The 54048-nt window shown below is 55.9% G+C and overlaps 18 protein-coding genes across 18 annotated transcripts; 10 read left to right on the top strand and 8 right to left on the bottom strand.

Annotated features, from left to right (window-relative positions):
- Window positions 1-1369: 1369 nt before the first annotated feature.
- On the bottom strand, window positions 1370-5292 carry ISF_02319 (PAP/25A-associated-like protein; the record flags this gene model as incomplete). The annotated part of the gene is made up of 4 exons (XM_018845925.1): window positions 1370-1770; window positions 1894-3787; window positions 3991-4118; window positions 4170-5292. The coding sequence occupies 4 exons, from the start codon at window positions 5290-5292 to the stop codon at window positions 1370-1372; spliced, it is 3546 nt and encodes a 1181-aa protein (XP_018706632.1).
- A 3041-nt stretch (window positions 5293-8333) lies between these two features.
- Window positions 8334-9432, bottom strand: ISF_02318 (1-aminocyclopropane-1-carboxylate deaminase; the record flags this gene model as incomplete). Its single annotated transcript, XM_018845924.1, has 2 exons — window positions 8334-9186; window positions 9248-9432. The coding sequence occupies 2 exons, from the start codon at window positions 9430-9432 to the stop codon at window positions 8334-8336; spliced, it is 1038 nt and encodes a 345-aa protein (XP_018706631.1).
- A 1348-nt stretch (window positions 9433-10780) lies between these two features.
- On the top strand, window positions 10781-12666 carry ISF_02317 (MFS transporter; the record flags this gene model as incomplete). Its single annotated transcript, XM_018845923.1, has 2 exons — window positions 10781-12322; window positions 12388-12666. 2 exons carry the CDS (start codon window positions 10781-10783, stop codon window positions 12664-12666), a joined length of 1821 nt encoding a protein of 606 aa, XP_018706630.1.
- Window positions 12667-13270: 604 nt separating this feature from the next.
- Window positions 13271-14023, bottom strand: ISF_02316 (hypothetical protein; the record flags this gene model as incomplete). The annotated part of the gene is made up of 1 exon (XM_018845922.1): window positions 13271-14023. The coding sequence occupies one exon, from the start codon at window positions 14021-14023 to the stop codon at window positions 13271-13273; it is 753 nt and encodes a 250-aa protein (XP_018706629.1).
- A 1759-nt stretch (window positions 14024-15782) lies between these two features.
- Window positions 15783-18632, bottom strand: ISF_02315 (Glycoside hydrolase, family 3; the record flags this gene model as incomplete). The annotated part of the gene is made up of 1 exon (XM_018845921.1): window positions 15783-18632. One exon carries the CDS (start codon window positions 18630-18632, stop codon window positions 15783-15785), a length of 2850 nt encoding a protein of 949 aa, XP_018706628.1.
- A 574-nt stretch (window positions 18633-19206) lies between these two features.
- On the top strand, window positions 19207-19685 carry ISF_02314 (mitochondrial 40S ribosomal protein MRP2; the record flags this gene model as incomplete). The annotated part of the gene is made up of 3 exons (XM_018845920.1): window positions 19207-19313; window positions 19442-19568; window positions 19623-19685. 3 exons carry the CDS (start codon window positions 19207-19209, stop codon window positions 19683-19685), a joined length of 297 nt encoding a protein of 98 aa, XP_018706627.1.
- Window positions 19686-20176: 491 nt separating this feature from the next.
- ISF_02313 (pre-mRNA-splicing factor CWC25) lies at window positions 20177-21454 on the top strand (the record flags this gene model as incomplete). Its single annotated transcript, XM_018845919.1, has 1 exon — window positions 20177-21454. The coding sequence occupies one exon, from the start codon at window positions 20177-20179 to the stop codon at window positions 21452-21454; it is 1278 nt and encodes a 425-aa protein (XP_018706626.1).
- A 971-nt stretch (window positions 21455-22425) lies between these two features.
- ISF_02312 (protein RHO3) lies at window positions 22426-23347 on the top strand (the record flags this gene model as incomplete). The annotated part of the gene is made up of 5 exons (XM_018845918.1): window positions 22426-22475; window positions 22568-22618; window positions 22671-22720; window positions 22785-22874; window positions 22941-23347. 5 exons carry the CDS (start codon window positions 22426-22428, stop codon window positions 23345-23347), a joined length of 648 nt encoding a protein of 215 aa, XP_018706625.1.
- Window positions 23348-24340: 993 nt separating this feature from the next.
- Window positions 24341-25218, top strand: ISF_02311 (hypothetical protein; the record flags this gene model as incomplete). Its single annotated transcript, XM_018845917.1, has 3 exons — window positions 24341-24478; window positions 24566-25130; window positions 25205-25218. 3 exons carry the CDS (start codon window positions 24341-24343, stop codon window positions 25216-25218), a joined length of 717 nt encoding a protein of 238 aa, XP_018706624.1.
- Window positions 25219-26520: 1302 nt separating this feature from the next.
- Window positions 26521-28178, top strand: ISF_02310 (Concanavalin A-like lectin/glucanase, subgroup; the record flags this gene model as incomplete). Its single annotated transcript, XM_018845916.1, has 2 exons — window positions 26521-27326; window positions 27383-28178. 2 exons carry the CDS (start codon window positions 26521-26523, stop codon window positions 28176-28178), a joined length of 1602 nt encoding a protein of 533 aa, XP_018706623.1.
- A 1635-nt stretch (window positions 28179-29813) lies between these two features.
- Window positions 29814-31763, top strand: ISF_02309 (Glucose-methanol-choline oxidoreductase; the record flags this gene model as incomplete). Its single annotated transcript, XM_018845915.1, has 1 exon — window positions 29814-31763. One exon carries the CDS (start codon window positions 29814-29816, stop codon window positions 31761-31763), a length of 1950 nt encoding a protein of 649 aa, XP_018706622.1.
- Window positions 31764-32094: 331 nt separating this feature from the next.
- Window positions 32095-33390, bottom strand: ISF_02308 (proteinase T precursor; the record flags this gene model as incomplete). The annotated part of the gene is made up of 3 exons (XM_018845914.1): window positions 32095-32286; window positions 32360-33058; window positions 33121-33390. 3 exons carry the CDS (start codon window positions 33388-33390, stop codon window positions 32095-32097), a joined length of 1161 nt encoding a protein of 386 aa, XP_018706621.1.
- Window positions 33391-36461: 3071 nt separating this feature from the next.
- ISF_02307 (oxidoreductase, short-chain dehydrogenase/reductase family) lies at window positions 36462-37482 on the bottom strand (the record flags this gene model as incomplete). Its single annotated transcript, XM_018845913.1, has 3 exons — window positions 36462-36533; window positions 36601-36953; window positions 37008-37482. The coding sequence occupies 3 exons, from the start codon at window positions 37480-37482 to the stop codon at window positions 36462-36464; spliced, it is 900 nt and encodes a 299-aa protein (XP_018706620.1).
- Window positions 37483-38564: 1082 nt separating this feature from the next.
- On the top strand, window positions 38565-39172 carry ISF_02306 (Mitochondrial import inner membrane translocase subunit TIM17; the record flags this gene model as incomplete). Its single annotated transcript, XM_018845912.1, has 3 exons — window positions 38565-38639; window positions 38717-39070; window positions 39134-39172. 3 exons carry the CDS (start codon window positions 38565-38567, stop codon window positions 39170-39172), a joined length of 468 nt encoding a protein of 155 aa, XP_018706619.1.
- A 1304-nt stretch (window positions 39173-40476) lies between these two features.
- On the top strand, window positions 40477-42039 carry ISF_02305 (40-residue YVTN family beta-propeller repeat protein; the record flags this gene model as incomplete). The annotated part of the gene is made up of 1 exon (XM_018845911.1): window positions 40477-42039. One exon carries the CDS (start codon window positions 40477-40479, stop codon window positions 42037-42039), a length of 1563 nt encoding a protein of 520 aa, XP_018706618.1.
- Window positions 42040-43806: 1767 nt separating this feature from the next.
- On the top strand, window positions 43807-45129 carry ISF_02304 (flavohemoprotein; the record flags this gene model as incomplete). Its single annotated transcript, XM_018845910.1, has 1 exon — window positions 43807-45129. The coding sequence occupies one exon, from the start codon at window positions 43807-43809 to the stop codon at window positions 45127-45129; it is 1323 nt and encodes a 440-aa protein (XP_018706617.1).
- A 1207-nt stretch (window positions 45130-46336) lies between these two features.
- On the bottom strand, window positions 46337-48000 carry ISF_02303 (hypothetical protein; the record flags this gene model as incomplete). Its single annotated transcript, XM_018845909.1, has 5 exons — window positions 46337-47025; window positions 47256-47486; window positions 47566-47628; window positions 47766-47819; window positions 47904-48000. 5 exons carry the CDS (start codon window positions 47998-48000, stop codon window positions 46337-46339), a joined length of 1134 nt encoding a protein of 377 aa, XP_018706616.1.
- A 3948-nt stretch (window positions 48001-51948) lies between these two features.
- ISF_02302 (1,3-beta-glucanosyltransferase Gel1) lies at window positions 51949-53350 on the bottom strand (the record flags this gene model as incomplete). The annotated part of the gene is made up of 2 exons (XM_018845908.1): window positions 51949-53177; window positions 53248-53350. The coding sequence occupies 2 exons, from the start codon at window positions 53348-53350 to the stop codon at window positions 51949-51951; spliced, it is 1332 nt and encodes a 443-aa protein (XP_018706615.1).
- Window positions 53351-54048: the final 698 nt, after the last annotated feature.

Raw genomic sequence — 54048 nt, 5'->3', positions numbered from 1 at the left:
ACGCAAATAAGGGGAGAGGAGGGAAATGATGACCGTGCAGTCAGTTGGGAAATAAGCCTGCCTGTTGAAATGGGATGGATGTAAGGTCAGAAATCGGAGTTTTGTGGAGGAACGAGACCAGACCAGACCAGCCCAGCGATCATCGGGACGACAGAATGTGGGGGAAGCACTGCCAGCAGCGACAAGGATAGAAGACAAAAGAAGAATGGTGGCCTTCCGGTCATAAAACTGAGCAGTCCATTAAAGTCTACTGCATTAGCCCGTTGTGAATTTATTCTATTTTTTTTTTTTCTTTTTACTTTGCTGCTCTCAGGAACCCATCAACAAATTTGGCCGATGCCCTTCTCTGCATGGGCCACTGCTACGGATAGAATGCGGGGGGAACGGCGCCGCTCACGGCCTCCGTGACTTATCAGGACGTCAATGTCTAGGCGGGTTCAAGCACGGGGGCTAAAAAGAAGGAGAGACCAGGCACGTTTTGTCCGCCTTTCAATATTACTCAATGGGCGCAGCAATTCTCCAAAAATAGACGCTCTTCCTGCAGCACATCGCACGGCTTGTCAGCTGCTGCACTGCCTTAGTATGCCGACCAAGTTTCAACGTCTCCTCACATCCTGCTGCCTAACCTCTTCATCTGTACCTATGGAGTAATGACTTCCAACAGGGCTGTTGTCAAAATACTGCAGCCTGCAATACGATGCCAGCTATACTCTACATCACACTCTCTCGGCCAGCCGCCCGCGTCATTCAATTACCCCTGCCGCTTTTTTTTAAAAAAAAAAAAGAAAAGAAAAAAAAAAAACTCTACAGCGTGCCACACACCTACAGCATTCTCGTCTCCAGTTGCATCCAGCGGATCTTTGGATCAATGTTTCTTGTTTCTGCTACTTCATATCTCTGCTGGAGGCTTCTCCTTCTTCTGCAAATATCCTTCTATGCCGCTTTGCACAAGGCGCGTACAGACAACTCGTGAGTCGTCTCGGCCAATGTGTATGTGCCTGAATCCCCGCTTGCTCATCTTTTCTTCAGAAAATGTAGTTCCAATAACAAACGCCTATCCCCCATATAACTGAGCGCCAGTTCCTTTGCCTAATCTACCAGCTTCCTTCCGGTTTCATGGGCCCCCCTGCCACTCGTATGTGCAAAAGATGTCGTGCTAATCCTGTCAAATGCATGGTCTTTGCAACTCCGTTTCAACAAACAAAAAAAATGAAATAAAACCAATGTCCAAGTTCGCATGACATATCAACCTCTCGTCAGCTTCATAATGTAAAATCAAACACTTGTTGGCATCGAAATATGCCATGTACAACGACGACAATGTATTACCGTAGACCGTGGTGAAGTCCAACATTCCCCCACCTCACAATCAGCCCCCTTTGCGCTCCGATTCATGCTTGGGCGGCTGCTCGCTTGACACATTCAGCCCACTCGGGGCCTTCTTCCGCCTCCCAGCTTTCTGCCAGCCACCATCGTTTTCGCTCTTTGCGCCGCGGACGTGTCCATTTTCCCGCGGCGGGTTGGATCTCTGAGCCGCTGGGTTCGGCTTCAGGCTCTTGCCTTTCTGGCTTTCCTGCCCTGCCGGGTGCTTGTCCGTCACTGGAGACTTTTTTGCATCAGTTCCCCCACCATGCCTCGGCCGTAGTGGCATATCGTGCGCAGCGCCACTGTCACTCTTCCTGTGCATGGTAGGGGACGGAGTTCGAGTCTCGTACACGGGAGAGAGATGTGCCATATCCATCATCGGAGCCTTGTTAAGCCGGTTGTCTCCTATAGCCAAGTCCAAGGGGGCAATAAGCCCGCTTGAGGTGTTTCTTGATGACACTCGTTGTCGCCCTGATACCTTGGATGCAGCCGCCGAATTCGCGTTGGGTCCCGAGGCATGCAACTTACCGTCCTGCGGCAGGCTGGCAAAGCCTGGGTAGTACGGATGCATCGACGCAATTCTCTCTCTAAAGGAGGTATCGTCTGCTGGGGGTAGGGTAGACGACCTGCCTGATCCATTGACAACTGGCGAAAAGTCCTGGAGCAGATTCATCGGAACAGTGCCCATCAATCCTGCGCTTGCCGGATGAGTTCCAAGGTGCAGATTTATGGCGGGTGGCTGAATCTGCAGCGCGTTTTCAAAGCCTAGCCCAATGGGAGGTGCAAACTCTTGATTCGGCACAAACGCAGGGGCATTGTAATTCGCAGCCTTGCCACCTGAACCGTTCACGACAAGTGGTCGTGAGTTGTCCTTGTCTTGGTTGCCAGGAAACGGCGCTGAAGGGAGCGGCGCAGACGATGTACCAATAGAATGTGCCCGTGCATGACCGAGAGGAGATGGCGACCGTGAAGCTCTCCTCATCCTTCTATCGAGAAGCGTCTGGGGCAGTTGGTCCGTGGAGGGTCGGCGCGGACCAGTCCCTGCAGACGCCATATCGCCAAAGGCAATACCTGATGGGACTGTCTGCTGGCTTGCACGCTGCTTGCCTGGGCTAACACTTCGAGCCATGAAAAATCCGCCGGATTGCGCATCGTCCGATGTCGGGGACTCCGTCGTAGCCTTGGGTGTCTCGTCAAAATCCGTGTCGTCGGAAATAAAGCTCGGAATCGCTACTCCGTTTGCGCTCTTCGCATAAAATGATGGACTTGCAGATGGATGCCCTGTCATGCTATATGATGCTGGTAGTTGAGGTGTGGCTTGGGCTTGTGACCGAGACGCAGGCTGTGATTGTGATCTAAGTGAGCTGCTAGAAGCACTGCCAGCCTCTGCAGTCGCTGATCTATGCAGTGAACGCCGGAAATCTTGCGTGGAATGACTTGTAGTCACCGGTGACGAGGGATAAGTGCCATAGCCTTGGGCAACAGGCTGGTAGAATGTATGACCTAGACCCATGTTATACATGGCATAAATTTCAGGTCGAATGGGAGCTGATGTGGGTGCTGTATCGAATGAATTCGTCCTCGAGCGATCTGACGATTGTTGGCCGGAACTTGAGCTACCAGACATTCTCTGCTGCTGTTGGGCCATATTCTGGTGCTGCAAGAAAACAGGCGAGTTGGCCAGAATATGATACTGCTGATGATATGCCATCTGGGAGACCAAATCTTGCTGGGTATATTGGAACGGGAACTGTGCGTTTTGGTACCATGACAAATCCTGCGCCATATTGACAGGGGGGATAAACATGGTGTTGTCGTACGTCGCCGGGATGCTTGACGAGGCGCGTCTGTTAGAGCCACCACCGCCGCGAAAGTTGTTATTGTGGCGATTTCCTCTATGATTGCCACGACCACCTCGGCCGGAATGCGATTGTGAAGAGCTTCGCAGGAGTACAGGGCGAGGCTGGGGAGCAGGTCGAGACCACACGCGCTCCTCCTCCTTAGGAAAGACAAACTGTTCGCATGCTTCAGGCAGCTTTCCTTGAGAAATAAGGTCGAATGCTCGTCGAAGCTCAAGATGGAGCCCACGAAATGAAAACTCATCGGCGGTGTTACCCAAATTGCGTGAGGTATTGAACGGCTCCTCTACACAGAGTTGGTTGTTGAGGGAGTAGTTCCATTTCTTATCCGATTTCGTCAGGAGTCGACCGAGTCTCACGGATAGGACGTGTTTATCGTAATCAAATTCGTGTGCATAAAATCGAAAAAACTGGAAAAGTAATTCGGCTTCGGATGATTTGTTCTTGTTTCCGTACCCCTTGATTTTCTTCATGTTGTCGGCAAAGTCACCAACGGAGCCGTCGGGCTTTTTTAGCTTGTATGGTAACTGGTGCAGGGCGGGCAGCACAGCAGGGTTGCGAAGCTGTAGGAAGGCAATAATCAAGCATATCCAAGTATATGAACTCAGCGTACCACCGAATGCTGTGGCAGGTCAGCGGTTTCCCGGTCCAGTAGCAATAGTAATGTAGACTCACCCGCATCGTTGACTATTCGTCTTCGTGTCCAATATTTGATGATCATGGCCAGTTTTCGTACTCGAGGGTCTGCCTCAACATACGTGCGCACCATTCGAGTGTTTTCGAGCGCAACGGTATTGTTGACATTCATATCGCAGGCAAGGCCCAGCTCTGGGTCCCAAATCTTGACAATCGGTACCTTGGCGGCAGAGATGCAAACAACTTTTTCCATCCCTCCTACATGAGGTTAGACCGGAGCCTGGTCCAAACGTTGGGAATTACACTTACGTTGAGCAAGCAGATCAGCAATCATGCAGACGCCTTCTAGCTCGCGCCAAGGTGTGGTGATGCAAATATCAACTGTTGACGTTAGTGGTTTTGCGTAGAACACGAGGTTGGTGGGAGGTGTACCATCGGAGGAATCTGAGCAGAGTAGATTGCCAGAAGAGCCAAACAGGTGCACATTGATATCATGGCCTGGCCATTCATCGTTAAAGATCTTCTCGAGCTTCCGAACCAATCGTTTTCGATTCTCTTCGACTTGTTCGGTGGGGAGGAGCTTATCATAGATCTCATTCATGTCCTTGGTCAGCCTTTCTTCCTCATCGTCACCCAGCTTAGGGGCCACAGTGCGCATATCGAGCTTCTCAAGACGCTCGCCGCCGACGGAGTATGGTATTCTCCTTCTGGAGTTTATCTGAGCAGTCTCATACTTGCAACCACCGAGACGTGGCGGCAGGGGACGCAGGGAGGGTAGTGTGCTATTCGTTTCCGAATATGCAGAACGGGGTGAATGGTTTGTGCCGGCATTCGGAGAAGGATCGCGGGATTCGAAAGAAAATTGTCTCGCATGCTGGTGCGGCGTGGACGGGACGGAACTCGAATGTGCCTGGGCGTGAGGCGATGTGGAGAGACCGGCAGCTCGCTGCGCCCAATTTTTGGACGAGTCGGCGACTGGCCTGGCAGGCATCTTGGCCGGAGTGTCTTTGGGGGTTATAACCAAACGGTTCTTGTCAGCGTTCTGGCTTGATCGGTTCCCATTTCCCGGTGTCGTGGTCAACTTGGCAGGCGTATGTTCCTTGAGCGATGCCCTACTAGAGGTACGCGATCTGGGCGCGGCCTGAACGGGAGGCGAGGTGACAACGGGAGGGAGTGGCGGCGTCTGCAGGCCACCACCCCTCGTGGGCGAGATGAGCTTGTTGTAGTGGAGAAGTTGTGCGTGGTATATAGTCGACTGCTGAGGGATCCAAAGCGGTAGGAACTCGAGGTGAGGGAAGGAGACGGTCTGAGCAGCCGAGGATTCCTGTGGTTGATCTGCGATGCTAGAGGTTGATGGCGCAGCGGCCGCGGTGCTCCAAACCTGGGTGGGATAAGACTGTTTGGATTCGGACGCCGACGTCCGGGTATCCATGAAGAATGCAGGCCTCGGTTGAGTCGTTCGCAAAGAGCAGCGGCAGGTGGCGAGCAGCTACCAGTAGAGAAGCGTCAAGGCTGTCCGAAGGTACGGACGAGGCTGCGAGATGCAAATTGATCGCTTGATGCCAATGGAGTAGTGCGGCGGCGAGCGAGGCGTGGTGCATTTATCAGTACGTGGCGTCGGAGTGGCGAATGAAGTCTCGTCGAGAATAGCGGCAAGGTGGCAATAGCAGGGCAGAGGGCTGGTAGACCAGGGCGTGATCGAGGGGTCCCGCCTCGAAACTCGGCCACGAAAGGGATAACTGTAGGCTATAGTGAACAAGGCGAGGGCTGCACAGCGGCCTGGGTCATCGAATTCGGGGAGGCGCCGAGACCAGCGGCTGGTGACGGGCGGCTGGGAGGCAGAGAATGAGTGAGGGAGGCGGCGAGTCGAGGACCAACGGGTATCGCGGCGGGCGAGTCAAAAGGGGGTTCACCCGGAGGGTCCCAGCCAGACGGCGCCAGGATGTTGTAGTCGAACGGCGAGCGCTAACCTGGTGAAATGATAACCGCTGCAGCCAGATAAAAAAATGGCCGTGTGAAAGATGTCGGATGGACGGACGGGCAGACGGACGGCAGGTGTTGTCGAGGAAGAGTGAAGAGTCGTCAGAGACGCCGGTCCAGTATGGAGGGTCTCGAAAAGCAGAGGTCAGGACTGGGAGTGGTTAAAGTGTGCGGAAGCAGGTGGTTGTTGTGGTCCAGTCCAACCAGATTGTGTGGTGCTGTTGCCGGTATAAACTGGGGACTGGTTGTCTGGACCAGCCAGGTCAGATTCATTGACTGACAGACCTGAATCCTGAATGGAGAGCAGTGGCGGCGAGACAGGCTCAGCAATGCACCACCAGCAGTGCTACAATGCCACGATGCATCCACTAATGATGAGCCACGGAAGCCCCAAGTCCACAATAGTATTAGTACCGGGAAGTAGTACGGAGTACCAGGTATGGTAGCAAGGAGTCTGAAAGGGAACGTGAATTAATTACCTGCCTTGTTAGGTCATCATGTACATAATCAGCCAAGATATTGCAGCATAACCATGGGTAACTAGCATGGTAGGCAGTACCTGTGGTGCAATGGCATCAAGTTGTGGTCGGCATGACTCTTACAGTCAAAACGGGGAGATGTGCCTGGAAGCCTTGTGCCCTTACAGCCTGCAGCCCCTCGCAGCCTGCCCGCCTGCCTGCCACGTTGGACTGTTTGCTCGTCAATGCCAAAACCCCCACTCGCCTACCACTGGCGGGTTGGCTGGCTCAGCCAGGCTATATTCGCTATATTCTGTACTCCGTAAACACGTACATACATACTTTCTGTACGGATGCTGGTCCTGCAATGGCTCACAGGTAATGATACGAGGTGCGCCGCCTCCTGCGCGTTTCCAGTCGGTGGGTGGTGCAGTCTCTGGTGGGAATTCTCCCAGCTGCCAAGTTGTCTTGCCGCCTGCTGACAAGCGTGGACAAATATGGTAACTTGTACCTGCCTGCACCTGCCTGCAAGTACCTTGATGCTTATGCTGCCGTGTTGTGCAGACAACACAGTCCTCATGCGCATCACCCGAGCCACTACCTCCTTACCTTGCGTGCGTCTTCTTATCCTCCTTCTTCTTCTTTTCAGCTGCAGTCGCTTTCTCTGCGTCGCACGTCCGGCCCATGCTCAAGACAAGTGCCTCTACCCAAACCGCTCAGTACTAAGCAGCAACCTTATTGCAGCGAGCTCCGAAACGAAGGTTATTGAAGCACGGAACATTTGCGCCACGCCCCGACGGTCCTCGCAGCCATCCTCTCCTGAGCTACCTCACCTTCCGTCAAAGTGTATCAAAAAGCAGTTACGGTGGCAGTCCCCTTGACCACCTCGTCAGCCCGCCTTGACAACTTCTTCACCTCTCGGCCTTGTTCCTTCCGCCCCACCTGTATGCGGGAGCACCTCCCTCCATATATACCAGTTGCCCTCATTCACCCGCAGCCCACCACGTACCTACTGTGTGGGGATACAGTCGCCAGCTAAAGGCCATACTGTGGAGAGCAGCCCCTTGTTCTCCTCCATAACTAAGAGACAGTGCACAGTGTGGCAACTGGCTGGAAGAGCACAAGCACACAGGCGCCTCGCTTTGATAGCACCATGGCAACTGCGCTGTCAAACCATCTTGTGGTTGCACATCGCCTTGTACTTGAAGCAAGAACAATATTAGCACATGGCATACTGGTAAGTCGCCTATTTTTAGGCCCCCCATCTGTATGCACTGGTAACGCCGCGCCCGCCCGGACCGCGGGTTAACATCCAACCGGTCGGTAGCTAAAACGACGTTGCGACCAGCAGGCAAAGAAAGCCTGGCGAGGAGAGGCCACAAAGCGCGTCATTGTTCCTCGCAACACTCTTCGGACCCTCGATCTAGGTCATTCTGCTCGTGTGGAACACTGGGAGGGCAAGGTAAGGCAAAGTTGTCGAGGTCCCCTGCACAAAGCGGCACAGACTGGTCCAGACTCTAAATTACATTCTAGGTAAGCTCCCGCAGCTCCAAAAACACTCACCACGTCACTATAAGGAAGCCCCGATCGTCCAGTCACCCGTCTCATCTGCAGAAAAGCTCCCGGTCGCAGATGTCGCTAGTCAGGCTAATGTGGCAGCGACCAGGAATCCCCGCCATCTGCTCATCTCCTGCAAATTGGCGCAACTTCCTGTGCTCCCATACCTCGCACGGGCCAGTTCAGTAATCTCTCGGGGGGCAACTCACCTCAACCACGCCGCTCTGGCACTTCGCCCACAGAATATCCGTCTCTTTTCCTTTTCTGTTTGGAAGAAAGGCAACACAGTGGAGAGTGGAGAAGCGGCTTGTTCAGCAGGCGACATGCAGCAGCACTGAAATCTAATAACTCTGGATCAACGACGAGTATCTGCCCCTCGTAATCTCCAAAAAGCAGGGGTAGTGCGATAGTATATTACGAAGTACTATCGCTGAATAACCCCGATGATATTTCCGTCATGTTGAGTTGCTCGACACTCTTACATCTCAGTGTACGCATTCAAGGCCAGCTGCCCTCCCAGATGCGCATACAACACATTACCGGACGAAATCTCTCCCTTTCTTATCAAATCCATCATACCTGCGAGGCTCTTGCCTTCGTATACCGGGTCGGTGATGAAGGCCTCGGTCTGAGCGCCAAACTTTATAGCCGCAATGGTCGTCTCGTCGGGAATCCCATATATGCCAGCATTGTACCGCTCGTCGAGGATAATGTCAGCATCCGTAATATCGTCCTCGCTCAGCCCAATCTTGGCCGCCGTAAACTTTGCAATGCGCAGCACCTGGTCAAACGTCTGTCGCGGCTTGCCCGAGGCGTCGATGCCGACGATCCTCCGCGGCGGCGACCCGCGCTTCACCTGGCACAGCTTGAAGCCCGCCACCATGCCGGCCATGGTCGACCCCGTCACCGCGCAGACGACAACGGTGTCGAAGAAAACGCCCATGGCCCTTTCCTGCGCCTCCACCTCGAACGCCCAGCGCGCGAAGCCCAGCCCGCCGAGCGGGTGGTCCGACGCGCCGGCCGGGATGTAGTACGGCCGGCCACCGGCCGCCTCGATCTCGCGGCGTAGGTCCGCCAGCGTCGTCTTGTGCTCGATGCCAAACGCCGAGGCGTCGAGCCGCACATCGGCGCCCATCAGCCGCGACAGCTGGATGTTGCCGACCTTTTCGTAGCCCGGGTCCTGCCAGTCCACCCAGTGCTCCTGGACCGTGGCGGCCTTGAGCCCCAGCAGGGCGGCCACCGCGGAGACCTGCCGGGTGTGGTTGGACTGGATGCCGCCGATGGACACGAAGGTGTCGCAGCCCTGCGCCAGAGCCTCAGCTGCGAGATACCTAGATGTCGTCGGTTAGTGGCAGTGATATCACGTTCATTGGCGGGAGATTTTGCACATACTCCAGCTTTCGCGTTTTATTGCCGCCGTAGGCGAAGCCGGAATTGCAGTCTTCCCGCTTGGCGTAGACCCTGACCTTGCCACCGAGCGCCGCGGATATGCGGGGCAGCGCCTGGATGGGAGATGGCCCAAACAGAAAGTCTTGCTTGGGGATGCTAGCAAATGGTTCAGGTAAATCAAGGGCCATGATGATATTTCTTCGGTTTCTTTTCCCTTTTGATCAAGGTTTCCAGGTTGCCTGTAGGAGAGGGCAACACGGCATGAAGGGCGGCCTGTTGCGGCTTATATAGACTTTGTTGATGCGCCCTCTGTAGTTGGATCTCATATCTGTGCGTGTACACATCACTTCTTGGCATGAGATAAGACTGGGTCATTGTGTTAACAACAGCCTTCGGGGACTACTTTGATTTGTGACGGTGATGGGCTGCACTCCGGTCCGGAGGCCTATGCCGCCAGAAGCCTCTTCTAACCATCCCTCCCTTCCATGGCAAATCTATAACATCCAATGACCAAGACTTCCCAAAGCATGACACCTAGCAAGTCGAGTCCCTCAGACACCGGTCTCGGCGGAGTTGTCTTTGATGCAGGGAGTATGGGGTATGGGGTATGCGATAGTATGGGGTAAGTTGCTAGTGCGATGGACTCAATGTTATTCTCCAGCTCCCCATTAGTTATGTAGAGCCTGAGGCTGAGAAGTCAATTGCAACCATCTCGCTAAGTTCTGTATGGGGTTTCAGAAGAAAATCGGTTCAGGAGTAATTTAACATGCTGTCGGCATGTCGTAGTTGCGAGAGAACTGTGAGAAAGGGAGTTGGTTCTCTTGACATGGGGACAAGTTACTGCTAGGTAGTTAATACGCCCACACTATCTCCGGGGCATTTCCATCATCGATAAGTATCAATATCTGACTATTATAACCAATTCAAATACTACCCCCAATAAAAACTCCCCTCTGTTACACAGTTGCTAAACATCGCCTGTTGACCAAAATAGCCTCCTCACCCATGTCGGTACCTTGGTATTTACCACTATTTTATTTAGCACCACCAAAGACCGGGCTAGGGTTAGCGGTCAATTCAAGGGATGGGAAGCTTTCATTAGTGCCGTTTGTTACTGAAAGAACGACGTGACGTCGTTCACCTTCTTTTGCTTCCCCTCATGTCCGAGCTTTCCCTCAATATTTTAAACAACATTAGACAGGTTTGCTCTGCCACCCCTCCTGGCCTTACCATCAGCATGCGCGTCGTCTAATCTTTTATCTCCGTTTTGCGCCGCCCACAATCACGAGCTTTTTTTTTTATCACCCTTGTGTTTGGGTTGCCCTCGGCTCATCGCGTGCCCCCGTTCGGCCGACCGAACGGTTTTCTTCCCGCCCTTTCACGTCCAGCCCCCCCCCCTCTCGACGCCCGCCTTGTTCTTGTTTGAGTAGCAAAAAAAAAAGAAAGCGATACCGAAAACTTGCCCCGTTGGCCCGGGCTGTGATAGACGCCCTGCATATAGATAAAGAAAGGAAAGGAAACAAGGGCAGGGCAACGATGACCGTCACGTCGCGGGCCGTGCTGAAGCGTCGCACGAGCTCCTCCGGCTCGTTTCACGCTGGCGCGCCGATCCCCGGCGTCATGGGCGGTCGCCGCTCGTCCGTGCACAGATATCAGACGTTTCCGACGGAGCCGCCGCCCGGCACGCCCATCGCCGCCATCCCGGGCTCCCCCCCGCCCGCCTCACCGTCGTCGTCACGCCCCAGTTCCGTCGCCTCGCTGCCCTCTTCGCCGACTTCCTCCGAGAACGACGACTACGACCGCGGCCAAACCGGCGAGGAGGAGGGCGGTGGCGGCACGCCGCTGCCCGTGCGCCAGCTCCTGCTGCTCGCCTACCTGTCGCTGTGCGAGCAGACGGCGCTCAACTCGCTCGCGCCGTACCTGCCCGAGATGGTCGCCTCGATGCCCGGCCTGGACAGCGGCCGGACAGGCTTCTACATCGGCGTTGTCGCCAGCGCCTTCGCCCTCGCGCAGCTCTCCACCAACTTCGCCTGGGGCTACTCGTCGGACCTGATCGGGCGCAAGCCCGTGCTGCTCGCCGGCACGCTTGCGCTGGCGGCCTGCTTCGGCGCGTTCGGCCTGTGCACGCAGTACTGGCAGGTCGTCCTGGTGCAGGTGCTGATGGGGATGCTCAACGGCAACGCCGCGTGCGTGCCGACGGTGCTCGGCGAGGTCACGGACCGCTCCAACCAGAGCCGCGCCTTCGCCTACCTCCCTATCATCTATTCCCTCGGCGGCATCACCGGCCCCGCCGTCGGCGGCTTCCTGGTCGGCCGCCTCGCCCCGGACACCTTCCCCTACCTGGCGCCCAACCTGGTCAGCGCCGCCATGCTCGTCACCGGCTTCCTCGCCGTGCTGCTGTGGTTCGAGGAGACGCTAGACGAGGACGCACGCGGGCCTGGTAAGCCCAAGTGGCTGCGCCGGCTCGCCAGCTGGTTCGGAAAAAAAGACGAACCGAACCGGCGGCACTCGTGGAGCGCGCGATGGCCGACGCGCGACCAGCAGCGGCAGCCCCTGCTCGACGTGGACTCAGCCTCGTCCTCGGACGAGGCTGAGGTGGACGTTCCAAACGGCTACGACGATGACAACAAGCCCGAGCAGGCCGAGCCGGGCATCTGGAAGGAGATCGTCAACCCCACTACCGTCCTGCTTCTGGCCACGTACCTCGTCTTCCAGCTCTCCAACATTAGCTTCAACTCGCTGTACCCGGTCTTCGCGGCCGCACCGGCCCCCACCGGCCGCGAGCTCGGGCCCGGCAAGATCGGCGCCTTCCTGAGCGCCGCGGGCGTCACCACCATCGCCTTCCAGGCCTTCGTGTACCGGCACCTGCGGAGCCGGATGGGCAGCCTGGGCACCTACCGGTACGCGCTGTTCGGCCTCGCGGTGAGCATGATCCTGATGCCCTGGGTGGGCTACGCGGACGACGAGCCTCTCTTCGGGGTCGGTAGCGGCGAGCTGTGGCTGTACGCCGAGCTCTGCGCGGTGCTCATCTTCAAGAACATCTGCGCCGTCGGCGGCCTCTCCAGCGTCATGCTCTTGGTGAGCAGTTTCCCATTCTCAAGGCGGCGCGTCATTGCAGAAGACTAACCCGCTGTGCACCGCAGATCACCAACTCGGCACCGTCGCATGCCAGCCTCGGCACGCTCAACGGCCTCGCGCAGACCCTCTCGGCGCTCGGGCGCAGCGTCGGACCCGTCGTCTCCGGCGGGCTGTTCACCCTCTCCGTGGGCATCCGACCCAAGGGCGAGGCGCTCGCGTGGACCGTCTTCGGAGGCCTCGCGCTTCTCGGGTTCGTCGCGGCGCTCTTCGTCCGCGGCGACGGCCTGGAGAGCGAGGAGTGGGAGGAGGAGCACGGCTCCTCGCCAGAGGCGGAGGAGGCGTAATGCTTGCATTTCATCATGAAGAGAGGAGGAGGGATGAAAAATTTGGAAGCGTATTGCATATGGCATTTTTTTTTTCGTTGAAGCGTTGCTTGGGCCGTTGAGTTGGGAAGAAGCGCGGCATCTTTATTGATTGATCCATCATCTACACATGGCGCTTTTCATGGGAATGGAGGGGGAGTTTACTTACGACATCATGCTGCATTAGAATACCATAACAGTCTCCGATATGAAAAGATACACTTTTTCTTCATCTGGGCACCAGACAACATGACGGTCCATCTGCGATCCCAGTCTGTTAAGTCGTTACCAACAGTCAAGGACATTCAGCACATCTCAAGACGTTGCTTTGTAGCGTATGTCGATCATATATTCTAATCTATCGTTCATCGTTATCGTATATAAAGAGCAGTTTTATCTAGCACATCTCAAATGCAAATTCTATAATGTCCGTCTTGAGTGCATCGCGCCAAGCAATGAGATAATGTCGCAGAGTAGTAAAAGAAGAGCAAATCTAAGACCAGATCAAGCACAGCCAACGCCCGTCGTCCCAGAACAATTTGTCACCGTAAAGCCAACGCCGAAACCTTTTCCTACGCCAAATCATTCAATACCACGCCGGCGCCACGGGCCAATGCTTGAGCAGGACCGCGACCGCCAGCGTCCACTCGCGGGCAAAGCACGCGCTCAGCCGGAGCACCTCGTCATCGGTCGGCACCCTTCCTCCCCACATGCAGGGCTTGCGCGCCTCGACGACTGCATAGGCGGCCACCAGTCCGTCGTCGCGGATGCGGGTGAGGCAGAGCCAGGCCAGGTTCCAGGAGCGGTTGCTGCGCGGGTCCTCACGCACGCGGCGGTGCGCCTCGCGCACCAGCTCGGCGCTGGCCGGGTAGCCGCGGGTGAGACCGCGCAGCTCGCCGAGCAGCTGCTGGCTGTCGACGACGTAGTGCACCCAGGCGCGCGTCATGGGGCCCTGGAAGGCGCGCGCGTCGTCGGGGCTCGCGCACGCGGCGGCCGCGCGCTCGATCCGGCACAGCTCGGTGATGGTGTTGACGCGGTGGTGGGTGAGCGCGTCGAGGAGCTGCTGGACGTTGGGCGGTGGTGGGCGGTGGCGGCGCCGGCGCTGCTGGACGGCGACGGCGGTGTCTTCCTGGAAAGTGAAGGCAGGAGGAGGAGGAGGAGGAGGGGGAGGCGGCGGAGGAGGCATGAAGTTGGCGTCGCTGGAGGTGGAGGGGCTGCGGTGACTGCTGCTTCCCGACGACATGGCTGGCGAGGCCGCGGTGAGGTAGGCGGAGGAGGGATCCTGAAAGGTTGGAGCTGCATCGCCGAAGAACAGAGGCCGCGCGCCCTGAAGCACCATTGCGCGTCGATGCTCAGCGATGCGTGTAAGTTGTTGATGCGGCATTGAGCGTTTTGGAGTGGACTTTTGCACTTTCATGTCTCATGGCACATTTCCTCTCCAGACGGGGAGACGGGGTTTCTTCTCTGTTTTATATAAACTGGTAGCACTGAAATGCGTCACCGGTGTCAATGACCGAAAATAGTCATCAACATGGCATTGAGCCTCGCAGCCTGGCACACAGAGGCCAGCGTGTGACGAGGGCCAAGGTGAGGCCGCGGCGAAGGTGCTATTCGACCAATGAGCGGTGGAACATGACGCGTGAGGTATCAGGAGAAACTCACCGAGACGAGGAATCTTGGGGTTCGGGGCCGTCTCATTGGTCCACGAGGATGCAACAACCAACAATTATCACTCGAGATGGGAATGCCGAACTAAGCCCTGTCCTACGCCGGTGGTGAGACGGATAGCCGCGTCGAAGCCTGGCCTCGTTTCCGGCATCAACGTTTAGACCTCTTGTCGAGTCTCGTTGGCTGACCTGCGCGATGCAGTCAGACGATGAGATGATGGCGAAGCAAGTCGTTGGGGTATGTTGGCTGAGGCAGGCACACTGACTGAATGATGCGATGAGGTTAGCAAGCGATACGAGCATCAGACCAGACACCCAAGACATATATATATATAAACTGAAAAGCGCAGGCGCGCACTGTCCATCCAACGGCGGCTCTTTCTATTCTTTGCCGGCGGCTTCCCAATCGTGCAGCCTGGCATGCTGGCTTTCCGGGTGCATTGCATTGGCGCTGCAGGCAGGCCGCCGAGCGGGCTTACAAGGCTGGGATTTCTTCCAAAGCGGGCAACAGCCATGTTTCTTGTGGCATGTATGGCGCTAGCCAGGATGATGCATGCATGGTGTTTCTATTTCTGTCCCCCCCCCTTCTGTCCCCTCTGTCCCCTCTGTCAGTTATTTTCGCGTGGCAGTGTGTCAGCCGAAAGTTATGTGTGTGTATGTGTGTGTATGTATGTACTGTATGCATGTATGTACTGTATGTGGTGGGTTTATTAGGTAGGGTACCTACCTGTCTGTCTGTGTGCGCCCACCATCCACCACCACCAGAAACCCTTGCAGCATGGCGCTGGCTGCTTAAGCGCCGGGGAGGACCAGCCACTTGGGACGGCAGTGGCTTGCAGAAACAATGAAAATAGAATCAGAGAGTATCCGTATTTTCAACCGACTCAGTTCCTCATTTCGTAGGGGCAGCACAACAAAAGAAAGATTCCAAGTATTTGGTTTGGACGATTCCGGCTCCTCAGCCCCCTCGCCCCGGAGCTTGTCTGGTTACATAGCCTACAGATCGGCAACAGCCCGGCGCGTAGAATGCAGCAAACAGACAGTCGGTAATAAATCCATCACCTTGTCCGTGAAGCGTAAATAGCTGCTAAGATCCATTTTGGAATAGTCGGTACCAGTACTCGGCAACTGTGCTGCTGTGCATGACAATCCCTGCACTGCCAGGTCAGCAACCGACCAGGTGAGACACCTCCCGTCCGGCTTATGCCTTGTAAACGCGACACAGCCACATCCAATGCCACCGATTAAGCGCCAATCTGCCTCGCTGGTTTACGGATAGCGTGAGATTCACCATGTCATGGCACAATCCAAAGAGGAAGAAGAGAAAAAACCTTCATCATTACTCGCTACATCAATAATCATTCACCCCAAGGATCCTGCCCTGGCCTGCCCTGCGTCTCTTCGTCAACATCAACCCCCCCTCCCCCCTAATCACCAAGTACCCGAGAGCTTCAAGTCCCTCGAGCTGGCGCCCACCGAGATGGAAAACTGGCCCTCGGGCATGACCCAGTTTTGCAGTGTCGTGTCCCAGTAGCTCAGGTCCCTCCGCGTCAGGTTGAACTCGACCGATCGCGACTCGCCCAGCGCCAGCAGCACCTTTTCGAAGCCGCGCAGCACCCGCACGGGGAAGCTCACGCCCTTTGTGTCCGGGAACGACACGTATAGTTGGAGCACGGTCTTGCCGCTGACGGCGCCTTCGTTGCCAACGTCGGCGCGGACCGTTACGTGCGTCTCCCAGAGCTCTGGGTGGCCGCCTTCTCCGCCGCCCGCAGCCGACGGCGGCTGCTTGACGTCGTATCCCTTGGGGTAGGTATACTCGCCCGGCTCGATCTCCGCTTCGGATTGAATGTATGGATAGATGTACTTTTTCAGCTTGCGAATCTCGGCTGGGAACATGGCTTCGCTGACATCCGGAATCTTGTCGCCGAGATCCGGTGGGTTCGCTTCGTCGGCGGGTCGGTCTCCTGCCAGCTTTGACTTGGCCTTCACTTCCGTGATTTGCAAATTGCTGTAATTAAAGCTCGTGTAAGACAGTCCGAAGCCGAATTCGAATCGCGGCTTAATGTTAAACTTGTCGAAGTGGCGATAGTCGATGTAGAGCCCTTCCGTAAAGTCCTGCTGTGGCACCAGACCATTCGGGGTATACATGATTTTGCCGCCAGGTCCATAGTCGTCCAGAGATTTTCCAATAGTGTAAGGGAGCTTGCCGCTTGGCGAGACATGACCAAATACGATGTCCAACAAAGCGTTGCCACTTTCCTGCCCTGGTAGATTCGCATAGAGAACGGCTTCAATGCCAGGATGCTCAATCCAGCGCTCCATCACGACAGGCCCAACCGAGTGGATAACCACAATAGTCTTGCCCTTGCCGCCGCCACACCCTTCGGCAACAGCAATGATGAAATCATCTCCCTCCTTCTGCAGAAATAAGTCGTTTCGATCACCTGCGACTGATGTCCACTTGAGATAACCTTCGCCACCGTCAGCGTTGGCAAACACAATGCAAACCTCCATTGCCTGCAGAAGTTCTTTGCTTGGCTTCTTGGCCGATAGCCAAGACGACACATTGACAGCACTTGAGTCAAACGCCTTCCTGAGCGCAGACTCAGGCGTCACGAGGTAAGGGAACTCGACAGCTCCGCTGCCCCATCCAGAGCCGAGTGTCCCTTCATTACAACCTCGATCGTCGCAAAAGTTCGCGCCGAGCCCTGGGCCGGCATCATCTCCAAAAATACCAATATTGGTCTTGCCCTCTCTCTTGCGCGTCGTCTCGGAACGCAGCCCGGAGTGGGCCATTGGGAGGATCCCTGAGTTCTTCAGGAGCACCGTGCCTTCGACTGCGACTTGCTTTGCCAGAGTTGAGTGGTTATGCTGTACATTGACATATTTATTCACTTCCACTCTTTCCTGTGGGGAAGAGCTTCCGTCGCTGAGGAAGCCCATTTTGTGCTTCGTCCAAGACGAGAAGTTGGGGCCGTTTCCGTCAAACCGGGACTTGTCGTCTTGGCCGAGCTGATACCACGAGGCGACAATTCTCATTGTCATATCGTCTAGCCGAGATACTGGTAGAGAGCCATTCAGGACGGCGCGCGATAGGTGCGGCCCCCAAAGTGACTTGCCATCTGTCCAGCCCAATCCATCGCCAGGCATTGACATGTCGAGTCCTGCGAGTGCGCTGGCCACGCCAGATTGCTGGGCAAGCCAATCAGACATGACGAACCCTTGGAAGCCAAGCTCGTCTTTCAGAATCCCGTTCAGTAATTTGGAATTGCCGCATGCGTAGGAGTTATTGACCATGTTGTAGGAGCACATGACACTAGCAACACCAGCCTTGACGGCATTGGCAAAGGGCCACGCGTAAAGCTCGTGCATTGCTCTATCATCAACGTTGGACGACACAGCATGCGGCAGGCCCCAGGCCCATGGCTGACGGAAATGTTCCTGCTCGTTCGCCACAAAGTGTTTGATGGTGGCCATGACTCCTTCGCCTTGAATACCGCGGATCGTCTCTGCCGCCGCAATGCCCTGGAGATATGGATCAGGTCCAAAGCCTTCCCAATTGCGACCACCGGCTGGCATGCGACCCAGCGGGCCGACAGAAGGGCCAAGCAGGACATTGATGCCCTTCTCTCGCGCTTCTTGTCCGTGCGCCTGGCCACGCAGATACATCAGTTCCTTGTTCCAAGTAGCGCCCACTGTTATCCCTGCGGGAAAGGCGGTAGAATTGTCGGCAAATCTGATGCCCAGGGGACCATCTTGCAGCGCCAAGGCCGGGAAGCCAGCGTGAATGGCTGGTCCTGTATTCCCGACCGCGAGTCCCATTGCCCATCCGGTGCCGGTAGTAATGTTAACCTTTTCTGCCAAAGTCATGCTTCCGACCATCTTGGCAGCCTTTGCGTAGCTTTCCGCCCATTGTGAAACGGTCCCTCCTTTGGGAGTGGGATACCATGGAGGTGACCGGCCCTCGGGAGGATTCTGTGTATATTTTCCCCAGCCGAACAATGCGCCGAACACCAAAAGGACCGCCACTACCGAAATAACGATGAGGGTTCTTTTGCGTACGCGCCAGGCGAGCGCCCGGGCGAAGATGTGATCCAGCTCATCCGTGCCTCGGTGCTTCTGTTCGGACGGTTCATCCCGAGTGCCGGCGAGCAAATCCGTGCCGACATCCCCCAGCTCATCCAATTCGATATCAGAGTCCCCGGAGTCATCAGAGATATCATACTGAGGCTTGTTGTGAAGCAATGTGTCCTCGTCGTCTATCTTCGCAGCAGAGGCCATGGCGCCAGTTCAGGCTCTGAGGCGTCGTGCCCCCTGAAGATGCGCTGAGGTGATTTGGAACTGCCTAATGTAACAGATTGCTATGTTTGACGGATAGGAGATGACCAGTTAACGAGGATATGTTATTTTCGGGTATTGCCTTGACGAGATGAGAAGATTGAAGAATTGGTTGTATTGATCAGGGAGTTGGAAGTGATACACTACAGCGCGGGTCAGCTACGGAGTTCTCCACTGCAGGCATGAAGTCTAGAGGCGATGAGTTTCGTCACTCAAAGACCTATCTGCAAGTAAGTATTTTACGTCTTTACCCTCGTTATAATTTTCTTTTAAAATTCTTTCGTTGTTGTCTTCTATTACAGTTACGCCTTTTCCAGTACCCGATATTACTCATGACTTTGGTCTCTATCAATTTGTCTGTATAAGCCGCTACTTCCGCTGACTGCCGGATACTGCGGCGCACTCACCAACTACCAGACCCGGCTAAACTGCGGAGCCTCTCCCTCAGCCATATTCTTCGCCAGCCTGCACCTGCACACCAACTCGTCTTGCCTGCAAACATCGAAATACCGCCAAGATGTCCATGTTTCGCGCGAAGAAGCTCGATTTAGGATGCTTCTACAACATCAGAACAATTCGCGACCATACTAAGCGCAAGGTTTTCGAGCAATTCGAGCCCGAACGGTACGCACGATTCCTAGCAGCCACGGGACCATGATCATACCCGCGACCTGGAAAGGAATAGAAACTAACGGGGGGCCAAATAGACAAGCGCTTCGATATATGATCCGAAACACTACCCTCTCTCCCAGAGTGCGTGCGGAAGCTCAATTACAGCTTGCACAGATGCACTGCTACACTCGACCGACGCAAATTCGCAACCGTTGCATTATGGGCGGCCAGGGCCGTGGTGTTTTGAGCGATTTCAAGATGAGCAGAGTACGTGCAAAGAATTGCTCCCTTGGACTTTAGTCAAATCCTAACAAGATACAGTACCAATTCAGAGTGCAGGCCATTGCTGGAAACCTTCCTGGTGTGAAGCGTGCAAGTTGGTAATTTCGACCTCGAGCTTCGAGCGCGGACGACCATCTTCTTTGTATATTACTATTAGAACTCGCAAGATCATTACGCTGAGTTGCATACTCTTGTACGAATACGTCAAAAATATATTACTATTGAATCAACCTCGGCCTGGTTGGCGATACTGCTGTGTTAGGCACACTTTCAGCCAGTGCCTTCATGCTCGGATGGACGGTAATATTCAATAGATCTCCCACAGTAAAACTACCTTGGAGTCACTCCGCCTTTCTCAAGGAATGGATTTATATGACCTACAGTGGAAGAACATCACGCGCATGTGCGATAGTCAACTCGGTGCCCGATATCCGCGATAATCCTTCACTGTAAAATATAGCGGGGCCTGCAGGCGGCAACGCTACTCACGTAGTGGTGCCTGATCCAACCTCAAATTTATCGCCACTGGTGCTCCATCTGCAACCTCCATCCTCACCTTTCGTACTCTACAACAGCTCTCGAAACCTGTCAAAATGGGAGGTGGCGATCTCAACCTAAAGAAGTCGTTCCACCCAACGCTGCGGCGTAACCAAGCCGCTGTTTACGATGAAGAACAGAAGGCTCTGGCCGAGCGCAAACGTACTCAGCAGCGCATCGATGAAATCAAGGAGGAGCGAGCCAAGGAAGAGCTGCAGCGGCAGCTTGAGGCCGCGGGAGGGAAGAAGAGAGTGGACAGAGTCGACTGGATGTACCAAGGACCTACCGACGGCCAAGCCGGCACGACCGAGGAGATGGAAGCATACCTACTTGGAAAGCGGCGAATCGATAACCTGATCAAAGGCAACGAGCACGAGAAGCTGGAAAAGAATGCCGGACAGGAGACCTTCATGGCCCTGCAGAATGCGAACAGCGCCAGAGATACCGCGGCCAAAATTCGCGACGACCCGCTACTCGCGATCAAGCGTCAAGAACAGGCGGCGTACGAAGCCATGATGAACGACCCTATTCGACGCAAGCAGCTATTAGCCTCCATGGGCAAGGCAGACGATAGCGACAAGAAGCACAGAAGCACACATCGCGGTGATGGACATAAAAGACGACACCGCCGCCACAGTCGGGACCGAGACGGCGATCGCCATCGCGATCATGATCGCTCGCATAGATCCCGACTTCGCTCTCATTCACGATCTCGAAGTCCACGTCGGCGCCGATCAGATTCTCGCGACGACGATAGAGGCGCCAAACGGCCGCGAGATGATTCGGAAGAACGAAGCACTCGACGCTACCGGGACGACCCGGATGATAGAAGATATAGTGCGAGAGACGACTCAAGGAGGCATGAAAGGTCGCCTCGACGAAAGCGTGGTGACTCTGATGCTACGCATGCACGGCGAAAATCTCCTGTCAATGACAGGCCTCGCTATCGCGACTCTTATCACAGGAGGGGAGACCGACCTCAGCACGGTCAAAATGGCGGTAGAAGATTCAACAGCAATGGAGGCAGGCGTGATGGATATCGAAATGGAGGACAGAACAGCAACGGAGAAGACGAATGGGTCAAGGAGGAGGAAAAGGCGCGAAAGTTGGCAACTATGCAAGACGCTGCGAGTGAACTGGATCAAGATCGCAGCGACCGACTAGCAGCGATCGAGGAAAGGGAGCGCCTCGCTCGAGATGCGGATGATAATGCACGGGAGCGCAATGGCGAGAGAGCATTTACGAACGGCCTGCATCGGCGAGCCGGAGATATGGATCTCGGAGCCAGGATGGGGCGCAACAATAAGCATGGGTATCAAAGAGATGATGATTAATGGCAGGCTATCATCCATCACGGTATGGGCATTTGAAGATTGGATAGCGCTTGTATAAAACAAGATTTGTACGCCGAAATTGACAGACAGCATGGACTCATTGTGTACGACCGTTCTGCCACCGCGATGCATCTGCAACGTAATCCGATCTGCTGTGCAATGTGCTGGCATTGGGCTGCAAAAGTGTCTGGTGAATTAGTGGTGATTGGTGGGTCAAACGACATTCGTCAAGCCACCGCAGCTCTCTCGTATTGAAGGTAGCTAGGCTTCCTGCGATACGCTACCGAGGAAGCAGAGGCATATAGATGAAGTTTACGAGTTCTGCTTGTATGCCTGTGAGGGTATTACGACAAAGCTGTAGTCCGATGATACCTGTTAGGAGGTGGACACCGGCTTGAGACGCCTCGCGCCGCCCAAGTGCCCAGTGCCAAGTGGGCACAGAGTACAACCTAAATGCCAGTAATAACTTGAGGTATGAGTCGGCCGCGAATTTTATTAGCTGGTGGAATGGAAGCCCCCCCCCCTGACTTCGAGGCAATACAACCTTGAGCGTTGCCTTTTGCGATCATTGTCGAGAGACCCTCCCTCCACACTCTAGTCCTCCGCCACGCGCGCCTCGATTTGTCCTTGGCCTCAACCTTGCACACTATTTTCCCTCGCCCTCTCCTCGCCTCCTTCTCATCCTAGCACATAACTGAACAATCTGTCAACAGTCCCTTTAACATCCCATTTCGCCTGTCCCCTTCCTTAAGCCCTTGATCTCGGCTTCGCGGCGCGCTGAATTGCATCTGGTCCTCTCGACGACGCATCATCGACATTCGACTTCTGCCGGGAAACGCCACGCCCGCACCCCTCGGACTTTGCATCCTCGCAGCGCTGCTCTCTCGACGCAAAGCCGAAGTAGTCTTGCCTGGTAGTGTGCGATCATTTTTCCGACCCCCTTCCTCGATCGATATTCCGCGACAGTCAACATGCCCCTTTGCGGCGGGTCAAAAAACGTCCAGCGCAAGCTGGTGCTACTGTAGGTGCCCGTCTCCTGGTCGGAGCCAAGCCCAACACCTCCGACGATGGGCGCCCGCGGCAACTAGGCCATGACTAATGGTATTCTTCTAGTGGCGATGGTGCCTGCGGTAAAACGTCCCTGTTGAATGTCTTCACGAGAGGGTATGTGACGACCGTGTCGCGGCGAGCGTCGCACCCATTGACAACGTGGCAGATACTTTCCCACCGTCTACGAGCCCACGGTCTTCGAAAACTACGTTCACGGTACGATTTACGGAAATGCAGGACAATTTTCTGGCACCGACACATGGCTAATGCACATGAGTAGACATCTTTGTCGACAGCGTTCATATTGAGCTGTCCTTGTGGGACACGGCTGGCCAGGAGGAATTCGACCGCCTGCGGTCTCTCTCATATGGTACGCAGCATGCTGCCTAGCTACCTTAGCCGGCACCCGCCTTGTCGCTAACACGTTTTTTTGCAGACGATACCGACCTAATCATGCTCTGCTACTCCGTCGATAGCAAAGACTCGCTCGAAAACGTCGAGTCCAAGTGGGTTGGCGAGATTGCCGACAACTGCGCCGGCGTCAAGCTGGTCCTCGTCGCCCTCAAGTGCGACCTCCGCGAGCAGACCGAAGACGAGGAAACCGAAGAAGCGGGCGCGGCCACCGCCGCCGCCGCCGCCGGCGAGACGGCCGAGCCGCGCGAGAAGAAACCCCTCATCACGTACGAGCAGGGCCTCGAGGTCGCCCGCCGCATAGGGGCCTCGCGCTACCTCGAGTGCTCCGCCATGAAGAACCGCGGCGTCAACGAGGCCTTCACGGAGGCCGCCCGCGTGGCCCTGAGCGTCAAGAAGGAGCGCGAGGAGAGCAAGTGCGTCATCATGTAAAGCCTGTTGACGACATGCTCCTCGACCATCTACCGTACCTGCCCATTGTTATCCTTTGCCGCGTTACGATTCCCGCACCACTCGCCGTTTTCCTCTTTTTGACCGATGTGCTCTGCACAACCTTCCGGCCTCCGCTTTGCAACTCTGCTTCTGCTTCTCGTCGCTCTTTTTCTTCTCTCCATCCCTACACCCCGTCTTTGAACTAATCTATTCGCCCCGCATCTACGTTTCTTGTACATATTCAGCGCAAGCACGGTATCGTGCCGTTATGCGCACCATCGGGTCCTGGGATACAAATCTGACGATTTCGAATTTATTATTTTCTTCTTTTCTTTTCATTTGTTCTTTATCAATGTAATATGCCAAAAAATCTTGGAGCTAGAAAGTGAAAGAGTGGCGGATATCCTTTCTGTCTGGGCGATACAATAGCAAGCCTGTGGATGCTTGGGAGTCTGGGAGACGTGGAAGCATTCCTGGGCTTATATCTCCGATACTAGATGTCATTCATGTGGAACCTTGATCTTTACCCCGTTTCTGTTTTGTTTGTCTTGTTACCGTTTATTTAGATACTCATAAGTTTGTTTTACTGTTTTACTTCCGACTGCGTATTCCTCTAGGTGAGACGTCTACACGAGGTTGCCCAGTCTTGGCCCAAAGCGTTATGTAGCCCAGTACATGCGGGCAGGGATTAGGTCGCGAGGAAGAAGCCAGCGAGACCTCGCAACCTAATACCAAGTTTGGTGTGTGGTAGACGGGCGAGTCGGCACCTGAATATGAAGCTCGCATGAAACTGGATGGCGTAGGGTTACCCGACACTGCGCCTAACACGCCTTCACACGTCATCGGTGCAAAGCTAATAAGAACATGGTTTCTCGAAAAGATGTGCAACCACCCTGAATTCCCCTAATTCTTTGGTACTTTTGCTGTGCTACCGTGGCGCTGATGATCTGGCATGAGTGATGCACCAAACGGGTCCTTCGTGATTGACAGGAAATGGCGGCATTGACGTCACTGGCGTCAGGATCGACCACCCATCCCGCCAAGAGCAAAACAAGTTTCTTGAGCCCAAACAGCGCACAAGACGAAGAAAACAAGGCTATGATTCAAGCCTACGTTCTACAAGAAGGTCCTGTAGGAATAGTATATAATGCGACGTTCCACCGCGATTCGCAAGGCGCAGTAATTTTCATCGCAAGTACTTACAGAGACTACATTTAGCCACAACTACGGTACGACTGTGTCATTGAAGAAACTATCGAGATGCCTTTGTTCCATTCACGACGGGACGAGCCTGTTGAGCCGGTCATCGAAGAGCCCGTAGCCAAAAAGCACGGCCTCTTCCACAGCCGCCGGGACCCGTCCCCAGCGCGAACCGCCTCCACGACGCCGTCCTCTGGCACCGGTCACGATCTCCGCAACCATGGCAGCAATCGAGGCAGCTTCTTCCGGCGCAGCCACGACGACGCCACCACCGCCGTCAACGACGACCCCTCGCCGAAGCGCAGCCCAAGCCTGCTGCACAAGGGCCTCCACCGGATGGGCGTGGGCAGGGACGACGAGCGCGACCTGGACCCGAGCATCCTCCGCGCGCGGGAGCACGTCATGAGCGCCGAGGCGGCGGAGGAGGAGGCGGACCGGGCGCTGGACGCGGCGCGGCGACGGGTGGGCGAGGCGCGGGAGCACGTCCGGCGGCTGGAGGAGGAGACGGCGGAGGATGCGCGGCGGGCGCGGATCAAGCAGCACCACGCGGCCGAGGTTTCGAAGCGCGGCAAGGTTTTGGGACGTAAGTTGCTGTGACTGATGGACAAAGGCCGTGATGGTATTTGGTAAATGCTAATTCGTAATGTTTGTTGATAGGTCATGGTCTCTGACCTGTCGCTTTCGTCGGCCTCTACCCACGGTGTCTGTCCCGTTCGCGCATACCGACATGATAAGCGGGTCTTTGTTTATCAGTCTTTTGAGCAGTAATATTATTGATTTTCGGAAAAGTTTCTCTTTCTTCTCGTCGTGGTATGTGCATACCCTGACGTTGTATAGACAACACTAACAAATGCAAAGAATCAAGAAGATAGAGTGAATGAGAAAAAAATGAGACATGGTGAAGAAAAGAGATGCGAACAATATATCCCTCTCTCCCCTTCTCTTTAACACTATATCTGTGCAACATTCATATTGTAAGCTCAATGTATCGGTGACCGTGTGGGTGAGATCTGGTGCAGGCGGGTGACTGACGAAACAGGAGTGCATTCGAGTGGGCCGAGGGGGCGGTCGCGTGGCGCGAACCGTAACAATGGCTCGGCTATCATATGCCAAATTCCATTCTTTTTGTAGGACAAACGAAATATGACTGCTCCCTCCCGCTCACTTCCCGCTCAATGTCTTGATTACCGTATTGTTTGCCTAGATCTCCGTTCCAGGTCAAGTCCATACTGCCCGCTGCCAAGATAACAAAGGCTCGTACGCTGGCGTGTGCTGGGCCGTTAGAGGCTAGGGCCAGGTACAGGCGGGTCAGGCCCACTACGGCTCGGCCTCTCACTGGTCAGGTCCTCACTGTTCGGCGTCAGACCCCTGGGTAAGCCCCTGAGCGAATTGAGCAGTTGATTGGATTCCTGGCACGATGCAGAAATAGCTGCGCCAAAAGGCCCATTTACTGGTATCTTTGCCCCTGGAAAATGTGCGCCCAAGCAAGGAAAAATCTGTTCATGGCGAGTTTATCAGAAGGGGCAATTCGCACTAGATAGAATTCGGCTAGAACCGGGGTGACGCACCTGCTGACAGTACAATCGAGTTATCACTTCACAGTCACCGTCTGTCTCCTCTCATCCTCGAGACCTTCATTCCCCCAAACGTCGTGCCCCTCCTTGCAGATATTTCAGTAGTCGCCATTGTTCACTCCCTCCTTTGGCCTCGACACTTTCTGCTCTTGCATCGCTCATTACCTACCTCACTCATTCGCACAAACAATCAACTAACTCTATACGCTCTCTCCCGTCTCTTCAGACACTCGCCCCCGCGTGCTCCTCTGCTGGACCAGAGGGCTGTTGGCACGCCTGCTGCTGTTACTCTCCATCCGGTTTTTCTCATTTCACGCGACGCTTTCGGTGCTCTACTCTTTAAAAAATCCAAGATACCCCGTTACAAAGGCTAAGCGCCGCAAATTCTAAATATTCATCATGCGGTTCACCCGCATCGCCGCGGCCGCCACACTGCTTGGCGCAACTGCCGCCCAGGTCCACACGGACTGCCAACCTCTTAACCGTACCGACTGCCCTCCCGACCCGGCCTTTGGCACGAGCCACTTGTTCAACTTTAATGCGACACCGTCCTACGACCTATGGGAAACCACCGTCGGAAGCGTCGACTACAATGCCGATACAGGTGCCGGCTTCTCCGTCAAGAAGCAGGGCGACTCGCCCACCATTCGATCCAAGTTCTACATCTTCTGGGGCCGCTATGAAATCAGCCTCAAGGTTGCTCCCGGCACCGGCATCATCAGCTCCCTCATGCTGCTGAGCGACGACCTGGACGAGATCGATATTGAATTCATGGGCGCCAACGCCACGCAAGTCACCACCAACATCTTCGCCAAGGGCGATGAGGACGACCACTCCTTCGGCAAGGAGCATGTCATGGCTGGTGGCAACCAGGACGATTACCACACCTACATTGTCGACTGGACCAAGGAGAGACTTGAGTGGTCTATCGACGGCAACGTCATCCGCACGCTCGCCTACAACGATGCTAAGAATGGTGACAAGTATCCCCAAACACCCATGCGAATGAACATTGGCATCTGGGCTGGTGGTGATCCCTCGCTCCCAAAGGGCACCATTGAATGGGCCGGCGGCAAGACTGACTATACCAAGGGCCCATACACCATGTTTGTCAAGAGCATCAAGATGGAGGACTACACCAAGGGAGCGAAGGAGTACTCCTACGGAGACAAGACCGGCAGCTATCAAAGCATACAGATTAAGGAGTATGCTATCCATTCCCATGATGCACGCTGAACATTGTTACTGACCACATTTGCAGGGGCAACTCGACCGCCTATAACAACATCAACAAGCCTCCCCCCAAAAGCCCGGTAGATGGCTGGAAGAACCTCTCACCCACCGCCAAGATTGGCATCTACTCAGCCATCGGAGTCGTCTCGGCTCTTGCTCTTGCTACTCTCCTCTACTACTACTTTAGACAGCGTAGACTGGGTGCCGCCGAGGCCCGGCTGGCCGACGAAAAGGACAAAGCCGAGCGTCTTGAACTCGCGCAGTTCCGCAGGGATGGTGTTGACCCTGACAGCTTCCGAGAGCATGGCCATGAATACGGTGAAAAGGCAGCCAACCTGTCTCCTCCGGGCACATCATCTGGCAACCCGTTTAACCACCCCGACGACTCGCGCCCCGGCTCCCGCAACCCGAGCATGCCTACTCTGGCCTTGTCCGCCGGCGCGGCGGGCGCTGCGGCCGGTGGCGTCATGGCGGCCGGCCATGCCCCAAGCCACGCCGCGCCTGGGACGCCAACGTCGCCTCGCGGTGGCTACAACTCGCCCAACGCGCACGCGGGCTTCGACTTCGGTGTCCCGCCCTCGCCCGTGCGCTCGGCAACTGCCGACCCGTACCGCCTCGGCTCGCCGGACCCCCAGCAGGCATACGGCATGAACAGGATGCAGACCCCCATGGGCCAGCCGGGGCAGGCCGGCTACCACGCCAGGCAGAGCCCCGGTCCAATGCAATACGGCCAGCAAAGGACACAAAGCCCCGCCCCCGGCTACAGCGGCGGCAACCAGCCGGCCTACCGTGGCCAGCCTGGCGGAGGCAACCACTGGAACTAGGACGCTTTAAGTCCTGAATATGATTGCTCATTTCTGTCGAAACTATGGCCTCTGGCTAAGCGTTCCGTTTCCTGTTTGGTTTTATATTTCACTTTTGGGATGAAATCCCGATGCGAATTTTGTGTATCCAGGCCGTCATGAGCTCGGTCGTTAGTTGCTGTTGCTGCTCCGTCGTTACCATCGTTCTTTCTGATATTTCATTTCTTACCTGTTCCGCCCGAACAAGGGCAACGACGATTTTCGGCTGTATATTTTACTATTGCTCTCGTAATGGGGATTGATCTTGTTTGCGTTTTCGCTTCTCATTTATTGATTCCCGTCAATTCACTCTACTGCTTCTAATTGCATATTCACATGCGCCATTCGGAACAACAGCGCACCTCCAGCTGCCGAAGGACAAGCGCCCGTACGAAGTAAGGCTTTCATCTGCCGAGGCTCGCCGACCTTTTTATTTGTGGCTGCAGAGAGTCTCGCTCTACCCTTTATTGAGAAGGGCCTAATAATACGACAGTACGATGCAATTATCCCAAAAACGCCGCCTCCTCTTGTGGTTGAAACTTGACAGGGCTTGTTGACTTGCCCGCTGTGGGCCAGCGCTCCGCTGTTTGTTGGCATAAATTGGAAGTGGAACTCTGCAAACTCCCGAGTGGCTAGTATTATGATTGCGCTAATGTTATGGGGCAGTATCGATCGTCCTCCTTCAGATGACAGGTACGTGCTCTCACTCTTGATGGCTGTGACAGCTGCTCGATGAGATGAGCTTTGCGACCGGCCGAGAATACATGTATATGTTAATGTTCGACTGAGAGTAGCATTGAAGAGTCAAGCGCTCCTGGATAATGCAGCGACTGTTGGTTTGAGACAACCCAGTTGCTTCTTTCTGGAATGGTCGGAACAGATTCTTTACCTAACTAGCCTCAGCCCTGGTTCCAGGGGGTGGACTCTCGAGTTCCCACTCGCCGAGATCATGCCACCGGAAAAGATTGGCTCGTCTTCTTGTCTCGCCACGGCAGTGTCGTATTGAACATGGCCTCGAGGATGCTCTTCTGCGCTAGTTAGCCCCGGCAGCTCATTCATCCGAAAATCCTCGTCCCCATGGTTGGGCAGCTCTACTGGGACTCAGCAGCCTGGCGTTGGTCAACCACCTTGCCACCCTCCTCGGAGCAATTTGCACTTGCAGCGTTAGCGTTGCTCTTGTGGCGGGCATCAATATGATTGGCCCCGTTGCTGTCTGCGACTTTGATATTGCCTGTCGATCTACAAAGCCCGACGGTGAGGAGACGGGGGTGGCGAGTGATGAGGGGGGCTTGTGCACCTTGCAGCCGCGCCGATATTCAGAACTTGCTAAGCTGCGAGTAGGACGCCCGTCTTTACGGAAAAGTCTGGGGTCGGGCTCCCATTCCGTTGCCCCGAGATGGATCTCTTATATGGGCCATGGAACTGATGGGGAGAACTTGGTACAAAAGCCGGCGAGGGCCTCGTGCTCCCTATTCTGCATTCTACATCCATTTCCAACCCCACAGGAGAGGAGGCTTGCCAACGGCTGTGTCCCTCGGATCTAGGCAGTTTATTGTTACGACGGACTGCTCGCCATAACACAACTATCACCAGCAGTTCCCCCATATCTTCTGCGCCATGCTCTTCAAAGCGGTGCTCAGCTTGGTCGCCACTGCGGCTTGTGTCGTGTCGGCGGACGCAGACGCGAATGAGCTCACAGGATATGAGTATGTTGTCGTCGGCTCCGGCGCCGGCGGCGGTCCTCTAGCGGCGCGCCTGGCCATGGCCGGCCACAAGACGCTGCTGATCGAGGCCGGTGACGACCAGGGCCAAAGCACCAACTACTCAGTGCCCGCATACTCTGCGTTGGCCTCCGAGGACCCTGCGCTGTCGTGGAACTTCTTTGTCCACCACTACGCCGACGAGCAGCGCCAGGCACGCGACTACAAGACGAGCTATGAGACGCCTGACGGCGGACTATACACGGGCCTCAACCCGCCTGCCGGCTCCAAGATGAAGGGCACTCTGTACCCGCGTACCCAGACCCTCGGAGGGTGCACCGCTCACAACGCCCTGGTCGCCATCTATCCGCACCGCTCCGACTTTGACTACATTGCCCAGCTCACCGGTGACGACTCGTGGCAGGCCAGCAACATGCGCAAGTACTTTGTGCGCATGGAGAACAAGAACTACGGCCTGCCGATCGACTCGGGCCATGGACATGACGGCTGGCTCAGCACCGAGACCACGAAGCTGACGCTGGCGCTAGAGGATCCCCAGCTGCTGAGCATCTACACCGGCGGCGCGTTTGCCTCGGGCAAGATCCTCCCGTCTGTCGGTGACCTGGCGTCCCTGCTTCTCGGCGATGCGAACGCCGATACGGAAGCTCGCGACAAGACCAACTCGTACTATCTAGTGCCCATCTCCTCGAAGAACGGCGCGCGTGTTGGTTCCAGAGACTTTGTCGTCTCTGTGCGAGACGCCAAGGATGCGCATGGCAACAAGAAGTACCCTCTTGATGTGCGCCTAAACTGCCATGTCACAAAGGTCATTATCGATGAGAGCGGCGACAAGCCACGCGCTACAGGTGTCGAATTCCTTGATGGGCAGTACCTCTACAAGGCCAGCCCTCGGTACGGTACCGCCGGCAAGGGAAAGCCTGGTAAAGTCAAGGCCAGTCGCGAGGTCATCATTGCGGGAGGTACATATAACTCGCCGCAAATTCTCAAGCTCAGCGGTATCGGTCCCCGTGAGGAGCTCGAGTCGTTCAAGATCCCCGTCGTGGTCGACCTGCCCGGCGTCGGCGGTAACCTCCAGGACCACTACGAGATCAATGTACAGGGCAAGGCGCCCAAGGACTTTTCAGTCCTCAAGGGCTGCACATTCAACCTGAACGGCCAGCACGATGCTTGCCTGGACCAGTGGGAGAATCCGTTCCTCGGCGACCGCGGCACGCTCGCGACCAACGGCCTGCCGGTGGCCATGTTCCACAAGAGCTCGGCCTCGGAGGACGGCGAATACGACAGCTTCATCTTTGGCGGGCCCGTCAACTTCCGCGGCTACTTCCCCGGCTACAGCGTCAACATCACCGCGGACCACGACTGGTTCACGTGGGCGATCCTCAAGGCGCACCCGCGCAACAATGCGGGAACAGTGCGGCTACGCTCCGCCGACCCGCTGGACGTGCCCGAGATCACGTACAACTACTTCGACACGGGCGTCGGGGACCACGCCAAGGACCTGCAGTCGCTGTACGAGGCGGTGGGTGTGGCGCGCCAGGCGCTCGCCCACCAGGTCGTGGGGGTGCGCGAGGTGCTGCCGGGCAAGGAGGTCACGAGCCAGGCGGACATTGAGCAGTACGCCAAGGACACGGCCTGGGGACACCACGCGTCGTGCACCTGCCCGATCGGGGCGGACGGCGACAAGATGGCGGTGCTAGACTCGAGCTTCCGCGTGCGCGGCGTGGACGGGCTGCGCGTGGTGGATGCCTCGGTGTATCCGCGCATCCCGGGCACCTTTACGGCAGTGTCGACGTACATGGTAGGCGAGAAGGCGGCTGATGTCATTCTCAGCCAGATTCAGCAGTGAGATGTCTACGCTCATGGTGGGAGAGATGGCGAATGATGTCCTCGGCCAGATTCAGCAGTGAGATGTCTACGTTAATGGTGGGAGAGAAGGCGAATGATGTGAGGTGTCTTGATGTGACGGCCGGTTAATTGCTCTGCACATAATAATGTATACTGCTAATTTTTCAACATTTCAAGCGATGGGTGCCAATATGGTTCTGACAACACAGGTTATATGTACTATGTACTGTGGCAAACTATTGATCATAAAATCTCAAAAATCCAACTTGAAGAGAAACTTGGCTGACAAGTGGCCTTGCGGCTTGAACTGTCGCATCTCTCTCCGTCCCACCTCAGCCAGAGGGGTTGCCGTTGAAGGCAAGGCGGTTCGAGGTGCCGGCGGGGATGCCACTGAGGACGCCCTGGGTGGACAGGGCGATGATGCGGTCGCAGATGGCGCCGCCCTTGACGCCCTCGAGGCCGGCCAGGTAGGCGGCGAGGCCGGCAATGTGAGGGGTGGCCATGGAGGTGCCGGACATGGAAGCCTAGGGGGGAGGGGTTCGAGTCAGTCCAAGCCAGGCGGCTGAAGAAGGGAGGAAAAGGGGGAAAGAAACTCACGGTGCCACCGCCGGGGGCGAGGGACAGGATGTTGGAACCCGGGGCAAAGATGTCGACGACACGGCCGTAGTTGGAGAAGCTCGCGCGGGCGTCCTGCGCCGTCGTCGCGCCGACCGTGCAGGCGGTCGCCTCGCTCGCCGGCGAGACGTTGGCCGCGTCCTGGTTCTCGTTGCCGGCCGCGACCGCCAGGAACACGCCGCTGCGCACCATGTTCGCCGCCGCCGAGTTGAGGCTCGCCGAGTATCCTCCCCCCAAGCTCATGCTCGCGAGGACGCCCTTGCCGCAGCTCCTGCCCGCCGCATCCGTCCGGACAAAGTCCATGCCCGCGACGATGCCCGAGATGGACCCGGAGCCCTGGTTGTCGAGCACCTTGACGCCGTAGACGCTGGTCTTCTTGGCGACGCCGTAGGTGGTGCTGCCGATGGTGCCGGCGCAGTGGGTGCCGTGGCCGTGGCCGTCGGTGTTCTGGCCGGCAATGTACGACTTGATCTGCTTGGCGCGCCCGCCAAAGTCGGGGTGGCTGGCGTCGACGCCCGTGTCCAGCACGTACACGCAGGTCCCCGCGCCGCCGCTGGTGTCGTAGGTGTAGCCGCTGCCGCCGAGGCGCTTGTGCGAGATGCGCGTGAGGCCCCAGACGGCGTTGGGCTGGGTGGTGAAGCCGGAGAGGCTGATGATGCTGTCCTGCTCAACGTACTCGACCTGCCACGGGTGTTAGCTTTCCGCAGGGCGCATGTGCGTCTTGTCAGGGTTTTCCGGCTTACGTCCGGGTGGTTGCGGAGCTCCTCCACGGCAGAGTCGTCGAGGGTGCCGGCGAAGCCCTTGATCACGTCGGTGTAGACGTGGTCGGCGGCGGCGCCCTCGGTCATGATGTGCATCTGGCCCTCGGCGCCCTCGCGGTACTTGACGATGTACTTGCCGGGGATCGCGGTGGTGCCGGCCTTGGCGGTGAACAGCGGCGCGGGCTCCTCGCGCTTGGCCGTCGGGGCGGCGAGGACGGCGGGCAGGATGGCGATGAGAACAGACAGACGCATTTTGGAAGATGTGTACAGAAGATGTATGAAAGTTGAGCTTTTTTTCAAGTTGGTTCGGGGAGTGGTTGCTTTCGAGTGCTTCTGAAGTGTGAATGTCTCATCCTTCCGGGAGACACCTCGACCTATTTATCGGTTTCGAAGCCCGTGGCCCGTCCGTCCTCGTCAGCAGCATCTTGGTCTTGAACCCATGATCACCAGACTCTCCATCCTTCAACTTTCCGTCTTTCAACGCTTCATACCTTCCTGACAAGGAAGGCGCGAGTCGGTCAGAGTGGTATCCCTCGTCCTTGGTCGCACAAGGTTCTTTTGTCGGAGCAGGGACCCTCCTTTGGCGGAATATTGAAGATATCTCATCCGTTTCTGACAGCTTTCAGCCCGGGTCTTTATCCACAACAGAACCGACGGGGCATATGCTACCTTCTTAAAGCGAACTGGCTTGTGAGTTGTTGTTGCTGACTCCGGACAAGACTGCAGAGCAGCTCTTTCCGTTGGCGGCGAATGGGAAAGCTTTGCGACCATACCGGTGTTCTTGGCAGCCTGGTGTAGAGTGCGTCAAGTTGCATTTACCTGCATTGGTCTCTTTTTACAATTGGTCACATTTCTCACGGATAAAGAGCAACAACGCTCGCATGGCCCGGAGGTCCTGCAATCTTGGGGCTAGCGGGAGCGTAGGCCAACGCATACATGCAGAAAGTCCTTCCGTGAGGCTTCGGGCATGAGTGACGTCCGGCAAAGGTTACATGTGGTATTGGATAGGCTGCTGATTAAATGCCCACCATTCCATGTTAAATGACTCGTCTAAGTGCTATACATCTTGTTGCTGAGCGCGGACGGCGAGTCCAAAACGAGCAAGTGATTTGCAGAGGGGAGTATCTGTGCCACACCTTGTATTAACCTTGACTTTTTTATTTCATGGTTAAAATATCAGGCTTTCTTCTACTTGTCGCCGTCCGTCCCCTCTCTTGTCGTCTGGTGTATTCAGATCCACCACGTGCATCGTCAATGCACCGGAGATTTCGTCCAGGCGAGGCAATGTCCGCGAGTCCGCGAGGGAAGGGGGCTCAACTGATGAACCCGCAGTCTGGTCTGTGCGACGGTCACGGACTCGGTCAATAAACATAGCTTACTTTTCTCGGCCACTACATCTTGTTTTTTTTTTTTTTGTTTTTTTTTGTCCGTCAGCATTGATCCTGCCGTCACGACATCACGTCCCATCGTTTGTGCCTATTCGGGCTGCTCGGTCCATGCCAAGACAGTTGACTGGCACCGGGGAATCCGGGGTGCGCCGTGGCTGATTCCAGCCCACCTGAATGAATCCCTCACGGCATGCCGATGCGATGAAAATAGAAACACCGGGGCGCGCCGAGGACAGGTTTCTGGGGCAAAGCCCGTGGAAGAATCTCTGTAGCACAAGGACGGAACGGGGCTTCCCTGAATCTAGCTGAATGCCTGATTGAATGCGGGGGCGGTACTTTTGGCTTGCATTGAGCTGGGGTTCTTTGTTAGTTAGTTATTGATCATCCTCTTCGCCAAGACTTGTCATGGCACATGCCTAATCAACCTTGATTGCCCCTACACCATCTCATCGACGGCTTGGGTTGCATCGTGGCTTGCGCGGGTTGCATGTACAGTGTCACCAGCTACTTCCCACTCGGCCTAATTCTTGACTTCCCATGCAAGGCAGAGAGGCTGAAGGCATTCAAGCGGAAAGAAGTTTAGCTCCTCAAATCAATCGCACAAGCGTTTGTCATTCCATCTTGTCATCTTCAGCCGAGTTCCATGTCGGGCTTTCCAGGTTTATCATATTTATGTATGTTCCGCGCTGGTCAACGACTAACGACTAACAGCGACGATCGATTCCGCCGCCATAGTCTAAAAGACGCTATTACGTACATTTCTACTATATTCTCCTATGCTTAAATTAAGTTATTTTTAACATTATTGTGCCTGAGATCCTTAGTTGACAGATCGTAGACAGCTATCACATATCCACGGCCCCATATACGGGTGTCTCGAATCAAGTGAAGCGCGGATCGACTGCACATCCACTGCACATTGACTGCACATCAAGCGCGATGCAAAAAAAATACACAAGCCAGAAAATAAAATAAAAAACGATTAAGAAAAGAAGATTGAAACGGCAACAAGAGTCACTTCATTTAGCCCCCGCGCTGTTAACACTTGCTGGACTCGGCCTAGTGCTGCATCTCATAAGCCGCAACAATTCACAGCTTCACTGCCGCCAAGACACTCCGTCCATGCCACGCCCACAAGCAATGTACCATTCCGAGTTCTAAAAACAGCAGCAGCCAGGTGTGCCGACATTAGCCCTGGGTCTTGTTCTTGAATGCCAAGATCTCGGGCCAACTGGAGATATAGCGTTGTGAGTTGCCGGTCGGGATTTGCTCTATAGTCTCCTCGGGGATCATGCATTCCGCGGCGAGACTACTGGAAAGGAACGGTGCAACGTGATATGTGTATCTGTATTACATGATGGCATCAGCAATGCCAATCAAGGTGCTGACATTCCTGTTCACGCGATGAAACGAGGTCAATTTGTAAAGGTTGGTCCGCCGGCAAGTTGTCATCGCCTTCCTCTCTCGACGCTTGGCTCGACAACCGTCGCAAAGCGACGAGCAAGTTCTTGCAGAGTAATCAATGACAGCTTGGTTCTACAATTTCGGAAATCCGAATTGGCAGTTCCGAAACTGCAATCTCCGCAGAACCCAGACATGACACTGCGGAGCGAGCAAGCGTCGGCCCTCTTCACCCCGAATGTGAGCGGAGCCGTCCTCGGCGATCCGAAGCAATACACTCTTTCCCGCACCGTCCCCAGGCCTGCATCGCAGGAATTGGTGTTTTCGGTGGCAAATCGGCGCTCTCCGCGAGCCAACCAAGCCGCATCAGCATCAAGGTGTCCCAGGCGGCCATGGGCATGGTATCGCCCTGCAGTCGGGTGGAAAATCGCACACTGATATTGTGATCGCTCAGGATATTACGCCAATTATTAACATTACAACAGCAACTCCGCTTCTCGTGTTCCGTTTCAGGTCACATCATCAAGCATTCGTTTACTGATACTTCTTTTCCAGTATGCTTCTTGTTAACTTGTCAAGCCCGTGGTTGAGTACGACCAGCTTATCCTATGTCGGCATCAGTAACCGCGTCCGCATGCGAGCATGCAAAGGAAATATGAAAGAAAATGCTCACCAAGATGTAGTCTGGTAGCCAGGTGGACGCAAACCACGCCGCGCCCGAGTTGGCGCCCCTCCAGAGCTTGCCGCCGCGCGAGCTGCCCAGGACGTCGGGCAGGATCTGCGTGACGTAGTCGTCGACTGTGCCCTGGTCGGGGCCGACCGCGCCGCGCGCCCACAGCGATATCGTCTCCAGGATGTCCGCGTAGCGCGACCCGGCCGGCAGCGCGAACTCGCCCTCGTTGGCGTGGAACCGCGTCGCCACCGTGCCGGTGACCAGGCACGCCACCGTGACGCCCAGCGGCTGCAGCTCCATGCGGAGCGTCTCGGAGACGGTGTGCAGCGCGGACTTGGATGAGCTGTAGGCGCCTAAGGAAGCATTTAGTACCGTGTTTCAGGAGAAACAGCAGGCCGGACACGTACCGATCCAGGGCGAGTATAGACACCCGGAGGCGGCACCAATGTTGACGACGCGCCCGCGGCGGGCGATGAGCAGGTCGGCAAAGGCCTGCACGGTGCGTACGGGCCCCCACAGGTTGACGTCGTGGCAGCGCTTGGCGCGGTCGACGTCCAGGTCCAGCAGCGGCATCGTGCACCCGGCGCCGGCGTTGTTGACCAGCACGTCGAGCCCGGCGGGCCGCCGCCGCCCGGCCGTCACGGCTCGCACGGTCTCCGCGGCGGCCCGCGCGGAAACGGCGTCGGTGACGTCGAGCGTCACGGCGGTGACGTTGGGGTGCTCACGGAGGCGCGCAGGCACGCGGCGCAGGTCGCGCGCGGTGGCGAAGACGCGGTGGCCCTGGTCGGCGAGGCGCAGGGCGAGGGCGGCGCCGATGCCGTGCTCAGAGCAGCCGGTGATGAGGATGGTTTTGGGGGCTGGTGGTGGTGAGTCGTCGGCCATTGTGCTAGGGATGATGCGTGATGAAAAAAGAGCGGAATTGGCGGGATGGATGAGGTGCGTTGATGGCGGTTAAGTATTCAAACGACAAACGGACGGGCTGCCTCGGCTGGTGGTTGCTGACCCCTACCGGAATGGGAGAAGAGAGGCGAACGGAGTGACGCCTGTTTGCTGATGCCTTGCCCTGTGGCGGCCCACTGCCGAGTCGGTTGCTACACCCGAGCCTTTGCTGCAATAACGTCTGTGTACACGCAACCTAGTTGATTAGTCGATCAACATTATTCTGAAGACTTGCCATCAGAACGGGGCCGTCTAGTTTGTTTAATTGTCCGTGCCCAGCAACGCGCAGTTGTCGTCGTAGACGAGCTCACTGGTGACGCAAGTGGTTTCCCAACACTCTTACGTACCCTACATCATCACGACGTCGAACATCTGTGACAAGACGTCGCTGTCATCAGGGCCTCTCGGTAGTAGTTGCCACTTGGACCAATCTTTGTAGATTGAGCATCATTTATGGCCAATTATCACAAGGGAATTGAACACGAGTAAAAATCGAAATTGAAAAAGCATTCACAAGGCTGGTACATCCAGTAGTAAGTCAATGCAGCGTAGGCGCACATGTTTCTAGTTGCTAGCTGTCCTCACCTCCCATCACAAGATTAACATGCCTGGCTGCCGCAATAAGCGACTGACTGCAGCGCCTTTAGATCCAACTATGACTGCAATTTCTTTTCCGGCCTAAGACCGCAAGGTCCATTGCAGCGCGGCCGATGTTCCTCTCCGTCTGTCTTCTGTCTTCCTAATCGGGTAGTCGGCTTGCCCCACTGCAAACCGGCGCCCGTGGCCAGGGGCCAGCAAAGAAAAATCGAGTCACGTGTTGCAGACGCCTAGGAAAGTGGAAAGGAAAAGAATCTGTTCCGTCATCTCGAACTCCAAAGCAGTCAATCCGCTCACGCCTCAACCAGCCCAGCAACCTGGGTCCTGTACTTTTTCTTTCGCTTCTTTCTTCTTGTCCTTGATCCTCTTCTTTTCATTGCCGCCGAATTTCTTCTTAATACTAATACCCTCGACACACACCTCCCAAGATGGCCATGGACCACGGACGAGACCCTTGCCCCTGGGTCATTCTCAACGATTTCGGCGGTGCCTTTTCCATGGGTGTACGTTGCTCTCGCCAAAACCCGACCCGAGACGCGGGTTCGACACATGTAACTGACATTAACAAACTTTTGCGCAGGCCGTCGGCGGCACCATCTGGCACGGCATCAAGGGCTTCCGCAACAGCCCGTACGGCGAGCGGCGGATCGGCGCGCTCACGGCCATCAAGATGCGCGCGCCCGTCCTGGGTGGCAACTTTGGCGTCTGGGGCGGCCTCTTCAGCACGTTCGACTGCGCCGTCAAGGGCTACCGCCAAAAGGAGGACCCCTGGAACGCCATCACTGCCGGCTTCCTGACTGGCGGCTCGCTTGCTATGCGTGGCGGCTTTAAGTCGGCGCGCAACGGCGCCATCGGCTGCGCGGTCCTGCTGGCCGTCATCGAAGGCGTCGGCATCGCCTTTGGCAAGATGATGGCCGGCAACACGAAGCTAGAGGTATGAATTTCTGGGACAGGGGGGAAATGAATGGCAGGACTGGCAATAACTAACGGGATGTAGGCTCCTCTTCCTCCTCCTGAAAACGCTGCGATTGCGTAAATGCAACGGAGCGAAAAATAACTCGAAACACCACATCACGACGGCGCTGTCGAGGCGCATACAGACACTCACCACACCACCTGATTTGATCAAATTACGACTTGAATAGACATTTTGAGAGGGGAAGCGACCTGCACCACCCGTCACAGGCGCACGGACAAGACGGCCGATAACATCTAAGGAAGGGGAAAAAGCACACCACAATCTCGGCGCCATACTATACATACCTTTTTTATTTGCCCGGGGGAAACAAAGAAAGGAAGAGGAAGAAGAAGCTTTTCCGTCTGGAACCTCGAGGGGCATAGCGTTGCTTTTTACACACACAAAACTTTTGTTTACGCCGGGATGTTTGGGCGTTGTATTATGTATCTGTACATCAAAACCACTCGAAGTAGACCAAAAGACTCGCACCAAGTTGCAGCCACGCGATTCAAGGAAGAGCTTGCTGGGTGAGGGTGAAATGGAGTACGACTCCGGACAAGACAGGAGCTGTCAGCGGCAGTTTATTATTCTTAATGACCCATGACACGTTCTGTGGTTGGTCCGTATTGACACTACTTCGCCAGTCGTAGGCATCGTAGCAGATGTTGGGTTCAGCAGATCATTCAGCCCTGGGTCTCCTCGGGCCGTCGCAAATGAAGTGCTCCGTATCTGCTCGTTGATAGGTCTGACCGTTGCGACCGACTGCGGATCATATCTGACGCAATATGTTCGGACGAGGCTCTATCGTCCACATACTTGGCCGTCAGTCCACGCTGCTACCACAATTGGTGTAATTCAAAACGGTCGCTATCCTTATTCTTCTGCCGAGGTATTAACTGGATGGCCTTTGGTCTAGACTGCTGAGCTATGTCGGTACGCAAGCTGGCAGCTTCTTGACGGTAGGCAGGGCTTGGGCAATCGGGGATTGACGCCGAGCTTGTTGGCTCCGAACGTCGGCAGTTGCATCTGCGTGGGGTTGGTTGCGACAAGGCCTCGGTTGACGCCCAATTCTCCCAGCACGTTAATTATTATCTGTAAAAATGCATACTGTATAATGTTTAGCTCGATGCAGGTCTTGGTTTGCGCAATAGTGCGGCTGGCAGCATGAGGCGCTGAGTCGGGCATAGTCACGATGGCACCATCGAACGGGCCAGATTAAAGTGAGACCTGGGCGCAAGGATCAACACTCGAGCAGGCCAGTAGGCCGTATAAGAGGATTGCGACATCCTTTTTGCCATGCCCGTCCCCGGATGATCCAATGTAACCCCCTCGAACTGGCTCATCATTCTTTTTTGCCTTCGTCTTGACGACCATAAAGCATCATGAAGGCCGCGCTCACCACCCTCCTCCTCACGTCCCTCGGCTTCGGCGCCGCCGCCACGGCCCCCGGCCCGGTGCAGGCCCCGGCGCTCGCCGGCGTCGCGGGCCCCATCTCCCCCACGGACCGCATCTACACCGGCGACCAGTCCTCCAACACCATCACCGTGATCCAGCCCTCCACCGGCACCGTGCTCGGCACCATCAGCCTCGGCGACTCCCGCCTCGGCGCGCTCCTCAACCCGCAGTACCTGCGCGCCGTCAACGCGCACGGCCTCGGCCTCGCCCGCGACGGCCGCCACATCGTCTCCCTCAGCGTCGCCTCCAACACCGCCACCGTCATCCGCTGCGCCGACAACGCCATCATCTCCCGCACCCACACCGACCGCAACCCGCACGAGGCCATGTTCGCCCCGGACAACCGCACCGTCTGGGTCGCCACGCGCGGCGCCGACAGCATCTCCCTCATCGACGGCCTGCAGGGAGGGGTGGTGGCGAGGGTGCCGTCGCCGGGCGGGCCGAGCAAGGTGCTGTTTTCCCCGGACGGGGCGACCGCGTACGCGAACCACATCAACGGGTCGTACGTGTCGGTCATTGACGTGGCCGCCCGGCGGGAGACGGCGACCATCACGGGACTGGCGGACAAGTTCTCCTCGGACATGATGCTGTCGCCGGACGGCGCGCGGCTGTGGGTGGCGCACAAGATGGTCGGCAAGGTCTCCGTGGTGTCCGCGGCGACGCGGCGCGTGGTGGCGGTGCTGGACACGGGCGCGGAGACGAACCACCCGCAGTTCGCCGTGGTGGGCGGGGTGACGCACGGGTTCGTGACGGTGGCGGCGGCCAACGCGACGCTCGTGTACGCGCAGCCGGACCCGGAGGCAGCACCGGTGTACGTGGGCGCGATCAGGTCGTCGGGCGTGGAGCCGCACGGGCTGTGGCCGAGCCCGGACAACACGCGGCTGTACGTGCTCAACGAGCACAGCGACACGGTGGACGAGGTGGACCTGACGGCGCGGCCGGCGCCGAGGGTGGTGCGCACGCTGAACGTCGGGCAGGAGGGCCAGGCGCTGGTGTACGTGGCCGGCGCGGTGCCGGAGGGCAGCAACGGCACGGCGAACCTGGGACGGCAGGGGCTTGTGGACCGGCGGCCGGCGAATAAGGTGATTACGCTGTCGGAGCCGCGGAGGACTAGCATGGATCAGCACGGAGGCCGGGTACAACAACAGCAGCAGCAGCAGCAGCAGCAGCAGCAGCAGCAGCAGCAGCAGCAGCACGGATCGGCGGGGGCGGTGGTGCCGTCGGCGTTGGTCACGGTGCGGAGGCAGACGGGGCTGGACATGGTGCAGGTCATCGGGCGCAACTTGAGGCTCAACACGACGTATACGGTGTCGGCGGGTGGTCGGCGGTTTGGCGGCCACAGCATCCCGCTGGTCGACTTTCAGGCCACCGTGCCGACGGCAGGCACGGGCTGCGGCACGGCGCCGCAGGTGCTGGCATTTGTCAAGTTCTTTGGTGTATACGATGTCGACTCGCTGACGTTGACGGAGTCGGCCTCGGGATTTCCGTAGTCGGTTCCGTCACTGGACCTGTACACAGTTTCAAGAACGCCACGTATTTAATTCATGATATTTCTTTTGCTGATTGTTGATGCTGCATCAGTTTCACTCGCGTTGTGACGGCTCGTATTTCGAAGCATTGCTCTCATCAGCCGGAGATGTTGTTCGCAACCCACACTATTGTCCACATCAACAAACTTTCTCGTCGACCCTCCCATGACAAATAATCATGCCCAGGGGACGTTTGTCGAAACCTCTTATTCCCCTTGTCGCAGCCCAAACAAGTTTAGTCTCCGTCGGCGTGGGCCGCGATGATGTGCGACCGTTGGCCTAATTATACACATGATACCGGGCATACTAAGCGAATAACCCTCAACAAGGGGGCCGAGAGGTGGTGCTATTTCGCATTGAGTTATATTACACATGCGTCAACTTTTGTTCATCACGAGGACGATCAAGCACATGAGAAAGCAAAGGGACTGCCGTCCGCAAATCTCCGATGCGCAATCGAGCATCTCCGGGGAGATGCTGTTGAAACAAGGCTAAAAAAAAAAGGTCAGCTCACTTTCTGGGCGTGGCGACCGCGACGGCTTCTAGAAAGGTTTAGTGAATAGCCGCGTTGGTGCAGACATAGGAGGAGCAGCACAGAAAGTTGCAAGAGTCATGTCATGTCATGTCATGGCATTCGCCGCAGAAATGGCTTTCTTGTTTGTATTTGAAGTTGGGCACTGTATTTTACCTGGATATACGCTGTATGGAACAGTGCAAGCCGTCTCAGTACCTGACTTGCTGCTGACCTATGTATGTACCTACAGTAGTTGGACACTGTCAACGGCAAGGCTAAAACAAAAGTCTAAATCGACGGCACAGGAACAATAAAAAAAGCTGCTGGCTTTTAAAGGGCCCCCAACCCGGATGGAGCGGGACGGACGGGTGCGAAAAGCCGGCAGACGCCCTCTGTAATTGTGACTGTGGCGTACATAGACATACATACATCATCACTGTAACCTCTCTATACTATGTACTGTACATACATACATACAGTAGGTGCAAGATCAATCCATTACGAGACATCACACACATGCATATGCGCCAATGCCAACATCATCCTCTCTGCGCGACACTTCCATTCTATTCTATCAAATTTGTCTTCAAACTCACCTCTATTGAGACATGCCTTGAAAAAAAAAAAAAGAGTCCTCTGCCTGCCTACCACCCAGCACAGTCCCGACTCGCGACCCGTCTCCACCCGAGACGCAAAGACTTCAAGACGTAGCAACATCAGTCCACTTCCACTGTCCTGCGGCGGGTCGATGAGTCCTTGCTGAAAGCTTGTTCTTTTTGCCGCCTTGATTACCACGTAGCAAGGCTATTGCTGCCGGGCATTTCCTTTGAAGCCCGTCTCATTGGTCATCGCCATGGACGACTTCTCCAGCTGCCGCCGCCGCCGACAGGGTGTCTACGTACTTTGATGGGCTGTAAAGCATTCCTTGGCTCTTTTTCCTTTCTCCGAGGTGGTTTCCGCATCATCTATCGTGCCTCCATATCCACAGGTATATATATAAATGTAATCTATATCCCGACTGATTTCGCACATCCAGTCCTGTGTTCATCATCATCCTCACTTCTCACCACCAACCACTTACACCACCAAAGCAGCAGCAGCAACCTGCTCTCCATCCAGCAACCAGCCTCCATCCTTGGAACATACATGTTCCGACTCTGCTCCCTCGCCAGACGCCCCGCCTCCTCTCCCCCTTCCACACAACCACCGCCGCCATGGCCCTCACGCCCTCCCAAGTCACCATCGTCAAGTCCACCGCCGCCGTCCTCAAGGACAAGGGCGGCGAGATCACCCGCATCTTCTACGCCAACATGCTCGCCGCCCACCCCGAGTTGCGCAACCTCTTCTCCCTGCGCAACCAGGCCACCGGCGCCCAGCAGGCCGCCCTCGGCGCCGCCGTCCTCGCCTACGCCGCCTACATCGACGACCTCCCCCGCCTCCAGTCCGCCGTCGAGCGCATCGCCCACAAGCACGCCTCCCTCTTCGTGCGGCCCGAGCAGTACGCCATCGTCGGCGAGCACCTCGTCGGCGCCTTCGCGGAGGTCCTCGGCGACGCCCTCACGCCAGAGGTCGCCGACGCCTGGACCGCGGCCTACGCCCAGCTCGCTGACGTCTTCATCGGCCGCGAGCGCGCCCTCTACGAGGAGCCGGGCGCCTGGCAGGACTGGCGCGACTTTGCCGTCGCCGAGAGGGAGGAGGTCTCCGAGGGCGTCGTCAGCTTCTACCTGAAGCCGGCGGACGGCGGGAGGCTCCCGCGCTTCCTCCCCGGTCAGTACGTCAGCCTGCAGATCCCCATCCCCGAGCTCGGCGGCCTCCTGCAGTCCCGCCAGTACAGCCTGAGCGCCTTCCCCAACGCCGAGGGCGAGTTCGAGGCGTACCGCGTGACCATCAAGATGGAGCCGGCCACCGCCGGCGCCGACCCCAACGACGTCCGCGCCCTGGCCGCCGGCAGCATCGCCGGCATCGTCGGCAACCGCCTGCACGCGCGGTACAACGTCGGCGACACCGTGCAGCTCAGCTCGCCCCGCGGCGAGTTCGTCTTCGACGCCGCCCGGCTGCGCTCCCCGTCGTCGCCCGTCGTCCTGCTGTCCGCCGGCGTCGGCGCCACCCCGCTGCTGTCCATGCTCGACGCCATCCGCGGCGCCAACGACGACCTCGCCGCCACCGGCGCCACCACCGACACCGGCTCGGCTCCTCGTCCGGTCGTCTGGGCGCACGCGGCGCGCAACGCCAACGCGGTGTGCTACGGGAAGCACGTCCGCCAGGCCGCCGAGGACGCCGACGCCGACGTCACCGCGAAGGTCTTCCTCAGCAACGTCGCCGAGACGGACGTCCAGGGCGTCGACTACGACTACAAGGGCCGCTTCGACGTCGGCGTCCTGGTCGCTGACGGCGTCCTGCCGCTGGCAAAGCCCGACGCCGAGTATTTCCTCTGCGGACCGAAGGACTGGATGATCCAAGTCAGGGACGACTTGAAGGCCAACAATGTGAGCCACGACAATGTTCACCTCGAGCTCTTTTCCACCGGCGACGTTTAAGCAAATTGTCTTGCAGTTTCCTGTTTAGTCATCTTTCTAGAGCATTACGCCGTGTACATTTTGTATATTAGATTATAGTCACTTACGCTTCAAATACCACTTCACGAATCACCAACCCAGTTTGCTTAATACGACCATGACAAAACAATTCAAGCAAAACTCCCAATGTATTTAAGTTCCGGTCTGATTAAAATGGGAATAAAAGAAATAAAGGCCTACGAAACAAGTCAAACTCCAGTCCCAACCGTCCATCCCGTCCCGCTGCAACCCGAGCCCCCTCGTCCGTATTATCGCGACAAGAAAGCAAACCGTCCCAAAGCACCAAAGAAATGAGTTGAGAAATATCCATATAGCTCAACACCTGAAAATACAGCCTTCTCCCACCTCCCAAATTCTCCATTTCACCGTGCATCCTCCAACGCATGCCCCGAGTCTTGCTGCCAAATGTGCAGTCGTTCCCCTTGCTCCGTGCTTTTACGCCCAGGCGCGCAGCAGCGCACCGATGCTTCTCTCTTCGAAACCATGAATAATCATCGCTGATGGTAAATCATGCAGGGGTATGAGGATGATTGCCCGCCCTCGGCCAATCCACATACGCACACGCAAACTTGTGTGCACTCTCAAGATTCAAAACGCCAATTCCAATTTGCTGTTCCAAGGCAAGTCGCACCATGCCGTGCCGTGCCGAAATCGCTGATACGAAGAACCGTTTGGTATAGTCGCTCCATCGTGTATGCCGAATAAAACTGTCCGTAAAAACACGAAAAAAAGTGCGCCATAATCAGTGGGAATTGCCATCCCGTGCCAATCCCCAAAGCCGTGCCAAAAAGTAACAAACTCCCAGATGGATGCCCTGTCGAGAGGCCAAACCCTGTCTGGCCTCGTCCCGTAAGTCCAGATCCTTGGTATATAGCAACACGTATCCTCCCAATCGCCCCATATATGCCACACGGTGCCATCGGTCCGATAGGCCGCCATTAAGTAAGTATGAACCCCTTTGCCAGATGTATAAACTCTTCAGATCACTGATGCTTGCCCCGTTGATATACTGGTACGACTCAACAGTCGTCCGAATTTTCCCTGCGCCAAAATTTCCATTACAAAACAATGTGTTAGCGCCAGCCGCCTTCAACTTGCTGTAGAAAAGAAAGAGAATCAAAAGCAAGAAGCATCCCAAACTCCAACCCGACAGGAACGGGCTAATGATTTAGCCCCAGACGCTGGCCTGAGCACCGAGACCAGAAGAGCTCTGGCCCCAGACACCGTTGCCACGGCCCCAGCCGCCCGAGGTGGCAAGAGGGGTGGTGGAACGCTTGGCCTGAGCAGCAGTGGTAGGCGTGCCGGCCGGGCGAGTACCGATAGGGGCGACTGTTGCACCTTGCTGGCCAGGCTTCGAGCCAGGGGCCAAGTCGCGGGGAGGAGATGCACCGGTAGGGCTAGAGGTGCTAGTACGGTTCTGAGCGCCGACAGCATTGTCAAAGACCTTGTTGGTCGGGGCAGCGCTCTGCGGGCTGGTGGTGCTGTTTGGGCGAGGGCTCAGCTCGCTATGGCCAGAGCCATGCTCCTTGGCAGAGGTAGGGGTGCCCACATCAGTCGGAGGACGACCGATGCTATCAAAGTTCATAGGAGAGGCGCCACGGAGGCTGGACGCGCCGCTGGGGCCGGGGGCGCCCTTGCGAATGTTGCCGCTCTCGTCGACATAGCTCGTCTTGTCAGCGAAAGGGCCTTCGCCGTAGAGAGCACTGCGCTGGCGGGCAATGAGCTCGCGTGTCTCCTCTTCGGACATGTGCTTGCTGTTGTTGCTGGCATTGCCGTTGGCGTTGTTGGCGTTGTTGGCGTTGTTTGCATTGTTCTGGTTGTTGCCGGCAGAGTTGTGGGAGGTGTCGGCGAGGACAGCTACGGAGACGACGCGTTAGTACACAGCATTCAAAGCAGCAAACAATCACAGACGGCGATCCCTGTGTTGAGGTGGTACGAGTGAGAAGCAAGCCGTGATAGAAAGCGACGAGGCCAACGCAGGGGAGGGAAATATTGGTATCGAGACAGACTGCCACTGTGGCCGACGCTGTTCTACTGGGGACATTTGCTCTCTCGGGAGAATCGCTAAACTGTAGAGGATGGCCTACTTCGTTGGTATTGCTGCTCGGTGTGCAGGTTTCGGAGTTCTCGTTCGCGCTGTGCGGCCATGCGTCTCTTGGCCTGCATCACCTGCTCGGCATCGTTGGAGCCACGGGATGGCTGGTGGTGTCTCTGAGAGGCATAAAAGTTTTGGAGGTTGGGGCCAGGAGGGCCACGGGGTTCGTCAAAGTTGTTGACGGAGTGGGATCGGGAGCCCTGACCGTGGGGAGGACGACCTGCTGCGGGACGAGATGAGTATATTGCTGAAGGTGACTCGGGCGGCGGGAAGGCCGGATTTTCATCGGCTGCAACACTTACGGCGTCCGCCCATGGCGTAGCCCTTGCCAGACTTTTGAAGGTTCTCGTGGGCGCGATCAACCTCTGAGGACAGGTTAGCGAATACTGGACGGCAAGAGGGCGAGTTGGGTCCCATTCTCGAACTCAGGGGTATTGCGGAAAAACGAGCATCTAGCCGCAGGAGGGAGGAGAAGAGGGAGCCCGCGGGAAAATAAACACACCATCAAACTGGTAAGAAAAGGCATAGTCGTCCTGAGGCTGGGGAGCGCTGGCACCTGGAGAAGTGGTCAGTCAATATGGCGCAGATGCGGTGCGGCGTGGTCGGCCATCCATGAGGCAGCCTGGTCAAGTCAACGTACCAGTGCGGACGGGAGTGGCAGTCCTCTGGAGGTCCCAGTTGTTCTGTTGATGCTGGGCTTGGCCAGCAGCCCACTGCGCGTTCTCGTAATAGGACATGATGTCTGCAGATGAGAGAAGCACAAGTTCGCGAAAAGGTTGGTGACGATGCGATGGACGGGAAAAGTCAGGGAAATGTCTCGGGCAAGTGGGTGACGTCGAGCTGAAATGGCCTGGTGGGAAGGGAAATATTTGTCAGCGGGGGCGCGAGATTTTCCTCGTTTTCGCTTGGCGAGCTAATGTGCGGACAACCCGGAGAGGTTGGCGAGAGGGAAGTTGAGGAAGTGAAAGGAGGGTGAAGAGGAAGCAAGAGAGGGAAAAAAAAAAGGTGGGATGGATGATGTGTGTGGGATGAGATGAGGCGAGGACCAAAAGGGTGATGAGGCGGCCAGCAAAGGAAGGTGATGAAGACTGAGATTGATTTTTGCGCATGCGAGTGGAAGTGGCTTGGCTGTTTGACGGCGCTGGGCGGCCTACGGGAGGAAAAGGAACTACTGGCTGGCTGGCTGGCTGACCTGAAATCTTCAGTTCAGGGGTCCGAAGAATTTCTAGCGCATGAACGGAAAGAATATAGCGTGTGAGAGCGCTGAAGATCCAAACGTCCGGCTGCGGGACGCGGGATTGCAAGGGAAAAGCCGCTGGGTCATTAATCCACCTTGTATTGAAAAGGTACAGGTCGCCAAGCAGAGACCCTCCGGGGGAGATTAGGTAGGTAGTGGTGGTACGTTCGTTCGGTAAAAGGATTCAAGTTGGAACAAGAAGAGCGAAACGAGGAACTGCGGCGGGAGCGCGGATTGACAGTGCGCAAGAACTAGTCGGCCAAGAGACAATCAACGTGGCGAGGAGGAAGCCAATACTACTGCTGCCTGCAACTTGCTGCCCGGATGGTCAATGGATGCTGACGCAAACCAAGTGCAGACAAGGAGAGAGAGACATTGTGGTGGAACAGGCGGCCACTGATGGTGTCCAAGATGGCAAACCGTCTGAGTTTTTAGAAGGTAAAGAAAGAGAAGAAGAAGAAAAATGATGTGTCTTTCTCACAATTATCGTCGTATTCTTATAATGCTATCTCGTCGTGAGTCGTTCAAGGCCGGCTTACAATTCCAGTGTCGCCAATGTATCGGAGCTAGATTTCGGACGGACAGCAGCTACTATCCGTAAGCAAGACAGGCCGAGACAAAAGGCGAGGACTTCCCCCATTCGGTCGCTGTCGGCTGGTCCACCCAGTGAGGAAAGGCGAGGCAAGCGGGCACGGAGGTCACGCAAAGGGCTTCAGATAAAATTACTCGCCTGCTGTCAGGAATAATAACTCGAGCCGTTCTATTATCAAGGGGCTGGCTGGTCTACTGTAAGATGGGCCGCGAGACGCCTCTTCGTGCCAGCGCAAGCCGTGCTCCGGAAAGCCCAGTTCGGAGGCCACTACGATCCACGAATGACTTCTTCCTTCTTTCTACACCGGCAGCATAGGCCGGATTTTCTCGAAGATATTCTTACTTCTCCCGTAATAATCACGCCCGGACTAAGCATGTAGTTTAGTGCGCCTTGGCTTGCCTCACGCGCAGCAGGAGATATGGGTATCAGGCTTCCTCGTAGGAGAATCATATCCTCATGCCTATAAATCGCATCCATCATTCTCACGGAGCGTCGCAATTCTCACCGTCGGCCAAGAATCTCGCATTCTCTCACTGCACAATGCCCGGGGAACAGGGCCACATTGACCTAAACTCCAACTAATAAACCAGGCTCGTGGCGTTGGGACGATGCCCGTAGCGGGCTAGCGGACACTAATAGGCGGCCCGGGGCTCCCACATTCTTCATTTGTCTTGCGGCTTGGCCTTCATGGAGTTCCGACGAGGTAACTAGCAGAGCGTCTGAGTATTTCCAAGCTATTGGCCAGGCTTGGAAGCTCAGGTCTGCCTTTCTTCTGCCGACGTTTCCAATTACATCTCAAACGTCCAATATGCTTATACGCAGAGCTGCATGAAGTGTCTCAAAAACTACCCATCTGTGTAGCAAAACTTCCCCCAAATATCCGTACCAATAGCTGGCTTGTTGTTAACCCCAAGGTACACATTGTGCTAGCTACTGCTGCTGTGGCTGCAATGCGCGTTCGCGGCAGTGGGTTAAATATATGAGCCATGACTTTAAGCAGGCCGGCAATAATGGCGGTATTTGCCGTTGTCGAAACGCCGCAAGAAACGGCGCCGAAACCTGCCTCTCTCGCTCCGGTCCCACGACGAGAAGGCGTCGTCGGCATTTGTTTGTTTCCTCTTGGCCTTTTTTTTATCATTCTTGTCAACCTGTTTCTTGCCTTTCCTCCGGCCGGCAAAGGCGTGCAGCGCATGCCAGCTCATCAGTGTCACCACAACTCAAGGCCATACAGCTCGCAGCAGTCGCATCACGACTCACGCCGTCCATGCCCGTCGTACCGCACACTTTCTTGTCGTGGGGAGAGGATTAGCAACCGAGCCTCGTTATGGGCCAAACACTGCCCGCTCACCCCAATCACCATCAAGCCAAGTGTGTTTCCTCCGCAGTATTGGCAGCGCCGCCACTTTCGCCTTTTCAATCAGTCAGTCAGTCAGTCAGGCAGTCAGTGGCGCTCCAGGCTCCCCGTTCGTGCCCGTCCAGCCAGTTAACTTCCCCAGTGCCGAGATAATCCAAAAGAATTATGAATAAATTGCCAGTCCCCGCAAAAAGGCCTGCATTTTATGACGCAACTTTCCTCATGTCCTTTCCGGCCATAACCGTCCCACATGATGCTGCTACTATGTCCATCTTTCCAACTTACAATCTGTCCATGACTTGTTCTTCAGGCTGGCAATAACGCATATGCGCATGCCGCCTCGAGCGATATGCGAATGAAAAAGTGTAACCTTCTTTTATCTGCATCATACCCCCGACTTCACCGGGGACATCCATCTTACCTCGCATCCCGCTCTGCGCAGCCAGCCTTCCCCGCGCAGCCACACCACAACGCAACCTGCAGCAAGTGTGGCGACCTGTCAGAGCACACCACCCAACTTCTTTTCTCGCTCCTACCTCGGCCATACACATGGCAAACACCCGAATCCATCAAATCAGAGACGACGGTAATCTTTGTTGGCGTTGCATTTTCTTCGCCTCGACTCTGCCGTCTATCCCTCGGACCGCCCACGGGCAACCCCCCACATTGACTACCATGATACCTGGTTCTTATTAAAACCTGGGGGGAACCCTTAATACTACCTACGCGACGCAGAAAAGGGGACAGTACATTATAATTTAAAAAAGAAACATGATAGGCCAAAAATGTCACCCCACTCTGCTTTCTATTCACATCTTTGGCGCTCATCTTTCTGCTAATTTTGGGTCGACATCCTGCCAAAAAAGCGATCCGGCTCTATGGAAGCCGGCGGGTCGCCAATTTCCCAAAATCCGGCGCATCAGGTGCATCACGCAACTTTTCATCAGTTGCCTCATTGTATGTGCCTTCACTCGGCAGAACTTTCTCCCACACCAGGGCGGGCGTATAGAGGGTCTAACTGCTCTGCATCATAAATCCTGTCCGATCTCGAAGCTATTGCGTAGCCGTATAGTCGTACTACTTACACAACCTACTATCTCGATCGCCTCGCCTCCAAGAGCCATCCATACACGGTCTGTAGTGCACGTTCCAACATGGCACCGACCTATGACATCACATCAACTTGCCGATAAGCGAGTCCGATTGTGATAGCTTCCCTGCCATTATGTCTCCACGCCGTAACCTCTCCTCTGTAAATCCTTCTTAGCATCAGTAGACAGATTCAATCCACATACATTAGCGCAACTTGTCAACGAGGCTAGAAAGAAATCACAGCATATTCATTGCTATCTAGACTGATACACACGTCCGCTCACAGCATTTGCCAGCTGCGCAGAGTCCAAACACGCGCCCATTCTGTACAAGATATTACAACAACCATGAAAGAAGAATTTGAAAAAGAAAACCCACACAAGCTCGTCCAGCTGTCACTCTACATCTGCTTACAGGAGCAGACTGCCGGCAACAGCGACAGCGACAGAAGCCAATGTGGCAACCATGGAGGAGCCGGAAATGGCACCAGCGTTGTCCTTGCTACCGGTAGTGGTGGAGCCACTGCCGTCAACCGTGACGTTCTTGGTGGAAAGACCAGAGTCGCCAGCAGTCTGGGAGCCAGAGCCAGTCAGACCAGGGCCCTTACCAGCACCCTCCTTCATGTACTTCTGAGCCTGCGTGGGCATCTCAGGGAGAAGTTTGGGGTCGACGTTCCAGTCGGCGCTCTTGGCAGGGCATGGCTTGTCGTGAGAGGTCAGCGAGGCACCGCCGTCGCCGCTAGGAGCAGTGTTGGCCTGGAGGGACTTCTTGAAGTTGTCATACTCGGCACCATCACCGTGCTTGGTGACTTTGCCCTGGCCCTTGGAGCCGTCAAGATCGACAATGCCGTACTTAGATTCCTCATACGAGTACTCGTACATTATACCGCCGGAGTAGACACCAGTCATCTCTTTGCTCATCATAGCTTTAACCTCGTCGAACTTGCGAGGGGTGTTCTTGTTGCAGCCGTACTCGGAGAGGAAGAGGGGAAGGCCATAGTCGGTGAAGTTCTTGACTTTCGCGTCCCAGCCTGAGGTGGTAAAGTCACTGTTGCACCACGAGTAGTCGTTGAAGGCGAAGAAATCGGAGCGGACCTCGTCGGGACCGCAGTTCATGTATAGGGCAGTCTGGGAGCGGCTCTCAGAGACATCAGCAGCAGAGTAGCCAACGGGGATAGCACGAAGGTTCTGGGCCTTGATGAAAGCACGCAGATCACGGGTAACGGCCTTGATGTAGGGGGCGTTGAACTCGTTGCCCTTGGCGTTGATGACCTCGTTACCCGAGAAGAAGGCGAGGGTGTTCTTGTACTTGGCAAACTCGGCAACGGTAGCAAAGATGCTCTGGAGGTAAGCGGCATTGTACGACGGAGCCGGGTCGGCACGGTTGAGAGAGTAGAGGCCGTTGTTGACATCGAGGACGAGGTAGATACCGGCGTCGGCGAGAAGGCCCATGCATTCGGTGTGATCGGCCGAGTTGTCGACGGTGTAGACACGGATGGTGTTCACACCGAGGTCCTTGAACCACTCAATATCGCGGGAGCAGATCGACTTGTCGGCGAGGGGGTCGACACGGGCAGAGTCACCACCAGGCTGGTAGTCGATACCGCGGATGTAGAAGCGGTCGTTGCCCTTGTAGAAGGCTGGGGAAAATCTGTTAGCCAAGGGGCTGGGCATGGCTTGGCGCGATAATCGGTGCAATTGATGGCTTACCGTTGCCCTTGATGGTGACCGGGGTGGGGTCGGCGCGCTTGGTGGGAGAGGCGGACACGATGCCGGCGGCAGCGAGTGCCGAGAGGAGAGTGAAACCCTTCATGGTGATTACCGTATAGAATGCTTGGCAATGTAAAGATGTGCACAAAGAGCAGATGGGTTGTCGTCGAAAACAGTCAGGTGGGCTGTGACCGATTTTGGCGTTTGGGGGTATGAGCGGCAGAGGTCGGGAGAGAGCGTAAGATGAGTAAGTCGTCGAGTAATCCGAAGATAAAAGAGCTACCAACAAAGAGCGGGTTGGTGCAGTTACCAAAAGTGTATGGAGAAGAAGTGAAAGGGAAAGAAAAAGTGACTGGCTGTAAAAAAAGAAGCTGCCGGCACGACGGGATTAGAATTGAGAGGAAAGAAGAGAGTCGGACGATTGAAGGAGGGAGGGAGTTGAGAAGTGAAATACCTAGCAAGCAAGGCAGGGGGCGTGTGTGGTGGAGGCTGGAGGCACGGAGGACGCTAAGAGGGACGGGCTTGGCCAACTGGGGAAGTGATGGCAGCAGGCGAAGAGGAGGAACTGGCCTAGAGGAATGAATGGGCAGGAGAAGCGACACAGCCACCATGCCCTGTTCTAGTACATCCGTAGTGGGCAGATTTGACGCTGGTCAGAAAATCTAAGCGCATACGTACATGATTATTACATATTTTAATAAAATTCGCACAGCTGCTGAAGCTACCAGGTTTGCAGGCCAGAACTCGCTGCTGAAAAAAAGGACCAGTGGCAGAACTTGGCGAGCAGCCAGGTTCAGTGGC

Source organism: Cordyceps fumosorosea, assembly GCF_001636725.1.
Source record: "Cordyceps fumosorosea ARSEF 2679 chromosome Unknown scaffold_4, whole genome shotgun sequence".
NCBI lineage: Eukaryota > Fungi > Ascomycota > Sordariomycetes > Hypocreales > Cordycipitaceae > Cordyceps > Cordyceps fumosorosea.
The sequence above is the reverse complement of the archived record's forward strand: the minus strand, read 5'-3'. Positions and strand labels throughout refer to the sequence as shown.